The 72,089-nt window shown below is 45.6% G+C and overlaps 1 long non-coding RNA gene across 4 annotated transcripts; it reads left to right on the forward strand.

The window, feature by feature from the left end:
- The first annotated feature begins 31,617 nt into the window (after positions 1 to 31,617).
- Positions 31,618 to 34,160, forward strand: LOC127314585 (uncharacterized). Of its 4 annotated transcripts, XR_011748160.1 has the most exons (5): positions 31,621 to 32,300; positions 32,588 to 32,688; positions 32,778 to 32,860; positions 32,995 to 33,161; positions 33,700 to 34,138. It is a non-coding gene; the product is annotated as an uncharacterized lncRNA (long non-coding RNA). The 4 variants fall into 4 exon arrangements; XR_011748161.1 differs by having other exon boundaries at positions 31,618 to 32,688; positions 32,778 to 32,906; positions 33,700 to 34,160; XR_007859784.2 differs by having other exon boundaries at positions 31,619 to 32,688; positions 32,778 to 32,865.
- The last annotated feature ends 37,929 nt before the right edge of the window (positions 34,161 to 72,089 follow it).

The following is a 72,089-nucleotide window of genomic DNA, read 5'->3' on the forward strand; positions in this document are numbered from 1 at the left end:
TTGTCAGATTTCAGGATCGCACCTCTCAAACTCGCGACTTCCTTGACTTCTGTACCAGGACCCTGTCTATGGTTTATAACTCCATGTTTCCTCGGAACGTTCAACCAAAAACTCTTCCCGAGTTAATGGAGAAATTTAAGGATGCCCACAAGATCCATGATTTTGTCAGAGCTCAACTGGTAGCTGGCGCCAGATTTGCTCTTATCATGCTTCAGATCTGCCACTCAAAGCTTGACCTGACCCAAGTTGTTGCGAAAGTTCATGAGAAGGTAAGGCGCCGAAGAGTTGGTGTCGACCGAATTTACACGAAGGTTTCGCCTATAGCCGAAGAAATGATTGAAGACCTTCTTCGGATGGATGCCGACTTTTTTGCAGACGGTCATTATGCTGATTTTCTTGGCGCTGCTCCTGAAGAAAACAGAATTACCCTTGATGACATATTGAATCATGACTAATTATTTTCCTTTGGTAGATAGCTCTTCTTTGTAACCCATATATTGTGAAGCAATCATCATATTTCTATATTTGTCTAGCCCCCTAGTGTTTCGGTGGCTATTTCCTGTATTTATGTATTGCGAGGTTTTGAACCAAGGCATTTATTTAATATGTAGTTTTGGCGAATATCAGCCCCCGAGCTTCTTTGTTGAGCACTATTTTGTATTTTTATTGACTCACGAGGTATTTTAATACCAAGGCAAGGCTTTTCTTTTTTCGAGGAACTATATTGAAATTCGTCGGGTCGGAGACTTTTAGCATGTCGATAAAGAAAAGTTATATTGACACTATCTTTATTATATTGCAGCACCGCGAGCACGCCTCATTAAAAACCTTTCCCGGCCCCACTCGGTGCCCCGAAAAAGGAAAAGAGTGCGTCTAAAAACTCGCGGGCGTTTCAGTACATTGAAGTTTTACAAGGACTATATTTTAACTCTAGGCATAGAAACGCCTGAGTTGCGCCACGTTCCAGGGGTTTTGCTCCTCCACCCCTGTCTTCTTGTCCTTTATCCTGTATGCTCCTCCTCCAATTACTTCCGTGACAATGAAGGGGCCTAGCCATGGTGACTCGAGTTTTTCATGACTTTTTTGCGTGAGCCGAAGAACTAGGTCTCCCACCTGAAAGGATCTTGGCCGCAAACGTCGACTGTGGTAATTTTTCAAGTCCTGTTGGTATTTGGTTACCCGAGACAGTACTTCATCTCTAGCTTCATCAAGTGCATCGACGTCATCTTCTAGCGCTTTTCTCGACACCTCTTCATCATATTCTACGACTCGTGGCGAGTCATGCTCTATCTCGATTGGCAGTACTGCTTCTGCTCCATGAACCAAGAAGAACGGAGTTTCTTGTGTTGCTGTGTTTGGTGTTGTTCGTATGCTCCATAATACACTGGGCAACTCCTCTGGCCAGGTGTGTCGAGCTTTCTCCAGTGGTGCTAATAAGCGTTTCTTAATGCCGTTGCAGATGATTCCATTAGCTTTCTCGACTTGGCCGTTGGTCTGCGGGTGCGCGACTGACGCAAAGTGTAACTTGATACCCACTTCTTTGCAATAATCCTTGAATTCGTGGGATGTGAAGTTGCTGCCATTGTCTGTGACGATGCTATGCGGTACTCCAAATCTGAAGACGAGGCCTTTTATGAATTTCACTGCTGATGCTCCGTCTGGTGAGTTTATCGGCTTCGCTTCTATCCACTTTGTAAATTTGTCGACAGCTACTAGCATGTACTCCTTTCCTCCTGGCCAGGATTTGTATAACTTGCCCACCATATCAAGCCCCCATTGGGCAAAGGGCCACGACAATGGTATTGGTGTTAGTTCTGCTGCTGGAGAATGAGGTTTCGCGGCAAACCTTTGACACGCGTCGCAAGTTCTTACTATTTCTTTGGCGTCTTCGATTGCTGTCAACCAATAGAATCCTGCCCAAAAAACCTTGGCTGCAATAGCTCGCCTACTCGCGTGGTGGCCACATATTCCTTCGTGTACATCTTTCAGAATTATTCTCCCTTCTTCGGGTGTAACACACCTTTGCAGGACGCCTGAAATACTTGCTTGTACAATTCTCCTTTGATCACCGTGAAAGCTTTAGAGCGTCGAATTACTCGCCTTGCCTCAACTGGATCATCGGGTATTTCTTTCCTGAGGATGTATGATATATATGCTTGCATCCAAGGAACTTGTACCATCATGACCAGGTCCTGATCTTCTTCTTCCTCTTGCTCTTCCTTGGTAACCCCCGAGGGTTTCCTCTCCTTCTTTTTTGATTTTGTCGATTTTGTAGATCTCTCTGTTATCTCTTCCCAAAATACACCTGGCGGAACTGCAAGGCACTGCGACCCGATGTTTGCAAGAACGTCGGCTTCGTCATTGCTCAATCTGCTAATATGATTTACTTCGCATCCATCAAACAACTTTTCGAGCTTGTTGTACACCTCCTTGTATGCCATCATGCTATCATTGACTGCGTCACATTGGTTCATAACTTGCTGAGCCACCAATTGTGAGTCGCCAAATATTTTTAGTCGAGTTGCACCGCAAGCTTTCGCCATCTTCATCCCGTGTATGAGGGCTTCATATTCTGCTTCATTGTTAGATGCGTTGGGGAACGTCATCCGAAGGATGTACTTCAACTTGTCGCCTTCAGGTGAAATGAGTACTACTCCTGCGCCAGCTCCTTCTAGTCTTTTGGACCCATCAAAGTTCATGGTCCAGGTTTTTGACAGGTCTGGGGGTCCTGTGTTTTGCAACTCCATCCACTCTGCGATGAAGTCCGGTAGAACTTGCGACTTGATTGCTTTTCTTTTTTCATACGTGATGTCCCGAGGGGAAAGTTCTATTCCCCAAAGGGAGACACGACCTGTAGCTTCTGGATTGTTTAGTATATTGGACAAGGGAGCTTCATTGACTACTACGATCGGGTGTGCCGAAAAATAGTGGCGCAATTTTCGTGCTGTTGTGAACACTCCGTATGCTAGCTTTTGGTACTGAGGGTACCTTTGTTTTGATGGCGATAAAACTTCGCTGACGAAGTATACTGGCCTCTGTACTCCGTGGAGTTTTCCTTCTTCTTCTCTTTCGACAACTAGCACCGTGCTCACCACTTGGGGCGTGGCTGCAATATATAGCAGGAGAGGTTCCTTTTCCTTTGGCGCCACCAAAATTGGTGGTGTCGAGATTGTGCGCTTCAAATCCTCGAAAGCTCTGTCAGCCTCTTCGTTCCACTGGAATTTATCTCCTTGCTTTATCAGAGCGTAGAATGGTAACGCTTTTTCTCCCAGCCTGGCGACGAATCTGCTCAAAGCTGCGACTCGCCCAGTTAGCTGTTGTATTTCTTTCAACTTTGTTGGCTTCCTCATTGTTACGATAGCATGTATTTTATCGGGATTTGCTTCAATCCCTCTTGCTGAGACTAGGAACCCCAGAAGTTCTCCTGCTGGGACGCCAAAAGAACACTTTGTCGGGTTCAACTTCAGGCAGAATTTGTCGAGGTTGTCAAAAGTTTCCTTGAGATCCTCGATCAGTGTTGTCCCCTTTTTTGACGTTATGACGACACCGTCGATGTATACTTGCACGTTTTTCCCAATCTGTGTCGCCAGACACTTCTGCATCATCCTCTGATATGTTGCTCCCGTATTTTTTAGACCAAAGGGCATTGTTCTGTAGCAAAACACGCCGTAAGGTGTAATAAACGTGGTCTTTACTTCATCTTCTTCTTTCAATCTGATCTGGTTATAACCAGAATATGCGTCCAGGAAGGAAAGACGTTCACATCCAGCCGTGGAGTCGATAATTTGATCGACCCTCGGGAGGGGAAAGTGATCCTTTGGACAATGTTTATTGAGACACGTAAAGTCGACGCACATGTGAAGGACTGTCATGTGTTTCTTCGGCACCATCACTGGGTTAGCTACCCACGTGGCTTCTGTAGATATCTCTTTGATAAAACCAGCATCCTTCAGTCCATTTATTTCTGATAACATAGCTTTGCGGTTTGGTTCCGAAAAACGCCGCAAGGGTTGTTTGATTGGTTTCGCGAGAGGATCTAAGTTGAGGTGGTGCTCGGCAAGTTCCCTGGGTACTCCTGGCATGTCAGCTGGACACCATGCGAAGATTTTCCAGTGCTCACGGAGGAACTTGACGAGCGCGCTTTCCTATGCGATATCCATATTTGTTACAATGGACGTCGTCTTTTTCGGGTCTGTCGGGTGAATCTGCACCTCCTTAGAATTTTTCTCGGTATTGAAAGTTGATTCTTTATTTGGCCTTCCAACGTCTGGTAGCACGTCGTAGTCAGTCATACTTTTTGACGCCAAATACTCAGCTTGCATCCCAAAAGTTTCTGATAGCCGATGAAAATCTTTGTCGCACTTATCAGCTAAGGCGAAGCTTCCTTTGACTGTGATTGGTCCCTTTGGTCCAGGCAATCTCCACAATAGGTATGTATAGTGTGGCACCGCCATAAATCTAGCATATGCTGGTCGTCCCAACAAAGCGTGGTACTGCGACGGAAAATCCACGACTTCAAATTCCAGCCTCTCGATTCTATAATTTTCTCGGGTTCCGAACTGAACGTCGAGATTGATCTTCCCCAATGGATAACTTGGTTTCTCCGGTGTGATGCCGTGGAACCTTGTGTCTGTTGGCTTCAAGTTTGCTAAGGATATGTTCATCTTCCTCAATGTATCTGCATACATAAGGTTTAAGCTGCTGCCGCCGTCTATGAACACTCGAGAGACATCAAATCCCGCAATAACTTCTGGCAGAATAAGTGCTGACTGCCCTGGTCGAGGAACTTGCTGCGGTTGATCTGCTATGGTGAAGCCAATATCTTGCCCTGACCAGTTGAGATACTCGACTGTTGGTGGAGGCATTTTTTCTGCCATAAACACCTGTCGTGAGATTACTTTCTGAGCTCTATTGGATGGCCTTCCCTTCTGAATCATCGACACCACTCCATTGGAGTTAGGATCAACATAAGGTGGTGGGGGGGTGCTGCTGCTATTCTGAGCTGATGTCGATTGTCGTCTGTAATCGCGGGAGGTGGTGGCAAGTGAATTTCGCTCCTGGGTTCCCGAGGATTTCTCTGTGCTGCTCGACCGTTAGCGTGCTCTGCATACCTTAGCATTGCCTGGAAATTACGACAGTCTTTCTGCAGGTGCCCTGACTGTCTTTTTCCGTTGTTATCGAGGAAAAAGTGCATCTGACACGGCCCATTCATCATTTCTTCGGGGGAAACGAAAGGCCTTGGGAACCTAGGACCGCTATTTTGCCTGTTGTTGCGAGAATCGTCCCTGTTATCGCCTCGCTGCTCACTGCTTCTCTGGTAATCATCTCTGTTGTTTCCTCCTGTGTTTGCCCGAAAACCTGCCGAAATTTGCCCTGGAGCGTCATAGTTCTGGTACTGCCGAGGAAATCGTCGCCTCGGTTGATAATTTCGACCACGGTCTTCCTCTGGCGACCTGTGCCTTTTGTTGTGGACAGCATCTTCTCCATCTGCCCATCTGTTTGCTATTTCCATTAACGCGGATACTGTCTTTGGGTTGGTCCTTCCCAAATCCTCGACGAAATCTCCGCGCCTGATTCCTGTGACAAACGCGTCTATCGCTCTCTCGTCAGATATATTTTATGCCGAGTTTTTAATGATGTTCCACCTTTGGATGTATTTTCTCATTGGCTCGTCCGGCTTTTGTCGACATGCTCTCAACTCCTCCAACGACTCAGGTTTTTTGCACGTGGATCTGAAGTTCTTGACGAACACGTCCTCGAAGCTTTCCCAGCTGTCGATAGATCCTGGAGTGAGTTTCTTTATCCAAGATCGTGCAGCTCCACTCAAATGCACCTGGATGCTTTGCATAGCTGTTGCCCTGGTTCCTCCTGTGAGCTTCACTGTCTCGAGATAGTCAACTAGCCAATCCTCTGGATCTTGAAGGCCGTCGAACTTCTTGAAGTTGTCGGGTAACTTGAATCCTGAAGGGACTCGAGTTTTTCGGACTCTCCTCGTGAAGCATGGTAAGCCGCACATATCTTCGTCGTTAAGCTCCGGAGATTGCCGATGATCCCTTCTGCTTTGTCGTGCTCTGTCGACCCTTGCCTGTGCTGCCGTGTCTCTTGCTCCACTTGGTCCTTCAGGTGCTGCCGCTGTTGCTGCTGCAGGTCGTGGACTATTTTGCCTTGCCGCTCCTTCGGGAGGCGTTGATACAAACGCTGTCCCCATAGCTCCAACTCCTGCTACCGCCATATTGTATAGTGTTTCCCTTGGATCACCTGGAGGTGGTTTAGATGCAAGGATAAAAGCATGTGTTGCCATATACCCAGCCTCTGGTGTCTTAGGGATGATGTTTCCTCTTGTATCTATCGACATAAAGGACATGTCGAGGTTTTGGACCAAGTGCTCTCTTTCTGCTTCGGGTATATGTTGCAACCTTGATCTTGCTCTGTTCCGCGCCTCCATGTGGCTGTCACCCGAAGTTCTAGATTGTCGACTTAGATCTGCCCTTCTCCTTCTAGATGCAGAAGCTGCCTCCTTTCTTCTGTTTAACTCAGCTGTCTGTTTCTCCAGTTCTCTGGCAGCTCGTGCGAGCCTATATTGATATGCTTGTAATTCCTCTGGTGTGGCCGTGGTAGCCATTGGTTCTGTACCGTTCATAGCTCTCGTGGCTCTGTCCCACGCTGCTTGCGAAAGTTGAACTCTGTCTCGCGGCTGTGGCCCAACGTATTTGTTGCCCAGGCCTTGTCGCAGATTGGAGGGATCGACGTATGGATTTCCCAGATCGTCGAAAGCCTCAGATGTTTCCTCTTGATCCTCAATGCCATAAATCTGATGATATTTTGTATTTAGATCTGTGTTGGGTTTGGTGACATCATCGTTGAGATTGATGAAGACCTTGTCCATTGTGATAGATTTGTCGATGAAGTCGTAACTGTCGACATCGCTTGAGCCATCGCTTATATATGAGTCCGCAGATGACTCAAACGACATGTCGATGAAGATCTTGGCGAGTTTCTCTCTTGCTCTGGTGCTGACGTAGCGTGTCGACGAAGTTTCTTCTTCTCCTGGCTCGGTTGACGATGTATAGCTTGTAAAATCGGAATCGACCGCCGACGATCCCGACGAAATCGGAATTTCGATGCGATAGGATCCTTCCTTCTCGACGCGAAAGTGAAAACTTCCGAACGTCATCTCCATGGGCTCCACCAGATACGCATATGCATCCAAACGGGAGGGTGGGTGAGGAACAAAATCGACAGGACCAGCAGCGATCTGTTTACCTCGATCCATTGCGTTGCTTGCGGTTGATGATGTCGAAGATCTTGAACGTGCCATCGAGATCAGATCCTTACGCCTCTAGTTCCCACAAACGGCGCCAATTGACAAGGTATCAACTTGTCAATGCCTATTGATTGTAGGCTAGGGTTTAATTGGAAGTAGAGGGCAAGTAGATCTCGAAGGTTTCAGCCGAAAAGTACTCGACGATTATGAAAACTAGGGTTTGTAACAATGATTCGTTGATCTCTTCGTCCCTCGACTCCCCCTTTATATAGGAGGCGGAGCCGAGGGTTTCGTTTTGTACAAGTTACAGAGTCCGGGACGGTTTCTAACTCATCCCGCCAGATTACAAATAACACTTCCTATTACAACTCTAACTTTCCTTAATATATCCTGGGCTCCGGAATCTTCTTATCCTTCGGGTAGTGGGCCTTCAATAAACCCCGGGTACTATCTTCGGCAGGCCCATTTGGGATGCCTATGTCAGCCGGTCGGGATGCCCCCGAAATCATAGAAGCTGCGGCAGCACAGGGATTGACTGTAACGAGTGCCAGAGAACAAGCGGCCAACTTAGGTATTACTCTTCGTGAACTGTTAGGCCTTGATGAGGCGCCAGTGAAGGAGGTAGTACTTACATATGTGAAGAATGGGCCTCTCGTCGAGCCTGCGCAGGAAGAGGATCTACCTCCACAAATGAAAGGTCTGCTGAACTGGTACAAGGGTTACATAAAACATAAAAACGCCAAAGATTATATTTATGCGGAAGTTGGATATGAGCATCACTTCAAACAATACTCTGTACAAATTCATCTGAGTGAATTGTTCCAGCTTTTCAATCTGCGCGAGCTCGACAAATCTATCATCAGTTGCTACGTTCTGTAAGTGATTTATTTCTACCCCATCTCGTTCATATTGCCTGCACTATATATATATATATGTCCTAACTATATTGGTGTGTCCGCTATTATACATGCAGATTGAAGATTAAGGAATGCAGAGTAAGGAGCATCCATGATGTTGGGTTCATTGACCCACACATCGTTAATGGATATACGTTAAAGCATCACCCCGCCGACGTGGAGAAAGACTTGTGGCGGTTTCTTGATAAGCAGGAACTCAAAAGTGATATTCTATTTCCTTACCATTTTGGGTGAGTGTTTATGTCTTGAGCACATTCTCTTTTATTTACTCCATGCATGGTATGTGGCCGGCTAATCGATGAGTTATGCATGACGTACTGTGCATGTATCGTGTCCGCAGGTTCCACTGGATTCTGCTAGTAATTAAAGTTGACAAATCAGAATGTATCGTCCACGACTCTCTGAATATAGATAAGGCGGAGTGGGCCGACATGAGACAAATGATTCAAAAGTAATTGTTTTCATTCATTTGCGCTCTATATCGATCGGCCTATTTCGTTAATTTCCTAATTAAGCTTCAAGTAATTAACTAATAACTCTCTTGTTCATTTAATTTTCTTTGCCTCGTAGGGTTTGGAGACGGTTCGCAGATACAAAGGTCGGTGAATTCAAAAAAAAAGCTAAATTTCATGCGGTCAAAGGCTAAGAATGGTAGCGATATACAGCCACCGGGAACCAATCTGTGTGGATACTATGTCTGTGAGATGATCCGGAGATACACCTCTGAGCGCGTTCCAAGTGATCTCAATGCTCAGAGGAATAACCTCCGGATGATGCTTAGTCCAGAAGCTCGCTTCCGACCACTTCAAGAGGAACTAGCTGGATGGTTCAGGAGGGAAGTCCTCGATCCTAAAGGAGAACACCATTGCGAGGACGTAGAACTATACATGCATTAAATTATGTATGGAAACTTGTTCAAACTTGTATATGGTCATCCGATGATATTGAATATATATTGTATATTCCTCTTGAATTCTTTTTGGTTCTAATTTCAAATTTGTTTGAAATTGTACATTCATATGCATGTATATATGTAGTACCGTAGAATACGTGAAACTCCTTCAAAATTACAATAAAGCACAAAAGAAATAAAACAATATACAAATTAAACAGAAAATATGTTTAGGGGGGGCAGGTTTAGGGGGGGCCTAAAACCCTAAACCTACGGCGGCCTTTAGTCGCGGATGGCCAGAAGAACCGCGACTAAAGGTCCTCCGCCCCGACGGTCGCCTGGCGCCCACGTGGACGGGCCTTTAGTCGCGGTTCGTAAGCAACCGCGACTAAAGAGGGGGGCCTTTAGTCGCGCTAATTTGGTCGCGGTTGCGCAACCACGACTAATGGCAGTTGCGAACCGCAACCAAAGGCCCTTTTTCCACCAGTGTTGCAAGCGAAATAGGAGAAGATCACGCAAGATATAATTAGCCCTATGCCTAGAAAGATATAGACAATGATAATAAAAGTAGTTAACTTAATAGGGTTAGGTGCATAACAACACTTCACGTGGTATAACCACTACGGGAGAAGAGGACGTTGCCGTGCGAGCAAAATACACGGCAAAGGGCATAATTTGCACGGCTAAGCCTTCGCCGTGCAACCCCGCCCGGCAAAGTCCGGACGGCAACGTTTGGCTCGGCAAAGCGGTCGTTTCCATGCATCCCACCAATCTGCACGGCAAAGGCTTTGTCGTGCATCGTTCGTATTGCCGTGCGCCGCCCTCCTTTGTCGTGCGGCCCTTTTTTCCTGTGCGACACGCTCTTTGCCGTGCGCATCTGACCCGCGGTGCACCGCAAAGAAATTCAAGAAAAACAAAAAGAGGCAAGCGCCGGTGCTGGCGCCGTCGAGCGACCAGTGGCTAGCCGCCAGTGGTAAGCTGGCGGCAAAGGAGGGCGTCGAGGCGATGGCTGGCCATGGAGGAGGGCGTCGAGGCCGGCAGCGCTGTGTCGGGCGGAGTGGGGTTGGCTGGCGGTGGAGGAGGGCGTCGAGGCGGTGGTTGGCGGCAGCGGAGGACGTCGAGACGGTGGCTGCCGGTGGCAGAGGGCGTCGAGGCCGGCGGCGCGACGTCGGGTGGAGTGGTTGTGCAGCCAGGCGTCGACACCGGCGGAGCGACGGGCATCCAGTCCGGTGAGTCCTCCGGTGGCCGCGCGTGCGGAGATCCACGCTCCTCGCCAGCGCCACCCTCCATCTTCCCGTCTCCCTGAGAGCCACGCTTTCTTCCTTGGTGCGTTGTGCGTGTGTGGAGAGAAAATGAATAAGAGAGAGAGCGTGTGGTCACGGGTGGGTGCTGGTGGTGGAGTGGTGGTGGTGGGGCCAGGGAGTTGGGTGTGCCATGTCATCTATCCAGGTGATTATCTATCTCAGTCGTTCAACAAAAGTGTGATCCTACGGTTTGTATTACTGCAATTTTTGTTGTGCGTTTTTTCAAAAGTGCTCGGCAAAGAAAACCTTTGCCGTGCGTGGTCTCTTTGTCGTGCGCTTCGGTTTTCTTTTTCGGCGAGCTTTCTTTGCCGTGCGCCTCCTATTCCTTTTGTCGTGCGTTTTTCTTTGCCATGCGTTTTTGGCGTCGTTTGCCGTGCGACCGTCTTTGCCGTTCGTTTACCTAAACTTTGTCGTGCGGCAAATATTTCTAAAATTATTTATAACTAACAAATTTCACTAACACAAATATTTCCAACACAGATAATATTTCACTAAAAAGGAAAAAATAAAAAAGGGGCCAGGCCGGCGGGTGGCGGCCGGCGGTTGGCCGGAGGAGAGAGGGGATAACCGGCAGCGCGGGAGGATGGGGTGGTCGGCCCGGTGGATGGTGTGGACAAAGCGGAGAAGGGGTCTCCGGAGGTTGAAGCGCGGCGGACGGAGGCGGAGACGGCGCGCGGCGTTGGGAGGAGAGAGGGGCGGCCAGGGCGCGCGCGCGGAGGGCGGCACGGTGGGCGGCGGCAAGGGCAGGCGGCCGCGCGGTCGGTGTTTTGGCAGCCTGGCGGCCTCTGTGGGTTCCTCCGCGCGATTAATCTCCGGGCGGAGACGAAGCGGAGCAGTTTATACTGGAGGACCCTTTTGGTCCCTTGGTCCCGGTTCGTGCCACCAACCGGGACCTAAGGCCTATTTTGGTTGTTGCTCACTACGCTCGCAAATTAACCCTTTGGTCCTTATACATCTCCAACGTATCTATAATTTCTTATGTTCCATGCTAGTTTTATGACAATACCTACATGTTTTGTTCACACTTTATGATGTTTTGATGCATTTTCCGGCACTAACCTATTAACAAGATGCCGAAGCGCCAGTTCCTGTTTTGTGCTGTTTTTGGTTTCAGAAATCCTACACAGGAAATATTCTCGGAATTGGACGAAACAAAAGCCCACGGTCTTATTTTTCCACGGAGTTTCTAGAAGACCGAAGAGGATACGAAGTGGGGCCACGAGGAGCCGCCACCATAGGGCAGCGCAGCCAAGGAGGGGCCCGCGCCACCCTATGGGGTGGGCCCCTCGAGCGCCCCCCTGCGCTGCCCCTTCGCCTACTTAATCCCTCCGTCGCGAAAACCCTAGTACCGAGAGCCACGATACGGAAAAAGTCACAGAGACGCCGCCGCCGCCAATCCCATCTCGGGGGATTCAGGAGATCGCCTCCGGCACCCTACCGGAGAGGGGAATCATCACCGGAGGGCTCTACATCACCATGCCCGCCTCCGGACTGATGCGTGAGTAGTTCATCCTTGGACTATGGGTCCATAGCAGTAGCTAGATGGTTGTCTTCTCCTCTTGTGCTATCTTGTTTAGATCTTGTGAGCTGCCTAACATGATCAAGATCATCTATTTGTAATGCTACATGTTGTGTTTGGTGGGATCCGATGAATATGGAATACTATGTCAAGTTGATTATAGATCTATCATATATGTGTTGGTTTTGTTCTTGAATGCTCTCCGTTGCTAGTAGAGGCTCTGGCCAAGTTGATACTTGTAACTCCAAGAGGGAGTACTTATGCTCGATAGTGGGTTCATGCCTCCATTGAATCTGGGACAGTGACAGAAAGTTCTAAGGTTGTGGATGTGTTGTTGCCACTAGGGATAAAACATCAATGCTTTGTCTAAGGATATTTGTGTTGATTACATTACGCACCATACTTAATGCAATTGTCTGTTGTTTGCAACTTAATACTGGAAGGGGTGCGGATGCTAACCTGAAAGTGGACTTTTTAGGCATAGATGCATGCTGGATGGCGCTCTATGTTCTTTGTGATATGTATATGTATATCCCTGATTAAATCTCATAGTGATCATCATGATATGTATATGAATCTTTATTTTTCAATTGCCCACATGTAATTTGTTCACCCAGCATGCTATTTATCTTATTGGAGAGACACCACTAGTGAACTGTGGACCCAGGTCCATTCTTTTACATCTAAAATAAAATCTACTGCAATATTTGTTCTCAGTTGTTCTTCACAAACAAACATCATTCTCCACACCATACGTTTAATCCTTTGTTTTCAGCAAGCCGGTGAGATTGACAACCTCACTGTTACGTTGGGGCAAAGTTTCTTGATTGTGTTGTGCAGGTTCCACGTTGGCACCGGAATCACTGGTGTTGCGCCGCACTACACTCCTTCACCAACAACCTTCACGTGGCCTTCATCTCCTACTGGTTCAATAAACCTTGGTTTCATACTGAGGGAAACTTGCTGCTATACGCATCACACCTTCCACTTGGGGTTCCCAACGGACGTGTGTGATGACCCACAAGTATAGGGGATCGCAACAGTCTTCGAGGGAAGTAAAACCCAATTTATTGATTCGACACAAGGGGAGACAAAGAATACTTGTAAGCCTTAACAGTGGAGTTGTCAATTCAGCTGCACCTGGAAACAGACTTGCTCGCAAGAGTTTATCAGTAGTAACAGTTTTATAGCAGTATCAGTGGTGAAATAACAGCATCAGAGTAATAAAGACAGCATTAGTGATTATAGTAAACAACAGGATTAAAACACTGTAGGCACAGGGCCGGATGGATGAACGGGCGTTGCATGGATGAGAGAAACTCATGTAACAATCAAAGCAGGGCATTTGCAGATAATAATAAAACGGTATCCAAGTACTAATTAATCAATAGGCATGTGTTCCATATTTAGTCGTACGTGCTCGCAATGAGAAACTTGCACAACATCTTTTGTCCTACCAGCCGGTGGCAGCCGGGCCTCTAGGGAATCTACTGGAAATTAAGGTACTCCTTTTAATAGAGCACCGGAGCAAAGCATTAACACTCAGTGAACACATGTGATCCTCATATCACCGCCTTCCCCTTCGTTTGTCCCAATTTCTGTCACTTTGGGGCCTCGGGTTCCGGACAACAATACGTGTATACAACTTGGAGGTAAGATCATAAAGCAATGAATATCATCATGAAACAATAACATGTTCAGATCTGAGATCATGGCACTCGGGCCCTAGTGACAAGCATTAAGCATAACAAGTTGCAACAATATCATAAAAGTACCAATTACGGACACTAGGCACTATGCCCTAACAATCTTATGCTATTACATGACCAATCTCATCCAATCCCTACCATCCCCTTCAGCCTACATCGGGGGAATTACTCACACATGGATGGGGGAAACATGGCTAGTCGATGGAGAGGCATCGGTAGTGATGATGGCGATGATCTCCTCCAATTCCCCGTCCCGGCGGAGTGCCAGAACGGAGTTTCTGGTCCCGAGACGGAGTTTCGCGATGGTGGCGGCGTACTGGATGTCTTCTGGCGATTTCGTCTAACCCCCGTGCGTTTTTAGGTCGAAGGCGTTAAGTAGTCCAGAGGAGGGCATCGGAGGCCAGCCGAGGGGGCCACACAGTAGGGCGGCGTGCCCCCCTCCTGGGCCGCGCCGGCCTAGTGTGTGGGGGCCTCGGGCCTCCACCTGACTTGCCTTTCTGGCTCCGTAATTCTTCTGGAAAAACAAGACCTTTGGCATAAATTCCGAGGATTTTCCTGAAAGTTGGATTTCTGCACAAAAACGAGACACAAGAGCAATTCTGCTGAAAACAGCGTTAGTCCGTGTTAGTTGCATCCCAAAATACACAAATTAGAGGCAAAACTATAGCAAAAGTGTTCGGGAAAGTAGATACGTTTTGGACGTATCAACTCCCTGTTATCACCAGAATTTGACCGAGTCAGAGGTGGGCCACGATTGGGATAGACTTGAAGATATACATGAAAGGAAGAACAAGAATTGGCCTTATACACGAAGTGGGGCTGAATGGCCCATGTATCTGTAATATAGTAGATCGTATCTTAGATTAAAAGTTAGAGTTTTACTCGTGCACGGTTAGGTGCACGTCCGAATTAGAAAGTCCCCTGGACTATAAATATGTATCTAGGGTTTATGGAGTAAACAACAACACAACGTTCACCCCCAAAACAAACCAATCTCGGCGCACCGCCAACTCCTTCGTCTCGAGGGTTTCAATCAGGTAAGCGACATGCTGCCTAGATCGCATCTTGCGATCTAGGCAGCACAAGCCCCACGTTGTTCATGCGTTGCCCGTACTGAAGCGTCTTTGATGGCGGGCAACGTAGTTATCTTAGATATGTTTAGGGTTAGCATTGTTCTTCGTATAAACATGCTTACGTAGTGCAACCCTTGCATATCTAGCCGTCCTCACGCCTATCTCAGGCGTGGGGGCGGCACCCTGCTTGTTCATCATTTAGTAGATCTGATCCGTTGCGATTGCTCCTTGCTCTGCAAGGATTAGTTTAATATCCGCAATAGTTAGGCCTTACAAAGGGGTGGAGGATCCAGCGGCACGTAGGGTGGCGTTCGCAAGTCCTAAACAGGATATTCCGAGGATCAACTTCATGTTGGTTTTTAGGCCTTGTTTAGGATCGGCTTATGAGCACCGTGCGTGGCCGCGAGGCCCAACCTGGAGTAGGATGATCCGATTATGCGGTGAAAACCCTAAATCGTCGTAGATCTCATTAGCTTTATCTTGATCAAGCAGGATCACCAAGTATTCGTGCACCCCGCACGGATCATGGGTGGATCGGCTCTTTGAGCCGATTCACAGGATAACCTGAGAGCCGATCGAGGCTCGTATTTAATGTTTACGTGTATGCCCTGCAGGAACTAAGCGAGGCATCCCCATCACCTTCCTGACCAGGTATAGGTCAGGTGGCACGCCCTTGCACTTCGCATCGCCGCGTGTGACCAGAAGAGCATTGCGGGCCGTCGCTCGGAGGGGTCTCAGCCAGCCGCAGCTCTAGGCTCTTCCCGGCTCTACGGTGTTGACAGGCCGCTGCCCGCCGGTGGGTTTCGGACGTCAACACATTCTGGCACGCCCGGTGGGACAATTCGACAATTCGACTGTGGTGAGAGGCTGGTATGAACTCTATTTGTTTTCATTTTGTACATATACTCATCCATGTGAGCATGCTTAGTTGGTTCATGTGAGGTATATGTCATTTAAAGAAAGTCTAGTAGTTCATGATCTCTCATGTTTAGCTCCAATCTATTAATATGAGTAGCATGTCATGGATGTTCGCTTGCATTGTTTTATTCATAAGTAGGTATGGCATTGTGGTATCCTCCTCTGAATAATTCGTTTATATCGACTTGGCACATGCTCACGCATGCATATGACTGGACAAAAGTCAACTAAGCCTCGATGATTTAATTTACTTCAGAGTTCTTGTATCACTTTTATGCCTCCGTTAATTTATTTTGCCGCAAGCATGATTATGACAGTTACTGCTCTCTTGATTTGTCGCTCCCCAGTCTATTGCTAGCCTTCACTTGTACTGAGCGGGAACGCTGCTCGTGCTTCCAAATACCTGAAAACCAAGTTGTTCCAAAAGTGTACACCATAAATACCTATGCGTGGCATTTCAAACCATTCCAAGTAAATTCTCATGCGCTACCTTTAAAACCTTCAAAATGCTTCTCAATTTGTGTTTATGTTTCATAGCTCACGAGGAAGTATGTGGTGTTTAGCTTCCAACCTTGTCATTTACTTTTGACGGACTCTCATATGGACTAGTGGCACATCCGCTTATCCAATAATTTTGCAAAAAGAGCTGGCAATGGGATTCCCAGTCCCGAATTAATTAACTTAAATAGACACTCCTCCATGGTTTGTGATTGATGGACGGCACCCGAAGGATTCGGTTAGCCATGGCTTGTGTAAGCAAAGGTTGGGGGGAGTGTCATCATCATAATAAAACTAAAATAAAAAAGGCACTCCTTCATGGTATGTGATTGTTGGCAGGCACCGAGGATTCGGTTAGCCATGGTTTGTGTAAGAAAGGCTGGAAGGAGTGCCACATAAATATGCAAATAATTCATGGGAGCCGCTCTTGGGAGTCCGGTTGGCGAGGTAGTTAGTGTACCCATTACCATTCGTTGACAACAACAAACAACTCTCAAAATAATTTTACTCTTGTTTAAAAAAAATGAAAAGCTCTAGCGCATGTTAATCCCTGCTTCCCTCTGCGAAGGGTCAATCTTTTATTTTTATGTTGTGTCTCCGTCCTTTCTTTGAGCACTTTCTTGAGAGCACAACTGTCTCTTTTAGTATAATATGCTTGTCTCAAAATATTATTGATTGTGGTATAACTTTGATGCTTTTATCTTTGTCAATCTCTATTTATAGTCTTTCTATGAACCTCAGAGGTGCCTGAGCATTTATGTTTTGCTATTCAAATACGGGCAAGCGAGATACCACTTTATCATACTCTCTGATGAACATTGCAATCCTGCTTATATACATGATTCATGATGCTTATTATTGATTGTTGGTACCTCTCCATGATTGACATAGCTGTTAGATGATCTTATTTGCATGCATCTCATTATGAACTGCCTAAGTATTAGCCATAGCATGAGAATATATACATCATATGAGCAAATGTGTTCGTGAAAGTTCTTTTATCGCTCAGTTGTTAACTGAATTGCTTCAACACGACTGCGTGCGCATCGACGTCGCGAAGGACGGGGTTAGGCTGGTTTTAGCCACCGGCCTGACGGTATAGCAAGAGCAAGCCTATGAATAAACGTGGCGAGGCCGGTTTTTGGGATCGGCCCCAAGGAGCTATGGAGGAACATTGCAAGCCTTCATTGAGCGCTTCAATCAACGTGGAGGCCGATTCCAGCAATCGGCCAAAATTATCCTCAACATACGTTCGGCATGTGGTCAACATTGATCTAATGGGCAGCGGTTTACGTCGGCTGATGAGAGTAAACTTTAGTCCTAATGGAGCCGACGTTCAAAGACAGTGCCTTGGCTAACTACAGAGCCGATATCCGCAGTAACCTGGCAGATTCGGCTCGGGGGGCACCTAATCGGATGAACATGTGCGATACATGCGCAGTAACATATTGGGGGAACATGTGCGATACATGCGCAGTAACATATTGGGGGCCGATAGAAAATCGGCCCGTAAAAAAAAAATCATGATACATAGCCGATGCACAGTCATCGACTCTAGCACAGATTACACAGCAGGGTCTACCTGGGTCTTCAGTTCAGCTTCAAGGCTTTCTGCTTCCATCTCTTCGATGAGCCGATCTTGGTGCCCAAACCTTCTCTGCGAGGATCTCCGACACCCTTCGGCAAGGTCGCCAGTTCAGCAGTACTGTCAGAGCCCTGTTGATCTTTGCTCATTAAGCCGTTAGTGATTTGTCTATGACATCGGCTTTTGACGGAAGAAGAGACGATCGATGGGGACAAGTTTGGCTGGCTCGGCATGGTGGAGGATCTGAATGTCTTCATCTTTATCCTCGCCTTGACTGAGGCTCGGGGGGCAGCTAATCTGGTAGACACTCTGTTTGGAAGCCGACTGGAAGGTCATCGGCTGGCCCGGCATCATAACCTTCTTCAAAGGCGGCGGAGTGTTACAGGAGAAGACCATCAGAGCTGCTGGAAGGAATCTAAAAGGGGATCCATCATCATTGAACCTTTGTACACTAGATCTCAAAGTCGTCAGTTGGGAGGATGAAGGATGGATTTTGAGCGACCGGTGCGTTATCATCGGTTTATTGAGCAGGTTAACAGATCATTCCCAAGCTAGGACCCATGGCATTTGAGATGATTCTCTCGTTGGGTTTCTCGAATCTGTACGTTTGAAATTCGAAGGTGGCATGGATACGGATGAGACCTGTTTGACCATGTGAATAGGCAATTTTCGCAAGCCAATGCCCTACCATCGGCTTTCAGCACAGTGACTTCGTTTGACAATCGGCAAAATCAACAAGAAGGCAAAGTTGAGGGAGAAATATTTCTTCATTAATGAGGGGATTTCTTGCAAAGACAAGAGCCGATTGCTCAAGGAAGAAGAGGAGGAGGACATTTCTCTGGATTGGGGTTCGTTGGGTGCTGATGGTTGGAACAGAGGAAGGGGATGAAGAAAGCTAATCGATCGGCACAGTTAAATAATGAGGAGCCTGGTGGAAATTTAATGTCATTATAGTTTCCAAGGAGATGACGCCGGAGCTATCGAATTTTGCAGAGAAGCTGAGAAGACAGGGCATAATGATAACGGATACTGCAACAGCTCTGCTCTGCCACGACATGACCCGACAAAGGAAAGCATAATGATTTTGGAAATGTTATTTCCAAAACCAGGGGGGCATGTGTTATCACCAGAATTTGACCGAGTCAGAGGTGGGCCACGATTGGGATAGACTTGAAGATATACATGAAAGGAAGAATCAGAATTGGCCTTATACACGAAGTGGGGCTGAATGGCCCATGTATCTGTAATATAGTAGATCGTATCTTAGATTAAAAGTTAGAGTTTTACTCGTGCACGGTTAGGTGCACGTCCGAATTAGAAAGTCCCCTGGACTATAAATATGTATCTAGGGTTTATGGAGTAAACAACAACACAACGTTCACCCCCAAAACAAACCAATCTCGGCGCACCGCCAACTCCTTCGTCTCGAGGGTTTCAATCAGGTAAGCGACATGCTGCCTAGATCGCATCTTGCGATCTAGGCAGCACAAGCCCCACGTTGTTCATGCGTCTGCATCTTGAAGCGTCTTTGATGGCGGGCAACGTAGTTATCTTAGATATGTTTAGGGTTAGCATTGTTCTTCGTATAAACATGCTTACGTAGTGCAACCCTTGCATATCTAGCCGTCCTCACGCCTATCTCAGGCGTGGGGGCGGCACCCTGCTTGTTCATCATTTAGTAGATCTGATCCGTTGCGATTGCTCCTTGCTCTGCAAGGATTAGTTTAATATCCGCAATAGTTAGGCCTTACAAAGGGGTGGAGGATCCAGCGGCACGTAGGGTGGCGTTCGCAAGTCCTAAACAGGATGTTCCGAGGATCAACTTCATGTTGGTTTTTAGGCCTTGTTTAGGATCGGCTTATGAGCACCGTGCGTGGCCGCGAGGCCCAACCTGGAGTAGGATGATCCGATTATGCGGTGAAAACCCTAAATCGTCGTAGATCTCATTAGCTTTATCTTGATCAAGCAGGATCACCAAGTATTCGTGCACCCCGCACGGATCATGGGTGGATCGGCTCTTTGAGCCGATTCACAGGATAACCTGAGAGCCGATCGAGGCTCGTATTTAATGTTTACGTGTATGCCCTGCAGGAACTAAGCAAGGCATCCCCATCACCTTCCTGACCAGGTATAGGTCAGGTGGCACGCCCTTGCACTTCGCATCACCGCATGTGACCAGAAGAGCATTGCGGGCCGTCGCTCGGAGGGGTCTCAGCCAGCCGCAGCTCTAGGCTCTTCCCGGCTCTACGGTGTTGACAGGCCGCTGCCCGCCGGTGGGTTTCGGACGTCAACACTCCCCCCAAGCTTAGCTTATTGCTTGCCCTCAAGCAATTCAATTAACAACTGAGTGCGATAAAAGAACTTTGACGAACACATTTGTTCATATGATGTAAATATTCTCATGATATGGCAAGTACTTAAGCAATTCATAATAAGATACATGCAAATAAAATCATCTAATAGCTATGTCAATCATGGAAAAGGTACTAACAAATTAATAATGAGCATGATGAATCATGTCTATCAGCAGGATTGCAATGTTCATAGAATGATATGATAAAGTGGTATCTCGCTTGCCCGTATTTGTACAGCAAAACATAAATGCTCGGGCACCTTTGAAGTTCATGGGAAGACTGGAAGTAGAGATTATCAAAGATAAAAGCATCAAAGTTATACTACAGTTAATCACATTTTGGGACAAGCATATTATACTAAGAATGACAGTTGTGCTCTCAAGAAAGTGCTCGAAGAAAGGATGGAGACTCAATGTAAAAGTAAAAGACTGACCCTTCGCAGGGGGAAGCAGGGATTAACATGTGCTAGAGCTTTTCATTTGTAAAACAAGAGTAAAATTATTTTGAGAGGTGTTTGTTGTTGTCAACGAATGATAGTGGGTACTCTAACTACCTCGTCAACCAGACTTTCAAGAGCGGCTCCCATGAAGGACGTTATCTCTACCAGCAAGGTAAATCATCTCTCTTCTCTTTTGTTTACACATATATTTTAGTTTCATTATGGATGACACTCCCCCCAACCTTTGCTTACACAAGCCATGGCTAACCGAATCCTCGGGTGCCTTCCATCAATCACATACCATGGAGGAGTGTCTATTTGCAATTTAAGTTGCTTACTGATAAATCAGGGCAAAACATGTGAAGAGAATTATTAATGAAAGTTGATTAATTGGGGCTGGGAACCCCGTTGCCAGCTCTTTTTGCAAAATTATTGGATAAGCGGATGTGCCACTAGTCCATTATGAAAGTCTGTCAGGAGTAAATGACAAGATTGAAAGATAAACACCACATATTTCTTCATGAGCTATAAAACATTGACACAAATTGAGAAGCATTTTGAAGGTTTAAAGGTAGCACATGAGAATTTACTTGGAATGGTTTGAAATGCCATGCATAGGTATTTATGGTGGACACTTTGGAATAACTTGGTTTTCAGGGGTTTGGAAGCATGAGCAGCGTTCCCGCTCAGTACAAGTGAAGGCTAGCAATAGACTGGGAAGCGACAATCAAAAGAGCAATAACCGTCATAATCATGCTTGCGACAAAATAAATTAACGGAGGCATAAAAGTGATACAAGAACTCTGAGGTAAGTAAATCATCGAGGCTTATTGACATTTGTTCAGTCATATGCATGCGTGAGCATGTGCCAAGCTGATTCAAGTGAATTATTCAGAGGAGGATACCACAATATCATATCTATCTATGAATAAAACAATGCAAGCAAATATTTATGACATGCTACTCATATTAATAAATTGGAGCTAAACATGAGAGATCATGAACTACTAGACTTTCTTAAATGACATATACCTCACATGAACCAACTAAGCATGCTCACATGGATGAGTATATGTACAAAAATGAAAACAAATAGAGTTCATACCAGCCTCTCACCACAGTCGAATTGTCGTAGATCGTCATTATTGCCTTTCGCTTGTGTAGCTTGAATAATATGAAATGAAAGCCAAGCTCCAACCACCGAAGACCATTGAACTCCAAAATGAACTTTACAAAACCAAAGAAGAACCGCAAATATTTTTGGTGTTTTCGAATTGGAAACAAGAACAAAAGGAAACAAGCAAACAAAGTAAAATCTTTTTGAATTTTCTTATAGCAAACCAACGATAGCAAATAAAGCAAAATAAAAGCAAGAAACCAAAATAAACAAATGGTAAAGAGAAACAACAGAAATAATTTTTGGCCTTTTTGTGTTTTAGGAAAGAAACAAAGCAAAAACAAGAAAATGAAAACTAAAAGAGTCACATAAACACAAAGCAGCAGAAATTCGTCAAACTTGACATCAGTACAGTAATCGATTTTTAAGAAATTCTTCCGCTGCTTAGCTCGAAACGTGTTCAACTAATGGAAGTTAGATAACAACCTGGGGAACATGCACAAAAATTGGCTTCGCAAAATAACGTTCTGGCTGTTTTTGAGAAAATTTTTTGGTATCAGTCCAGAATCTGTTTTCAATCAGCACTTCCCAAAATATCATCTCCCTCTTATTAGAAAACCACTTTAAGAAGCTAAACAAGTATGTACAAGTATCCAGCAACCATAATATGCAAAGAATGAGTGATGCCGGTATACCTCCCCCCAAGTTTAGGCTTTTGGTCTAAGTGGAGATCAACCCTAGCAAGGGTCAGGGTTCCACGCCGGTGGATCATACATGGCGTGATCATAATAAGGTCCTGGTGCAGAAGAAAAGGGTGAAGGATCCTCATGCCCAAAATGTTGATGCGAAGAACTCGCTGCATTGGATGATAAGTCGAGGTGTTCCTCGGCCTCCTCCGTGCCGTCTCTTGCATGATGGCCATCTCCCTCTATGTATGCATTCAGTTCACCTTCCGTGACTGACCAATCCTTCCTGGAATCAAAGTTAAACAGAACAGGTACAGGCAATCCTACTAGTTTTTCAGTTTTCTTAGTTGTTCTCCAAGTTTTCTTGTAAAATGTTATCTTGTAAAATAGGTTACTCAAATTAGACAAATCAGAAACAAATTCATGCTTAATCATGGAGACTATGTCAAGTTTCTCTATGGAGAGCTGAATATCAAGATGGTGAGGTTCTACACCATGCAAAGCTAATAAACGAGAGGCGATGAGACCTCCACAAATTCCTCCCTTCTCACGGTTAGTAGCAAGTCTATAGGCTATCAACGCACCCAAGTTGTAAGTCCTATCACCTTGTAATGCAGCAACTAGAAAAGCTAAATCCTGGATAGATAACTTACTTGTATTCTTTCTAGCAAGAACGCACTTGGTGATGAAATAAGCAAAGTAACGAATAGCTGGGAGTTGAATACTACTGATTTTACCACCATCCTCTGAGAAGCTTCTCCCATGACAAATCATCTTGTAAAGATTCAAGAGCTCATGCGGCAGTCCCCTTATCTTCTCGCATGATCCCCATTGTGGCACTCTAATTGCTGCACAAAAGTCATCGAATGGCAAGTTGACAGTTTTATTATAAATTTTGTATCGAACCATGGGGTTAGTCTGGGACCAATTGAATTCAAAATCCTGCACTACAGACATGGTCAGTTTCGCATATTGGTATGGTTCACCAACAACAAAATTTCCCAAACCTGCATTGGAAATCAGATTTTGAACATCTTGCAAGATTCCTGCACTTCTCATAAAATCAACGCACGGGTAGTAAGAGGGGTATACTCCTTCTTCACGGTGAACTCTCATAACCTGTTGCACCTCCAATTCTTGTTGGTTGAGTTGGTGCCTATTCCACTCCATTTTCTGAAATTTTTCAACAAACATTATAAAATTTGATTTGGTGACATATATTTGAGGGAAACTACTATAGGAACTTGCTAGAGTACTAATCATGCATTAAAACTAGTTTTTACCACTTAGAACAAGCATGCAAGCTCACTAAACATGTTACCTACAACAGCAAAATATTCAAGATATACTCAACCAAACAAAATTCTATTTGGATAATCGGAGGAGTCACATACCGGAGAGCAAATGTGCCAAATTTCAGACAGAAATCTGGGCTGAGCAAAGAGATCAAGAAATCTTGAGCTCTTGAGCAGAAACGCGAGTGAGAGAAAACTGGTGCGAGTTTTTTCGGGAGAGAGAGTGAGATGGGAGGAAAAGATGATGTAGTGGGGCAAGGAGGGGCCCACACACCAGGGTGGCGCCCCCCTTGCTGGCCGCGCCGACCTGTGGGGTGCCACCCTGGGGTGCCCCACTGGTCATTCCCAGGTGCCCCCAGGTGGCTCTTCGAAAAATAAGACCAATGGTATAATTTTTGTGAATTTTTGAAAACTTTGAAGAATGCACATTTCTGGGTGTCAAATTTATTATTACTGGGCAGAAAAAGATCTTGAAATCTCTAATTAATTAAAGAACTTTGCAAAACAAAAATGCTATAGCAAGTAGAACAAGTGGAGGAAGAAAGAGATGTTGTTTAGTTCCTCTATGCATGTAAATGAATTTGTTAACAAGGTTGATCAAGTCTTGCCACCAAATAAATTTTACATAGCATAAGAAGAATTAAACCTCAAATCAATCATGTTACCTTGTATTGTATTGATATGGATCCAATCACAAGAGTTTGATATTCTTCTTTAGGCTCATATATAGGACAATCAATGGTTCCTACTTTGATAGTTCTCACATTAGAAATTGTATTAACTCCACATGCTTTCTCAATCCTCTTGGGAAAATAAATGGTATGCTCCTTGTCATCAACATTGAAAGTAACTTTTCCTTTATTGCAATCAATAACAGCCCCTGCGGTGTTAAGAAAAGGTCTCCCAAGAATAATAGACATATTATCATCTTCAGGCATTTCCAACACAACAAAATCAGTTAATATTAAGCAATTATTAGTAACTTGAACAGGAACATCCTCACATATACCAACAGGAATAGCAGTAGATTTATCAGCCATTTGCAAAGATATATCAGTTGGTATCAACTTATCTAAATAAAGTCTCTTATAAAGAGAGAAAGGCATAACACTAACACCTGCTCCCAAATCACATAGAGCGGTTCTAACATAATTATTCTTGATTGAACAAGGAATAGTCGGTATACCTAGGTCGCCAAGCTTCTTTGGAACTTTGCCATTGAAAGAATAATTGGCAAGCATAGTGGAAATCTCCTCATTAGGAATTTTCCTTTTGTTAGTGACAATATCTTTCATATACTTTGAATAAGGAGGCAATTTAATAGCATCAGTCAAAAGGATTTGCAGGAATTAAGGTTTCATCCAATCGCTAAATTTGTTATAGTGTTCTTCTTCCTTTGATTTTAGTTTCTTAGCAGGAAAAGGCATTTGCTTTTGAACCCAAGGTTCTCTTTCATTACCATGTTTCTTAGCAATAAAATCTTCTTTAGTATACTTTTTATTTTTAGCATGCTTTTCAGGTTCTTCTTCAACCTCTTATTTATCAGAAGCATCATTCTTATCATTATCTTTATCATGTTCATTACCACTTTCAGTTTCAGCATCAGAAATAGAAATACTATTAGGATCATTAACAGGCTCAGAGGATTCTACAACAGTTTTATGTTTCTTTTTCTTTTTCTTAGATGAAGCACTAGTTTCAGTTTGTTGAGAATCTTGTTCAACTCTTTTGGGATGCCCTTCAGGATATAGAGGATCCTGGGTAGAAACACCACCTCTAGTTGTTACTTCATAAGCATGTTTTTCTTTAGAATTATTTTTTAACAAGTCATTTTGCACTTTAGTGAGTTGATCAATTTGAGTTTGAACCATATGAAAATGTTTAACAAGTATCTTAACATCATTGGAGGTTCTCTCCACAATACCATGCAATTCACTAATAGCTCGAGAATTTTCCATTAAATGATTCTCTACTCTCATATTGAAATTATTTTGCTTAACAATATAATTATCAAACTCATCTAAGCATTGAGCAGGAGGTTTTGAATACGGAATATCTTCCCTAGTAAAGCGTTCAAGAGAGTGTATCTCAATCATGGATGAAGGGGGAGTTACCTTGCATAAATCTTCTATGGGAGGTAAATTCTTCACATCTTCGGATTTAATACCTCATATCTTCATCATTTAATTTAATCATACCTATCTTCTTCAATATTGGTGTCGGGGTTGGTTCAGGTGTAGACCAATCATCATGATTCCGGCCTATTCTAGCCAATAATTCTTCAGCGTCGTCTGGAGTTCTTTTCTTGAAAACACAACCAGCACAACTATCCAGGTATGCCCTAGACTCAATGGTTAGTCCACTATAAAATATATCAAGTAAATCATGCTTTTCCAAATCATGTTCAGGCCGAGCTCTAATAAGAGAGCAAAATCTAGCCCAAGCCTCAGGCAGTTTCTCTCCATCTTCCTGATCAAAATTATAAATTCTCTACAAAGCAATATGTTGAGCACTAGCGGGAAAGTATTTCCGGAAGAAAACATCAAGCAATTCTTTTGGACTATTAATAGAATCAGGTGGCAAACTATTATACCAAGTTTTAGCGTCATCCTTTAATGAGAAAGGAAAAAATTTAGCAACGAAATAAGTACGCTTCTTAACATCATCAGAAAACAAGCTACTCAGAGTAGATAGCTCAATCATGTGTTCTACAACATTTCTTTTTCAGTACCACAAAAAAGTGTTTTCTCAACAATAGATATATGAGACAAATCAAGAGAAAAATCATAATCCCAATCCTTAATGTTTATAGGAGATGTGGCAAATTTAGGATCAGGAGAAAGTTTATATCTAACAGTATGTTGTGCAAGCAACTTTTTAATTTTTCTTGCATCAGTAGTAGCATTTCATTTATCAATAAAATCATCATAAAGTTCTACATAATCTTCATCAAGATCATCACTAGAGTATTCAACAGACTCTGGTGAATTAACAGGTGTAGCAGCATCTTCATTAGGAGCTTCAGTATTTTCAATTTGTCTAGACCTAGCAATTGTAGTATCTAGAAAAGATCCTAATGAACCATCATTATCAAGCACAGCAGAAGCATCATCAAAATTATGAGAGGAATTTTCAGATCTAGCAGAAGTACCAGCATGCGAAGCTCGTGGTGGTGAAACAAGTTTATCTATCACAGATGGTGAATCAAGAGCAGCAGAGGTACTCAGAGTTGTACCTTTTCTTGTAGTGGATGGTAATATGGCGACTTTAGTATCGCGAGGTTTACCCATGATGGAGAATTTGCAGCGAACAATAAATTCAAGAAAAACAAAAAAAGGCAAGCGTCGGAGCCGTCGAGCGACCAGTGGCGAGCCGCCAATGGTAAGCTAGCGGCAAAGGAGGGCGTCGAGGTGATGGCTTGCCATGGAGGAGGGCGTCGAGGCCGGCAGCGCTGTGTCGGGCGAAGTGGGGTTGGCTGGCGGTGGAGGAGGGCGTCGAGGTGGTGGTTGGCGGCAGCGGAGGGCGTCGAGGCGGTGGCTGCCGGCGACGGAGGGCGTCGAGGCCGGCGGCGCGACGTCGGGTGGAGTGGCGACGCAGCCAGGCGTCGACACCGGCGGAGCATCGGGCGTCCAGGCCGGTAAGTCCTCCAGTGGCCGCGCGTGCGGAGAGCCACGCTCCTCGCCAGCGCCACCCTCCATCTTCCCGTCTCCCTGAGAGCCACGCTCTCTTCCTTGGTGCGTTGTGCGTGTGTGGAGAGAAAATGAATAAGAGAGAGAGGGTGTGGTCACGGGTGGGTGCTGGTGGTGGAGTGGTGGTGGTGGGGCCAGGGAGTTGGGTGTGCCATGTCATCTATCCAGGTGATTATCTATCTCAGCCGTCCAACAAAAGCGTGATCCTACGGTTTGTATTACTGCAATCTTTGCCGTGCGTTTTTTCAAAAGTGCACGGCAAAGAAAACCTTTGCCGTGCGTGGTCTCTTTGTCGTGCGCTTCGGTTTTATTTTTCGTGCGAGCTTTCTTTGCCGTGCGCCTCCTATTCCTTTTGTCGTGCATTTTTCTTTGCCATGCGTTTTTGGCGTCGTTTGCCGTGCGACCGTCTTTGCCGTGCATTTACCTAAACTTTGTCGTGCGGCAAATATTTCTAAAATTATTTATAACTAACAAATTTCACTAACACAAATATGTCTAACACGAATTTCACTAACACAAATATTTCCAACACAAATAATATTTCACTAAAAAGGAAAAAATAAAAAAGGGGCCAGGCCGGCGGGTGGCGGCCGGCGGTTGGCCGGAGGAGAGAGGGGATAACCGGCAGCGCGGGGAGATGGGGTGGTCGGCCCGGTGGATGGTGTGGACAGAGCGGAGAAGCCGTCTCTGGAGGTTGAAGCGCGGCGGACGGAGGCGGAGACGGAGGCGGAGACGGCGCGCGGCGTTGGGAGGAGAGAGGGGCGACCAGGGCGCACGCGCGGAGGGCGGCACGGTGGGCGGCGGCAAGGGCGGGCGGCCGCGCGGTCCGTGTTTTGGTAGCCTGGCGGCATCTGTGGGTTCCTCCGCGAGATTAATCTCCGGGCGGAGACGAAGCGGAGCAGTTTATACTGGAGGACCCTTTTGGTCCCTTGGTCCCGGTTCCTGCCACCAACCGGGACCTAAGGCCTATTTTTGTGGTTGCCCACTACGCTCGCAAATTAACCCTTTGGTCCCGGTTCGTGGCACGAGCTGGGAGCAAAGGCAAATTTGTACGTGCCTTTTCAAATAATTTCGTTTCCTGCCTTTTTTCAAATCAAAAAATGACATATGATATATTAAAAAGTTCAGAAAAGAAATATCTATGTAATAAAAGTATAATTTACTCATTATAAACATTTAAATATTGACATTCCTTAAATATTTACATTCCTTATGAATATGAAGTTTCCAGCCAAGACACCGCGTGGGAAAGTTTCCCGCCACGACACCGCGCGGGAAAGTTTCTCGCCACGACGCCGCGCGAGAGATTTCCCGCCTACACACCTCTATAAATAGCTCCTACATCCCCGTCTCCTACTTCACTCACCGAAACCTAGCCCATTTAAAAATGCCCCAAAGCCGTGCCCGCAGCCAGTGGAGGTGGACCCGCAACTCGCGAAGATAGAGGAGTGGGAGGAGCTGCAGCAGCACCTGCGGTGGGAGGCTGCAGGCAGGAGGGCAGCATCGGATGAGGTGGACCCGCAGCTGCGACCCCTCTAGGGTTTAGGGTTTAGGGTTTAGGGTTTAGCGTTTAGGGTTTTAGGGTTTAGGGTTTAGGGTTTAGGGTTTAGGGTTTAGGGGTTTAGGGTTTAGGGGTTTAGGGTTTAGGGTTTAGGGGTTTAGGGTTCAGGGTTCAGGGTTCAGGGTTCAGGGTTCAGGGTTTAGGGTTTAGGGTTTTAGGTTTAGGGTAGGCCACACTCAGCAAAAGACAGTAAAGAAAGTGACGAGCTTTTAGTGCATTCTGTAACATGCTACGGCCCCGCGGGGGTACTAGTTTATATTTGCGAATCCGGGATTGTTTCTCCTCTTACTGACGTAGCTGGTGATCATGGACCTGTTGCTGAAACCAGGATCTAGGATGGTTGTTAAGCATATCAATTAGCAGATATTACTTACACTCTTAACACATAAGTATGGATTAAGGAGGAGTTGTTTTCTTCAATCGCATTTTTGGCTATGCCAGTACTACCATTTACTTTTGCAAATGTTTATACTCTTATAAATGCATCAATAGGTGGTGGCACTTCCGATAAAATATTGTTAGACTACTCATAGTGCAAGTAAATTCAGTAGTGAAATAAATTGACTATTTCATGCAAAATAAATTAACTATTCGAGTCTTTTCTTCACATAAGAGCATCTGTAACCCAAAGGCAAAAAACCTTTAGAGGAGCAAATTTGCTCTTCTAACGGTCAAAGTGGCACCTAACTGAAAGCCAAAAAAAAATTCGGACATTACAAAAATAATTCATTTATAATCTAGATCCGAAATATCATAATTTAAAAAACACATAATCATCAACCACAACCGGTATTTGTTCATGGTAGCACACTATAATTCGACCCAAAAGGAGCTTCATCTAAATGAAAAGCACACATAATATTCGTTCATGGCGATGATCTATCTTCGTCCTTTCCACTCTGACCAACATCGAGGCAGGCACCAAAAGGGGCTTCATCATTTGACCCATCATCACCATCCTGGCGAAAAGCATAGTAAAGTATTAAAGTTAATATAAAAATAATGCATGCAAAAAATGATACAACACGAGATTGGCAATATACCCTACCTCGTCACTCTCATCGTAACCATCACCTCGAAAATGATGATTTGCCACAATGTACAAATCACACTTTTTTGTATCTTGATGGGCTCTCACCATTTCCTCTACATCCTCTTGATTTAAGAGGAGGACCAATCCTTCCGGTGGTACACACCCAGGCTTGATGTGGTACAATTCGGAATTTCTACCAAAAGCATGTACACAGAGCGCCTTGCAATTCTGACCACTCCACTTTGGTGGCAGGTTATCGTCTCGCCGGGTAATTCATAGTATCCTCTAGGAATACGAGAAAACTCGCAGTCCCTAAAAACACGAAATGCCATAATAACCTACATACGACATGCTGACATCAAGTTTATGCTACAACATAAATATGGATATCATTATGTAGTTTGGATAGCATCGATGCGTCAAAGTGCACAGCAGAACGGATCCATAGGCTCACATATATACATTTCATGTGCTACGAGTCTAATCGAATTCAGATACTAGCAAATTCACATTAGTGAATGGCATTAGAGACGACATACTTACAGGAGATGTGAAGTTGAGCCGCCGCCGCCGCCGCCCACCCCTTCCTCGCCTAGCTCCGGTGGCCGAAACCCACCCACCGCCGCCACCGCGTCTCCCCTCGCCGGCCATGTCCGCCGCATCCGCCTCTTCTCCCCTCGCTGTACTCGACCAACGCCGCTGATCCTCCCCTCGCCGGGCACCCTCCGTGGCCGCCGTCCCCTCCACCCCGCGCTTCCCTCGGTCGCGGCCCCTGCCCTCCGTCCCGGAGATCGTCGGGAGAGACCATATGCTTCACTCCGTCGGTGTCCCCTCCCGTCCGTCGCCAGGACAGACCGGTCCGTCGTCTTCCCGTCCCCTCCGGCGCGGCCCCCTCCCCACCATCGCGGGGCTCGCTGGGAGAGGCCCTCCGACAAGGCCCACTCCCCTCCATCGCGGGGCTCGCCTAGGCTCGCCGGGAGAGACCCTCCGTCGCCTTCCACTCCCCTCCACCGTGGGGCTCGCCAGGAGAGAGCCTCCGTGCCCTCCCCTCTGCCGCCATCCACTTCCCCTCAATCGTGGATCCCCTCCGTCGCCGGGACACTCTCGTCCAGAGTGAGAGCCCTCCGTGCCCTCACCTCCGCCGCCATCCACTCCCCCTCCATCGTGGATCCCATCCATCGCCGGCCGCCTGCCGCCGGGACACTCTCTCTGGTCCGGAGTGAGAGAGAGAGGTTGTGAGTGTGAGAGAGATAAAATCCCGTGTTCTTTCCGTGATGTTGATTTAGATTGGTGAGAATAATAGGACAGTGATTTTAAGATGTGCAAATATTAACATTTATTCGCTGCTTTAAGATTTGTGTAGTCTCATCAGATGATTTGACCGCTTCAAAGGATGTTTCTGTTTTATAAAGTTCGCAAAATATATTTGAGGTCCCGGTCCCACATAATTTGGTTCCGGTCCCGCAATTTTGGTTCCGTCAGTTTGGTTCTGTCTAATTACTACCGTTAGATCAGGGCAGATGGACGGTTATTAAAAATGCCAATCACTACCAGAAACTGCCTTTTTCCTCTCGGCCGCCTATTTTTCTGTGAGGCCCGAAGCAGCCCCCAGGAATATAAATAATCCTGGCGGTTTTATTTACGACGCCAGGAAAATGATGTATTTTGCTGTGGGTTTACCATGCTCGTCAGGGTAAGACATTTTCCTGTGTCCCATCAGCCTACAGGAAAATATTTAGATCTAGCCCGCCGCAGGATGCCCACGAAACTCAAGTTCGCGCTGAAATATTTCAGTCTCCGCGCCAATTCCAGAGGATTCGCGCGATGTCTTCTTTTTTTCCTGTCTGTGCTGGCCCACAGGAAAAGAAATAGAGCAGATAAGGCACCCTCGCTGGGAAAATTCCCCACTCCCTCGTCTTCTCCAATCTTCTGCACATACCGCCGCCGCCCTCATCCTTCCTTCCGCCGTGGCTGGCCGCCGGCCCGCCGCCCTCCTGTGCCGCCTCCTTGTTCCACCGCCTTCCTCCTTAGATCTCCACCGCCACCGGCTATCTCCACCGACCTCCACCATCACCGGCCTGCGGATTCATCCACGTCGGCGCCCAATTTCAATCTCAGACCTCCACCGCCGCCTCCCCTACCTCTGTCTGCTGGTGCAGCCACCTCCCTTCTCCTCCGACCTACACCGCCATCGCCTGCCCCTACCTCAGTTCGCAAGCGCCGCCCACATCACTTCCCTGAACTCCACCGCCGCCACTTGGCAGCACAACTTCTATGTGCGAGCGCCTCCCCCTCCCCTGTTCCCTTCTCCGACCGCCACCTCAGTTCGCCACATCTCGTGCTACCTCTTCAACTTCAACCCCGATCTGTCAGCTGCCTCTCCTTCCGTCGACCTTGAGAGCAGCGACGGCCTCCTCTTCATTTCTAGGCCACTAGCTGAGTTTTAGGTGCTACCAATCAGAGTATTGTGAAGTTTGTTTAAGTGTACTTCTACAAATCAGATTTAGTTATGAACTTTGTTTAGTGTACTACTTAATTTGCTATTTCATTTATCTGAACTGAGAGTATTCTGAAGTTAGTTTAATTACGAACTGTGTGCAAGTGTGTAATGCTTAGTTTGCTATTTAACTGATCTGAACATAGATTAGTGTGTAATAGTTCTGTACATTTGAAGGATATTGGATATGCTAAATATTAATTATTTTTTCCATTCTTGATGTGCTGCATGTGGTAGGATCTAACTCGAATCTGCCGTGCTGTCCCAAGCTATTGTGGAACCTGCAGCCCATTGATACAATTTCTGCATCTTGCCTTCCTTGACAAATAATTTTGATGGTAAGCGTTTAGTTTTAGAAGCAAGCTAGTCATGTCTCTTTATCTGGAAATATCAGTAGTGTTTGAATAATGGTGCCATCCTCTTGTAGCTGCTATTTTGCATCTTCAGAAATTTTCGTGCAGAAAGGAAGGAATTATACTCCTTGATTGCATTCAAGCGCAAGGCAGAACGGTAAGGTGCCTCTCACACTTTGGCAGTAGGTGCTTGTCTTGATATGGTGATTATCTTGTGATCCAAATAATTATTGATTGAGCTTCCAATATGAGTAGTCTGGTGTAATCTTTTCTGGTGCCATCCTCTTGTAGCAACTCCCAAAAGACCAACTGTGATGGCACTGATGGTACACAGTTGGGAGTCATTCTCAAGCGAGAATACCTGGGTCTGGTTGAGGCCACATTAGATTGGGAAGATCATTATCTTATACATGAAAGTGTTACAAGTGTTGACTGGGTGAAACAAGAATTTTAAGCACGTATGATTCTCAATACTTTCTAATATTGTTTGGAGCTCTCTAAACTTTAGCTTTTGTCTTCTTACACTACCCGGACCATGCATGTACAGGCATCGTGCATGTGTACTTAATGGATGTGTACTCGCATGCAATTAATTTTGTGATTGCCTCCTAACTCAAATACTAGTAATTATATGCATTGTGTTGTAACCATACCTCAAAGCTCTCACGTTGGTGGCATAGGAGCAATTTTATTTTTTGACATTAATTTAATAGCAGCAATACAGGGATATATATATATATGTACTATCATCTTTGTCATAATGTGTTTTTACATATTTTTTAGTTCTTCAATTGTGAAAAGTATTCTACATAGTAGAATATATTTAGGATAAGTATGATTTATTACAATACAGTTATAAATGGAAAATAATGGTGTGCTATATAATCTTGATAAATATGCTTTCTTCTCGCAGATGCCTTTTTGCAGATGCCTACTAATTGTGTGTGCAACTTGATAGTTATTTCAGTTTTGCTTACCAGTGTATGCACATGACAGGGGAACACAGATTCATCACATGATAGCTTGGAGGATGCTACTATGGATGACCTTGTTGGCCATGGCAACAATGGAGGTAGAAATTGCAAGAACATTGGTGGTGGTGAAAGGAACAACTTTTGCTACAATCGTGATGGTGATAATAACTGTGCTTCTAGAGGAGTATCACAGAAGTGTATTTGCACTTCAAACAATTAACACTCTTATGGTATTTTAGATCTTTTTGGTAGATAATGCTCCTGATCGTGAACCTGTATGAATTAGAAGTTCATGTATTTTGTTGTTACATTGCATTACCATGTGCAATGTGTGGATACAAACTAGAGTGGGGGTGCCATGTATCTGTGCCATTGTTATTACTTGCTTTTGGGCAAGTCTGTACATGTCAAGCAACAACTTTTACTGTATTGTTATACTTATAGACGCTATGTACTGGATATGAAGTGGGTCATTGGCTTAAATGTGTATTTAGTGAATAATTAATTTTGTACTGCAGAATATGGATTAGGCTCACAATAACTTCCTGGTGGCTTTTCCTGTCGGTTACCTGAAGAAGAAAAAAAATGAAATTGCTAAATCTGACAAACATAAATTTTCCTGGGAGCCACCGACAGGAACAACCCTCAGGAAAATAATTCCTGTCAGCCAACCGTCAGGCAATTCTTTTTTCCCTGTCGGATTTATCCTGGTGGAATTTTCCTGTGGGTCAACCGACAGTAATTATTACCCTGACGGTTTTTGCCAACTTCCTGTAGGTTCTGAGCCGTGGGGAAAAGTCCGGTTTCTGGTAGTGAATCACCCTAAAACTTGTACTTATATTTAGGAGGGAGGAAGTATTCTTTAAAGCCTTTCATGATTTTTGCTACAATGTTCCTAGCTGCAAGCGTAGTATTAATTCCTTTGGCAAGTAACACGTGAAAACTAAATATTAGCTTTGGAGTTGGTTCCGTGCAAGTCACGTGCAAACTGATACGATCGATCAATTTTTTGTGTTAACTCTCCATACGCCTGTATTTGCCATCAGATCCACGAAACTAAATTCTGAAATAGAGTCATGTGATTTGAAAGAGGGCCGGTTGGCTTTCTTTGCTAAAGATGGAGATGAGATGCTGCTTTGGTGAATTAATTTGTCGGCGTGGTCAGCGGACTGACTTGCGTATAACCACGATTTCTACCTAGATGAACAAGGATGTACAATAACTATTTCAGAAAAATGATGTACAGTAACTTTAGAGACGGAGAAGGAAAAATTAAGACAATTTGTCGTTGCATGTAAGTTGAACTCCCACGCAGTAGCACAACCTCGTTATTATTTATTATTATAACCAGCCTTGGGCTCATACATGGTATGATATATGACGAGCACGCAGTAGCAAACTAGTACATATACTAGATTTTTATCAAGCAGCCGTCATCGATTATGCGTCCCACGAAGCATGTCACGAATTTGCTCTTGTTGAAGTACGTGAAAATACCAAGACATTTTCCCGCGTCGGCGAGGAGGCAGCCCCAGCAGCCGCTGGGGCACACTTGCATTCTTGAATCCCTTGCCGCCGGGTCAGCTGCCGTTGCCGTGCTGACGAGAAGTAGAATGATGATGCAGAAGGATGAGGTCTTGATTGTCGCCATGTCCCTCGGTATGAATATTATCTCGCTCTGTATGAATATGTGATGTGATGGTGCATGGCGACTGTGCTCTGTTGTCTTGGTTAAATAGGACGAGGCCGATGGAGAGGCCGATGGAGTGCTACCAGTCACAATAAAAAAATTCCATTAATTAGGCCACCGGCTAGCAGATTTTGATTCCCACTACTTCAATAGCTATTGCTTTATCTATTCGTGGACATTTACTCGTGGACGACGAATAAAAATCAGCCTACTTCGTGGACGATTAATTATTATCCTAATGACCGAGTGTTCCTACGAGTAAATCCAATAGTCCTCAGGGGAAAAAGCCCCAACATCTACTTTAAATGGTAACAATGATTTTGACTTTTGTGCTCATTTCCAGACTTGTTTAATCCGACCAGATCACTTTGGTTGTTGTTTCTTGATTTTGCACAAATCAAAAACATTGACGTATTTGCCTACTAATATAATTATAGTTGTAAAACTTAGAAATCCAGTTGCTCGTTCTCAATGGTTGGCTAGCGCCTATACAATAGTTCTTAGTACCATTATCACATTAAGTGCAACGTATTTTGTAATAGATGAAGCTCAACTAGTACGTATCACATTTTGGAAGTTTGAAGCTACACTATCGAGTTCAAATGCTTATGAACAATAATATCACATTACTCATGTTCTGATGTTCACGAGGATAACGTCCTCATACTCCGCATCTTCACATTGCATTATTATTGCAAGCGAAATAGGAGAAGATCACGCAAGATATAATTAGCCCTATGCCTAGAAAGATATAGACAATGATAATAAAAGTAGTTAACTTAATAGGGTTAGATGCATAACAACACTTCACGTGGTATAACCACTACGGGAGAAGAGGACGTTGCCGTGCGAGCAAAATACACGGCAAAGAGCATAATTTGCACGGCAAAGCCTTCGCCGTGCAACCCCGCCCGGCAAAGTCCGGACGGCAACGTTTAGCTCGGCAAAGCGGTCGTTTACATGCATCCCACCAATCTGCACGGCAAAGGCTTTGCCGTGCATCGTTCGTTTTGCCATGCGCCGCCCTCCTTTGTTGTGCGGCCCTTTTTTCCTGTGCGACACGCTCTTTGCCGTGCGCATCTGACCCGCGGTGCACCGCAAAGAAATTCAAGAAAAACAAAAAAAGGCAAGCGCCGGTGCTGGCGCCGTCGAACGACCAGTGGCGAGCCGCCAGTGGTAAGCTGGCGGCAAAGGAGGGCGGTGAGGCGATGGCTGGCCATGGAGGAGGGCGTCGAGGCCGGCAGCGCTGTGTCGGGCGGAGTGGGGTTGGCTGGCGGTGGAGGAGGGCGTCGAGGCGGTGGTTGGCGGCAGCGGAGGACGTCGAGGCGGTGGCTGCCGGTGGCAGAGGGCGTCGAGGCCGGCGGCGCGACGTCGGGTGGAGTGGCTGTGCAGCCAGGCGTCGACACCGGCGGAGCGTCGGGCGTCCAGTCCGGTGAGTCCTCCGGTGGCCGCGCGTGCGGAGATCCACACTCCTCGCCAGCGCCACCCTCCATCTTCCCGTCTCCCTGAGAGCCACGCTCTCTTCCTTGGTGCGTTGTGCGTGTGTGGAGAGAAAATGAATAAGAGAGAGAGGGTGTGGTCACGGGTGGGTGCTGGTGGTGGAGTGGTGGTGGTGGGGCCAGGGAGTTGGGTGTGCCATGTCATCTATCCAGGTGATTATCTATCTCAGCCGTTCAACAAAAGCGTGATCCTACGGTTTGTATTACTGCAATCTTTGCTGTGCGTTTTTTCAAAAGTGCTCGGCAAAGAAACCTTTGCCGTGCGTGGTCTCTTTGTCGTGCGCTTCGGTTTTCTTTTTCGGCGAGCTTTCTTTGCCGTGCGCCTCCTATTCCTTTTGTCGTGCGTTTTTCTTTGCCATGCGTTTTTGGCGTCGTTTGCCGTGCGACCGTCTTTGCCGTGCGTTTACCAAAACTTTGTCGTGCGGCAAATATTTCTAAAATTATTTATAACTAACAAATTTCACTAACACAAATATTTCTAACACGAATTTCACTAACACAAATATTTCCAACACAAATAATATTTAACTAAAAAGGAAAAAATAAAAAAGGGGCCAGGCCGGCGGGTGGCGGCCGGCGGTTGGCCGGAGGAGGGAGGGGATAACCGGCAGCGCGGGGAGATGGGGTGGTCGGCCCGGTGGTTGGTGTGGACGGAGCGGAGAAGGCGTCTCCGGAGGTTGAAGCGCGGCGGACGGAGGCGGAGACGGCGCGCGGCGTTGCGAGGAGAGAGGGGCGGCCAGGGCGAGCACGCGGAGGGAGGTACGGTGGGCGGTGGCAAGGGCGGGCGGCCGCGCGGTCGGTGTTTTGGCAGCCTGGCGGCCTTTGTGGGTTCCTCCGCGCGATTAATCTCCGGGCGGAGACAAAGCGGAGCAGTTTATACTGGAGGACCCTTTTGGTCCCTTGGTCCCGGTTCGTGCCACCAACCGGGACCTAAGGCCTATTTTGGTTGTTGCTCACTACGCTCGCAAATTAACCCTTTGGTCCTTATACGTCTCCAACGTATCTATAATTTCTTATGTTCCATGCTAGTTTTATGACAATACCTACATGTTTTGTTCACACTTTATGATGTTTTGATGCATTTTCCGGCACTAACCTATTAACAAGATGCCGAAGCGCCAGTTCATGTTTTCTGCTGTTTTTGGTTTCAGAAATCCTACACAGGAAATATTCTTGGAATTGGACGAAACAAAAGCCCACGGTCTTATTTTTCCACGGAGTTTCTAGAAGACCTAAGAGGATACGAAGTGGGGCCACGAGGAGCCGCCACCATAGGGCAGCGCGGCCAAGGAGGGGCCTGCGCCACCCTATGGGGTGGGCCCCTCGAGCGCCCCCCTGCGCTGCCCCTTCGCCTACTTAATCCCTCCGTCGCGAAAACCCTAGTACCGAGAGCCATGATATGGAAAAAGTCACAGAGACGCCGCCGCCGCCAATCCCATCTCGGGGGATTCAGGAGATCGCCTCCGGCACCCTGCCGGAGAGGGGAATCATCACCGGAGGGCTCTACATCACCATGCCCGCCTCCGGACTTATGCGTGAGTAGTTCATCCTTGGACTATGGGTCCATAGCAGTAGCTAGATGGTTGTCTTCTCCTCTTGTGCTATCATGTTTAGATCTTGTGAGCTGCCTAACATGATCAAGATCATCTATTTGTAATGCTACATGTTGTATTTGGTGGGATCCGATGAATATGGAATACTATGTCAAGTTGATTATAGATCTATCATATATGTGTTGTTTTTGTTCTTGCATGCTCTCCGTTGCTAGTAGAGGCTCTGGCCAAGTTGATACTTGTAACTCTAAGAGGGGGTACTTATGCTCGATAGTGGGTTCATGCCTCCATTGAATCTGGGACAGTGACAGAAAGTTCTAAGGTTGTGGATGTGCTGTTGCCACTAGGGATAAAACATCAATGCTTTGTCTAAGTATATTTGTGTTGATTACATTATGCACCATACTTAATGCAATTGTCTGTTGTTTGCAACTTAATACTGGAAGGGGTGCGGATGCTAACCTGAAAGTGGACTTTTTAGCCATAGATGCATGCTGGATGGCGGTCTATGTTCTTTGTCGTAATGCCTTGATTAAATCTCATAGTGATCATCATGATATGTATATGAATCTTTATTTGTCAATTGCTCACATGTAATTTGTTCACCCAGCATGCTATTTATCTTATTGGAGAGACACCACTAGTGAACTGTGGACCCAGGTCCATTCTTTTACATCTAAAATACAATCTACTGCAATATCTGTTCTCTGTTGTTCTTCACAAACAAACATTATTCTCCACACCATACGTTTAATCCTTTGTTTTCAGCAAGCCGGTGAGATTGACAATCTCACTGTTACGTTGGGGCAAAGTATCTTGATTGTGTTGTGCAGGTTCCACGTTGGCGCCAGAATCACTGGTGTTGCGCCGCACTACACTCCTTCACCAACAACCTTCACGTGGCCTTCATCTCCTACTGGTTCGATAAACCTTGGTTTCATACTGAGGGAAACTTGCTGCTATACGCATCACACCTTCCACTTGGGGTTCCCAACGGACGTGTGTGATGACCCACAAGTATAGGGGATCGCAACAGTCTTCGAGGGAAGTAAAACCCAATTTATTGATTCGACACAAGGGAAGACAAAGAATACTTGTAAGCCTTAACAGTGGAGTTGTCAATTCAGCTGCACCTGGAAACAGACTTGCTCGCAAGAGTTTATCAGTAGTAACAGTTTTATAGCAGTAGCGGTGGTGAAATAACAGCAGCAGAGTAACAAAGACAGCAGTAGTGATTATAGTAAACAGCAGGATTAAAATACTGTAGGCACAGGGATGGATGAACGGGCGTTGCATGGATGAGAGAAACTCATGTAACAATCAAAGCAGAGCATTTGCAGATAATAATAAAACGGTATCCAAGTACTAATTAATCAATAGGCATGTGTTCCATATTTAGTCGTACGTGCTCGCAATGAGAAAATTGCACAACATCTTTTGTCCTACCAGCCGGTGGCAGCCGGGCCTCTAGGGAATCTACTGGAAATTAAGGTACTCCTTTTAATAGAGCACCGGAGCAAAGCATTAACACTCCGTGAACACATGTGATCCTCATATCACCGCCTTCCCCTTCGGTTGTTCCAATTTCTGTCACTTTGGGGCCTCGGGTTCCGGACAACAATACGTGTATACAACTTGCAGGTAAGATCATAAAGCAATGAATATCATCATGAAACAATAACATGTTCAGATCTGAGATCATGGCACTCGGGCCCTAGTGACGAGCATTAAGCATAACAAGTTGCAACAATATCATAAAAGTACCAATTACGGACACTAGGCACTATGCCCTAACAATCTTATGCTATTACATGATCAATCTCATCCAATCACTACCATCCCCTTCAGCCTACATCGGGGGAATTACTCACACATGGATGAGGGAAACATGGCTGGTCGATGGAGAGGCGTCGGTAGTGATGATGGCGATGATCTCCTCCAATTCCCCGTCCCGGCGGAGTGCCAGAACGGAGTTTCTGGTCCCGAGACGGAGTTTTGCGATGGTGGCGGCGTACTGGATGTCTTCTGGCGATTTCGTCTAACCCCCGTGCGTTTTTAGGTCGAAGGCGTTAAGTAGTCCAGAGGAGGGCGTCGGAGGCCAGCCGAGGGGGCCACACAGTAGGGCGGCGCACCCCCCTCCTGGGCCGTGCCGGCCTAGTGTGTGGGGGCCTCGGGCCTCCACCTGACTTGCCCTTCTGGCTCCGTAATTCTTCTGGAAAAATAAGACCTTTGGCATAAATTCCGAGGATTTTCCTGAAAGTTGGATTTCTGCACAAAAACGAGACACCAGAGCAATTCTGCTGAAAACAGCGTTAGTCCGTGTTAGTTGCATCCCAAAATACACAAATTAGAGGCAAAACAATAGCAAAAGTGTTCGGGAAAGTAGATACGTTTTGGACGTATCAACTCCCCCAAGCTTAGCTTATTGCTTGTCCTCAAGCAATTCAGTTAACAACTGAGTGCGATAAAAGAACTTTCACGAACACATTTGTTCATATGATGTAAATATTCTCATGATATGGCAAGTACTTAAGCAATTCATAATAAGATACATGCAAATAAAATCATCTAATAGCTATGTCAATCATGGAAAAGGTACTAACAAATTAATAATGAGCATCATGAATCATGTCTATCAGCAGGATTGCAATGTTCATAGAATGATATGATAAAGTGGTATCTCGCTTTCCCGTATTTGTACAGCAAAACATAAATGCTCGGGCACCTTTGAAGTTCATGGGAAGACTGGAAGTAGAGATTATCAAAGATAAAAGCATCAAAGTTATACTACAGTTAATCACATTTTGGGACAAGCATATTATACTAAGAATGACAGTTCTGCTCTCAAGAAAGTGCTCAAAGAAAGGATGGAGACTCAATGTAAAAGTAAAAGACTGACCCTTCGCAGAGGGAAGCAGGGATTAACATGTGCTAGAGCTTTTCATTTGTAAAACAAGAGTAAAATTATTTTTAGAGGTGTTTGTTGTTGTCAACGAATGATAGTGGGTACTCTAACTACCTCGTCAACCGGACTTTCAAGAGCGGATCCCATGAAGGACGTTATCTCTACCAGCAAGGTAAATCATCCCTCTTCTCTTTTGTTTACACATATTTTTTAGTTTCATTATGGATGACACTCCCCCCCAACCTTTGCTTACACAAGCCATGGCTAACCGAATCCTCGGGTGCCTTCCATCAATCACATACCATGGAGGAGTGTCTATTTGCAATTTAAGTTGCTTACTGATAAATCAGGGCAAAACATGTGAAGAGAATTATTAATGAAAGTTGATTAATTGGGGCTGGGAACCCCGTTGCCAGCTCTTTTTGCAAAATTATTGGATAAGCGGATGTGCCACTAGTCCATTATGAAAGTCTGTCAGGAGTAAATGACAAGATTGAAAGATAAACACCACATATTTCCTCATGAGCTATAAAACATTGACACAAATTGAGAAGCATTTTGAAGGTTTAAAGGTAGCACATGAGAATTTACTTGGAATGGTTTGAAATGCCATGCATAGGTATTTATGGTGGACACTTTGGAATAACTTGGTTTTCAGGGGTTTGGAAGCACGAGCAGCGTTCCCGCTCAGTACAAGTGAAGGCTAGCAATAGACTGGGAAGCGACAATCAAAAGAGCAATAACCGTCATAATCATGCTTGCGACAAAATAAATTAACGGAGGCATAAAAGTGATACAAGAACTCTGAGGTAAAGTAAATCATCGAGGCTTAATTGACATTTGTTCAGTCATATGCATGCGTGAGCATGTGCCAAGCTGATTCAAGTGAATTATTCAGAGGAGGATACCACAATGTCATATCTATCTATGAATAAAACAATGCAAGCAAATATTTATGACATGCTACTCATATTAATAAATTGGAGCTAAACATGAGAGATCATGAACTACTAGACTTTCTTAAATGACATATACCTCACATGAACCAACTAAGCATGCTCACATGGATGAGTATATGTACAAGAATGAAAACAAATAGAGTTCATACCAGCCTCTCACCACAGTCGAATTGTCGTAGATCGTCATTATTGCCTTTCACTTGTGTAGATTGAATAATATGAAATGAAAGCCAAGCTCCAACCACCGAAGACCATTGAACTCCAAAATGAACTTTACAAAACCAAAGAAGAACAGCAAATATTTTTGGTGTTTTCGAATTGGAAACAAGAACAAAAGGAAACAAGCAAACAAAGTAAAATCTTTTTGAATTTTCTTATAGCAAACCAACGATAGCAAATAAAGCAAAATAAAAGCAAGAAACCAAAATAAACAAATGGTAAAGAGAAACATCAGAAATAATTTTTGGTCTTTTTGTGTTTTAGGAAAGAAACAAAGCAAAAACAAGAAAATGAAAACTAAAAGAGTCACATAAACACAAAGCAGCAGAAATTCATCAAACTTGACATCAGTACAGTAATCGATTTTTAAGAAATTCTTCCGCTGCTTAGCTCGAAACGTGTTCAACTAATGAAAGTTAGATAACAACCTGGGGAACATGCACAAAAATTGGCTTTGCAAAATAACGTTCTGGTTGTGTTTGATAAAAAAATTTGGTATCAGTCCAGAATCTGTTTTCAATCAGCACTTCCTCAAATATCATCTCCCTCTTATTAGAAAACCACTTTAAGAAGCTAAAAAAGTATGTACAAGTATCCAGCAACCATAATATGCAAAGAATGAGAGATGCCGGTATACCTCCCCCCAAGTTTAGGCTTTTGGCCTAAGTGGAGATCAACCCCAGCGAGGGTCAGGGTTCCACGCCGGTGGAACATACATGGCGTGATCATAATAAGGTCCTGGTGCAGAAGAAAAGGGTGAAGGATCCTCATGCCCAAAATGTTGATGCGAAGAACTCGCTGCATCGGATGATAAGTCGAGGTGTTCCTCGGCCTCCTCCGTGCCGTCTCTTGCATGATGGCCATCTCCCTCTATGTATGCATTCAGTTCACCTTCCGTGGATCGACCAATCCTTCACGGAATCAAAGTTAAACAGTAATGGTACAGCAATCCTACTAGTTTTTCAGTTTTCTTAGTTGTTCTCCAAGTTTTCTTGTAAAATGTTATCTTGTAAAATAGGTTACTCAAATTAGACAAATCAGAAACAAATTCATGCTTAATCATGGAGACTATGTCAAGTTTCTCTATGGAGAGCTGAATATCAAGATGGTGAGGTTCTACACCATGCAAAGCTAATAAACGAGAGGCGATGAGACCTCCACAAATTCCTCCCTTCTCACGGTTAGTAGCAAGTCTATAGGCTATCAAAGCACCCAAGTTGTAAGTCCTATCACCTTGTAATGCAGCAGCTAGAAAAGCTAAATCCTGGATAGATAACTTACTTGCATTCTTTCGAGCAAGAACGCACTTGGTGATGAAATAAGCAAAGTAACGAATAGCTGGGAGTTGAATACTACTGATTTTACCACCATCCTCTGAGAAGCTTCTCCCATGACAAATCATCTTGTAAAGATTCAAGAGCTCCTGCGGCAGTCCCCTTATCTTCTCGCATGATCCCCATTGTGGCACTCTAATTGCTGCACAAAAGTCATCGAATGGCAAGTTGACAGTTTTATTATAAATTTTGTATCGAACCATGGGGTTAGTCTGGGACCAATTGAATTCAAAATCCTGCACTATAGACATGGTCAGTTTCACATATTGGTATGGTTCACCAACAACAAAATTTCCCAAACCTGCATTGGAAATCAGATTTTGAACATCTTGCAAGATTCCTGCACTTCTCATAAAATCAACGCACGGGTAGTAAGAGGGGTATACTTCTTCTTCACGGTGAACTGTCATAACCTGTTGCACATCCAATTCTTGTTGGTTGAGTTGGTGCCTATTCCACTCCATTTTCTGAAATTTTTCAACAAACATTATAAAATTTGATTTGGTGACATATATTTGAGGGAAACTACTATAGGAACTTGCTAGAGTACTAATCATGAATTAAAACTAGTTTTTACCACTTAGAACAAGCATACAAGCTCGCTAAACATGTTACCTACAACAGCAAAATATTCAAGATATACTCAACCAAACAAAATTCTATTTGGATAATTGGAGGAGTCACATACCGGAGAGCAAATGTGCCAAATTTCAGACAGAAATCTGGGCTGAGCAAAGAGATCAAGAAATCTTGAGCTCTTGAGCAGAAACACGAGTGAGAGAAAACTGGTGCGAGTTTTTTCGGGAGAGAGAGTGAGATGGGAGGAAAAGATGATGTAGTGGGGCAAGAGGGGCCCACACACCAGGGTGGCGCGCCCCCCTTGCTGGCCGCGCCGGCCTGTGGGGTGCCACCCTGGGGTGCCCCACTGGTCATTCCCAGGTGCCCCCAGGTGGCTCTTCGAAAAATAAGACCAATGGTATAATTTTTGTGAATTTTTGAAAACTTTGAAAAATGCACATTTCTGGGTGTCAAATTTATTATTACTGGGCAGAAAAAGATTTTGAAATCACTAATTAATTAAAGAACTTTGCAAAACAAAAATGCTACAGCAAGTAGAACAAGTGGAGGAAGAAAGAGATGTTGTTTAGTTCCTCTATGCATATAAAATGAATTTGTTAACAAGGTTGATCAAGTCTTGCCACCAAATAAATTTTACATAGCATAAGAAGAATTAAACCTCAAATCAATCATGTTACCTTGTATTGTATTGATATGGATCCAATCACAAGAGTTTGATATTCTTCTTTAGGCTCATATATAGGACAATCAATGGTTCCCACTTTGATAGTTCTCACATTAGAAATTGTATTAACTCCACATGCTTTCTCAATCCTCTTGGGAAAATAAACGGTATGCTCCTTGTCATCAACATTGAAAGTAACTTTTCCTTTATTGCAATCAATAACAGCCCCTGCGGTGTTAAGAAAAGGTCTCCCAAGAATAATAGACATATTATCATCTTCAGGCATTTCCAACACAACAAAATCAGTTAATATTAAGCAATTATTAGTAACTTGAACAGGAACATCCTCACATATACCAACAGGAATAGCAGTAGATTTATCAGCCATTTGCAAAGATATATCAGTTGGTATCAACTTATCTAAATAAAGTCTCTTATAAAGAGAGAAAGGCATAACACTAACACCTACTCCCAAATCACATAGAGCAGTCTAACATAATTATTCTTGATTGAACAAGGAATAGTCGGTATACCTGGGTCACCAAGCTTCTTTGGAACTTTGCCATTGAAAGAATAATTAGCAAGCATAGTGGAAATCTCCTCATTAGGAATTTTCCTTTTGTTAGTGACAATATCTTTCATATACTTTGAATAAGGAGGCAATTTAATAACATCAGTCAAAGGGATTTGCAGGAATAAAGGTTTCATCCAATCGCAAAATTTGTTATAGTGTTCTTCTTCCTTTGATTTTAGTTTCTTAGCAGGAAAAGGCATTTGCTTTTGAACCCAAGGTTCTCTTTCATTACCATGTTTCTTAGCAATAAAATCTTCTTTAGTATACTTTTTATTTTTAGCATGCTTTTCAGGTTCTTCTTCAACCTCTTCTTTATCAGAAGCATCATTCTTATCATTTTCTTTATCATGTTCATTACCACTTTCAGTTTCAGCATCAGAAATAGAAATACTATTAGGATCGTTAATAGGCTCAGAGGATTCTACAACAGTTTTATGTTTCTTTTTCTTTTTCTTAGATGAAGCACTAGTTTCAGTTTGTTGAGAATCTTGTTCAACTCTTTTGGGATGCCCTTCAGGATATAGATGATCCTGGGTAGAAACACCACCTCTAGTTGTTACTTCATAAGCATGTTTTTCTTTAGAATTATTTTTTAACAAGTCATTTTGCACTTTAGTGAGTTGATCAATTTGAGTTTGAACCATATGAAAATGTTTAACAAGTATCTTAACATCATTGGAGGTTCTCTCCACAATACCATGCAATTCACTAATAGCTCGAGAATTTTCCATTAAATGATTCTCTACTCTCATATTGAAATTATTTTGCTTAACAATATAATTATCAAACTCATCTAAGCATTGAGCAGGAGGTTTTGAATACGGAATATCTTCCCTAGTAAAGCGTTCAAGAGAGTGTATCTCAATCATGGATGAAGGGGGAGTTATCTTGCATAAATCTTCTATGGGAGGTAAATTCTTCACATCTTCGGATTTAATACCTTTCTCTTTAAGAGATTTCTTGGCTTCCCTCATATCTTCATCATTTAATTTAATCATACCTCTCTTCTTCAATATTGGTGTCGGGGTTGGTTCAGGTGTAGACCAATCATCATGATTCCGGCCTATTCTAGCCAATAATTCTTCAGCGCTGCCCTGGAGTTCTTTTCCTGAAAACACAACCAGCACAACTATCCAGGTATGCCCTAGACTCAATGGTTAGTCCACTATAAAATATATCAAGTAAATCATGCTTTTCCAAATCATGTTCAGGCCGAGCTCTAATAAGAGAGAAAAATCTAGCCCAAGCCTCAGGCAATTTCTCTCCATCTTCCTGATCAAAATTATAAATTCTCTGCAAAGCAATATGTTGAGAACTAGCAGGAAAGTATTTCCGGAAGAAAACATCAAGCAATTCTTTTGGACTATTAATAGAATCAGGTGGCAAACTATTATACCAAGTTTTAGCATCATCCTTTAATGAGAAAGGAAAAAATTTAGCAACGAAATAAGTACGCTTCTTAACATCATCAGAAAACAAGCTACTCAGAGTAGATAGCTCAATCATGTGTTCTACAACACTTTCTTTTTCAGTACCACAAAAAGGTGTTTTCTCAACAATAGATATATGAGACAAATCAAGAGAAAAATCATAATCCTAATCCTTAATGTTTATAGGAGATGTGGCAAATTTAGGATCAGGAGAAAGTTTATATCTAACAGTATGTTGTGCAAGCAACTTTTTAATTTTTCTTGCATCAGTAGTAGCATTGCATTTATCAATAAAATCATCATCAAGTTCTACATAATCTTCATCAAGATCATCACTAGAGTATTTAACAGACGCAGGTGAATTAACAGGTGTAGCAGCATCTTCATTAGGAGTTTCAGTATTTTCAATTTGTCTAGACCTAGCAATTGTAGCATCTAGAAAAGATCCTAATGAACCATCATTATCAAGCACAGCAGAAGCATCATCAAAATTATGAGAGGAATTTTCAGATCTAGCAGAAGTACCAGCATGCGAAGCTCGTGGTGGTGAAACAAGTTTATCTATCACAGATGGTGAATCAAGAACAGCAGAGGTACTCAGAGTTGTACCTTTTCTTGTAGTGGATGGTAATATGGCGACTTTAGTATCGCGAGGTTTACCCATGATGGAGAATTTGCAGCGAACAATATCAATCCAAGTGAACTTGCAAATAAAGCTATGCTCCCCGGCAACGGCGCCAGAAAATAGTCTTGATGAACCACAAGTATAGGGGATCGCAACAGTCTTCGAGGGAAGTAAAACCCAATTTATTGATTCGACACAAGGGGAGACAAAGAATACTTGTAAGCCTTAACAGCGGAGTTGTCAATTCAGCTGCACCTAGAAACAGACTTGCTCGCAAGAGTTTATCAGTAGTAATAGTTTTATAGCAGTAGCAGTGGTGAAAATAACAGCAGCAGAGTAACAAAGACATCAGTAGTGATTATAGTAAACAGAAAGATTAAAATACTGTAGGCACAGGGATGGATGAACGGGCGTTGCATGGATGAGAGAAACTCATGTAACAATCAAAGCAGGGCATTTGCAGATAATAATAAAACGGTATCCAAGTACTAATAATTCAATAGGCATGTGTTCCATATTTAGTCATGCGTTCTCGCAATGAGAAACTTGCACAACATGTTTTGTCCTACCAGCCGGTGGCAGCTGGGCCTCTAGGGAATCTACTGGAAATTAAGGTACTCCTTTTAATAGAGCACCGGAGCAAAGCATTAACACTCCGTGAACACATGTGATCCTCATATCACCGCCTTCCCCTTCGGTTGTCCCAATTTCTGACACTTCGGGGCCTCGGGTTCCGGACAACAATACGTGTATACAACTTGCAGGTAAGATCATAAAGCAATGAATATCATCATGAAACAATAACATGTTCAGATCTGAGATCATGGCACTCGGGCCCTAGTGACAAGCATTAAGCATAACAAGTTGCAAAAATATCATAAAAGTACCAATTACGGACACTAGGCACTATGCCCTAACAATCTTATGCTATTACATGACTAATCTCATCCAATCCCTACCATCCCCTTCAGCCTACATCGGGGGAATTACTCACACATGGATGGGGGAAAGATGGTTGGTCGATGGAGAGGCGTCGGTAGTGATGATGGCGATGATCTCCTCCAATTCCCCGTCCCGGCAGAGTGCCAGAACGGAGTTTCTGGTCCCGAGACGGAGTTTCGCGATGGTGGCGGCGTACTGGATGTCTTCTGGCGATTTCGTCTAACCCCCGTGCGTTTTTAGGTCGAAGGCTTTAAGTAGTCCAGAGGAGGGCGTCGGAGGCCAGCCGAGGGGGCCACACAGTAGGGCGGCGCGCCCCCCTCCTGGGCCGCGCTGGCCTAGTGTGTGGGGGCCTCGGGCCTCCACCTGACTTGCCCTTCTGGCTCCGTAATTCTTCTGGAAAAATAAGACATTTGGCATAAATTCCGAGGATTTTCCTGAAAGTTGGATTTCTGCACAAAAACGAGACACCAGAGCAATTCTGCTGAAAACAACGTTAGTCCGTGTTAGTTGCATCCAAAATACACAAATTAGAGGCAAACCAATAGCAAAAGTGTTCGGGAAAGTAGATACTTTTTGGACGTATCAGTGTGCTTCACGCGTTATCAAGCTAAATTTCTGGCGCTGTTGCCGGGGAGATCAAGACAGGCTGCAAGGGGAGTCTCTCACATCCAGTCTCTTTACTTTGTTTATTGTCTTGCTTTACTTTATTTTATTTTCTGTCTTGTTTGCTCTATATCAAAAACACACAAAAAATAGTTGCTTTACTTTACTTTATTTTCTGTCTTGCTTTCTCTATATCAAAAACACACAAAAAATAGTTACTTGCATTTACTTCATCAAGTTTACTTTTGTTTATTTCATCATGATTCATCCTAAGTTTACTTTGAAAGATATATCGGTAGGTAGTGGGTCTATCATTGGAAAATATAATATAGAAGAATTTTCCACTCATGTTAGTAAGACTGAAGATTTTGAAGATAGATCCTTGGTAGAACTTGCTCCTGATTATGAAATTGCTACTGCCTCTTTAGTGCACATGTTGGAAGCTAGATTTGTTAATCTTAATCCAATAATGCAACATATGTTTCTTACACTCGGTGATATGGAAGAAGGGGAAAAGAAAGATTTTATTCTAGAAACCCTTCTTAGAGAATTTGGTGATGTAGCTAGAGAAGCTAGGAAAGTCTTTATTCGATATAAGATGCTAGGCTTGTGTACCAATTTTGCAAATATCCTTGAAAGAAGGAAAAAAGATAGGCTAACATACACTAATAAAGCCGATTGTGAGGGGAAGATTAAAATACCAATACCTTATAAACTAATAGGAATGCATGAGGCATTAGAAAAGAATTTCGATTGGATTGTTCCTGAAAACTTATTTGAGGAGAATAGTAAGCCTAAAGGTAATGAAAAAGGAGTTTCTTACATAGATAATATACAATGCATAGTTGAAAAAACTCCAAACAATATTGTTGATGCTTCTTCTCTTGATAATACTTGATTTGCACTTTCTGCGCCTAGCTGAAAGGCGTTAAAGAAAAGCACTTCTTGGGAGATAACCCATGGTTTTATTTTTACTACTGTTTTGTTGAGTCTTGGAAGTTGTTACTACTGTAGCAACCTCTCCTTATCATGTTTTTGTGCCAAGTAAAGTCTCTGGTAGTAAAGTTGATACTAGATTTGGATTACTGCGCAGAAACAGATTTGCTGTCTGTCACGAATTCGCGTCCTTCTCTCTGTAGAAGAATCAAAAAAATCTGCCAATTTACGTGGGTGATCCTCAGATATGCACGCAACTTTCATTAGTTTTGAGTTTTTCCATCTGAGCAAGTTAAGTGGCTCATAAAAATTCGTCTTTACGGACTGTTCTATTTTGATAGATTCTGCCTTTTTTATTTCGCATTGCCCCTTTTGCTATGTTGAATGGATTTCTTTGTTCCATTAACTTTCAGTAGCCTTGGGTAATGTCCAGAAGTGTTAAGAATGATTATGTCACCTCTGAATATGTGAATTTTTGATTATGCACTAACCCTCTAATGAGTTTGCTTAAAGTTTGGTGTGGAGGAAGTTTTCAAGGGTCAAGAGAAGAGGATGATACAATATGATCAACAAGAGTGAAAAGTATAAGCTTGGGGATGCCCCCGTGGTTCATCCCTGCATATTTCAAGAAGACTCAAGCATCTAAGCTTGGGGATGCCCAAGGCATCCCCTTCTTCATCGACAACTTATCAGGTCACTTCTAGTGAAACTATATTTTTATTCCGTCACATCTTATGTTCTTTACTTGGAGCGTCTTTTTGCTTTTGTTTTTTGTTTGTTTGAATAAAGTCGGATCCCAGCAATCCTTGTATTGGATATATACACGCTCTGCTTTTTCATTTGAACACTTGTGTTCTTAGTTATGCTTTAATGTTCATGGCGAAGGCCGAAAACTGCTTCGTTAATTGCTATTTGGTTGGAATCAGAAAATGCTTCATATGGTCTTGAATAATTTGATACTTGGCAATTGTTTTGAGCTCTCATAGATCATGTTTAAGCTCTTGCATCATTAGTTTAAATCTATTAGTGGAGAACTACTGTAGAGCTTGTTGAAATTTGGTTTGCATGATTGGTCTCTCTAAGGTCTAGATATTTTCTGGTAAAAGTGTTTGAACAACAAGGAAGACAGTGTAGAGTTTTATAATGCTTGCAATATGTTCTTGTGTAAGTTTTGCTGTACCTTTTCATACTTGTGTTTGCTTCAAACAACCTTGCTAGCCAAAGCCTTGTACTGAGAGGAAATGCTTCTCGTGCATCCAAACACCTTGAGCCAAAACCCATGCCATTTGTGTCCACCATAACTACCTATATGTGGTATTTTTCTACCATTCCAAAGTAAATTACTTGAGTGCTACCTTTAAAATTTCATTCCTTTGTCTTTGCAATATATAGCACATGGGAAAATAGCTTAAAAACTATTGTGGTGATGAATATGTAGCTATGTATCTTAGTTCTTATAAGTTGCTTGTTGAGCGGTAACCATGTTTCTGGGGACGCCATCAACTTTTTACACCTTTGTTGAATATCATGTGAGTTGCTATGCATGTTCGTCTTGTCTGAAGTAAGGGTGATTTATCATGATCAAATGGTTTGAGTATGCATATTGTTAGAGAAGAACATTGGGCCGCCAACCAAAGCCATGTATCATGGTGGAATTTTTCAGTTTGGACATTAATCCTCAATCTCTTATGAGAATATTATCTGTTGTTGAATGCTTATGCATTAAAGAGGAGTCCATTATCTATTTTCTATGTTGTCCCGGTATGGATGTCCTTAGTTGAGATCTGTCAAAAACGAGAAATCAAATGTGATTTATCTCCTTGGACCTTTGTACATGCGGCATAGAGGTACCCCTTTGTGACACTTGGTTGAAACATATGTTATGCAATGATAATCCATGTAAATCCAAGCTAATTAGGACAAGGTGCGGGCACTATTGGTATTCTATGCATGAGGCTTGCAACTTGTAGGAAGTTTTATGCATAACACATATGAATTATTACTACCGTTGACAAAATTGTTTCTATGTTTTCAATATAAAAAGCTCTAGCACAAAAATAGTAGTCCATGCTTCCCTCTGCGAAGGGCCTTTCTTTTACTTTATGTTGAGTCAGTTTACCTACTTCTTTCTATCTTAGAAGCAAACACTTGTGTCAACTGTGTGCATTGATTCTTACATGTTTACTTATTGCACTTGTTATATTACTTTATGTTGACAATTATCCATGAGATATACATGTTACAAGTTGCAATTGCTGAAACTTAATCATCCTTTGTGTTGCTTCGAAACCTTCTACTTTGAATCTATTGCTTTATGAGTTAGCTTTTATGCAAGTCTTTTTTATACTTGTCTTGAAAGTACTATTCATGAAAAGTTTTGCTATATGATTCAGTTGTTTAGTAATTATCTCTTTGTCAGCAATCTATTGCTTCGAATCACTCCATTCATCTCATATGCTTTACAATAATGTTGATCAAGATTATGATGGTAGCATGTCACTTCAGAAATTATTGTTTTTATCGTTTACCTACTCGAGGGCGAGTAGGAACTAAGCTTGGGGATGCTTGATACGTTTCCTACGTATCTATAATTTCTTATGTTCCATGCTAGTTTTATGACAATACCTACGTGTTTTGTTCACACTTTATGATGTTTTGATGCATTTTCCGGCACTAACCTATTAACAAGATGCCGAAGCGCCAGTTCTTGTTTTCTGCTGTTTTTGGTTTCAGAAATCCTACACCGGAAATATTCTCAGAATTGGACGAAACAAAAGCCCACGGTCTTATTTTTCCACGGAGTTTCCAGAAGACCGAAGAGGATACGAAGTGGGGCCACGAGGAGCCGCCACCATAGGGCGGCGCGGCCAAGGAGGGGCCCGCGCCAACCTATGGGGTGGGCCCCTCGAGCGCCCCCTGCGCTGCCCCTTCGCCTACTTAATCCCTCCGTCGTGAAAACCCTAGTACCGAGAGCCACGATATGGAAAAAGTCACAGAGACGTCGCCGCCGGCAATCCCATCTCGGGGGATTCAGGAGATCGCCTCCGGCACCCTGCCGGAGAGGGGAATCATCACCGGAGGGCTCTACATCACCATGCCCGCCTCCGGACTGATGCGTGAGTAGTTCATCCTTGGACTATGGGTCCATAGCAGTAGCTAGATGGTTGTCTTCTCCTCTTGTGCTATCATGTTTAGATCTTGTGAGCCTAACATGATCAAGATCATCTATTTGTAATGCTACATGTTGTGTTTGGTGGGATCCGATGAATATGGAATACTATGTCAAGTTGATTATTGATCTATCATATATGTGTTGTTTATGTTCTTGCATGCTCTCCGTTGCTAGTAGAGGCTATGGCCAAGTTGATACTTGTAACTCCAAGAGGGAGTATTTATGCTCGATAGTGGGTTCATGCCTCCATTGAATCTGGGATAGTGATAGAAAGTTCTAAGGTTGTGGATGTGCTATTGCCACTAGGGATAAAACATCAATGCTTTGTCTAAGGATATTTGTGTTGATTATATTACGCACCATACTTAATGCAATTGTCTGTTTGCAACATAATACTGGAAGGGGTGCGGATACTAACCTGAAAGTGGACTTCTTAGGCATAGATGCATGCTGAATGGCGGTCTATGTTCTTTATCGTAATGCTCTGATTAAATCTCATAGTGATCATCATGATATGTATATGAATCTTTATTTGTCAATTGCCCACCTGTAATTTGTTCACCCAGCATGCTATTTATCTTATTGGAGAGACACCACTAGTGAACTGTGGACCCTGGTCAATTCTTTTACATCTGAAATACAATCTACTGCAATCTCTGTTCTCTGTTGTTCTTCACAAACAAACATCATTCTCCACACCATACGTTTAATCTTTTGTTTTCAGCAAGCCGGTGAGATTGACAACCTCACTGTTACGTTGGGGCAAAGTATCTTGATTGTGTTGTGCAGGTTCCACGTTGGCGCCGGAATCACTAGTGTTGCGCCGCACTACACTCCTTCACCAACAACCTTCACGTGGCCTTCATCTCCTATTGGTTCGATAAACCTTGGTTTCATACTGAGGGAAACTTGCTGCTATACGCATCACACCTTCCACTTGGGGTTCCCAACGGACGTGTGCTTCATGCGTTATCAGGTCCCGGTTCGTGACACGAACTGGGAGCAAAGGCGAATTTGTACGTGCCTTTTCAAATAATTTCGTTTCCCGCCTTATTTCAAATCAAAAAATGACATATGATATATTAAAAAGTTCAGAAAAGAAATATCTATGTAATAAAAGTATAATTTACTCATTATAAACATTTAAATATTGACATTCCTTAAATATTTACATTCCTTATGAATATGAAGTTTCCAGCCACGACACCGCGCGGGAAAGTTTCCCGCCACGACACCGCGCGGGAAAGTTTCTCGCCACGACGCCGCGCGAGAGATTTCCCGCCTACACACCTCTATAAATAGCTCCTACATCCCCGTCTCCCACTTCACTCACCGAACCCTAGCCCATTTCACAATGCCCCAAAGCCGTGCCCGCAGCCAGTGGAGGTGGACCCGCAACTCGCGGAGATAGAGGAGTGGGAGGAGCTGCAGCAGCACATGCAGTGGGAGGCGGCAGGCAGGAGGGCAGCATCGGATGAGGTGGACCCGCAGCTGCGACTCCTCTAGGGTTTAGGGTTTAGAGTTTAGGGTTTAGGGTTTTAGGGTTTAGGGTTTAGTGTTTAGGGTTTAGGGTTTAGGGGTTTAGGGTTTAGGCGTTTAGGGTTTAGGGGTTTAGGGTTTAGGGTTTAGGGTTTAGGGGTTTAGGGTTTAGGGGTTTAGGGTTTAGGGTTTCGGGTTCAGGGTCCAGGGTTCAGGGTTTAGGGTTCAGGGTTTAGGGTTTAGGGTTTAGGGTTTTAGGGTTTAGGGTTTAGGGTTTAGGGTAGGCCACACTCAGCAAAAGACAGTAAAGACAGTGACAAGCTTTTAGTGCATTCTGTAACATGCTACAGCCTTGCGGGGGTACTAGTTTATATTTGCAAATCTGGGATTGTTTCTCCTCTTACTGACGTAGCTGGTGATCATGGACATGTTGCTGAAACCAGGATCTAGGATGGTTGTTAAGCATATCAATTAGCAGATATTACTTACACTCTTAACACATAAGTATGGATCAAGGAGGAGTTGTTTTCTTCAATCGCATTTTTGGCTATGCCAGTACTACCATTTACTTTTGCAAATGTTTATACTCTTATAAATGCATCAGTAGGTGGTGGCACTTCCGATAAAATATTGTTAGACTACTCATAGTGCAAGTAACTTCAGTTGTGAAATAAATTGACTATTTCATGCAAAATAAATTGACTATTAGAGTCTTTTCTTCACATAAGAGCATCTGTAACCCAAAGGCAAAAAACCTTCAGAGGAGCAAATTTGCTCTTCTAACGGTCAAAGTGGCACCTAACCGAAAGCCAAAAAGACTTTCGGACATTACAAAAATAATTCATTTATAATCTAGATCCGAAATATCATAATTTAAAAAACACATAATCATCAACCACAACCGGTATTCGTTCATGGTAAGCACACTATAATTCGACCCAAAAGGAGCTTCATCTAAATGAAAAGCACACATAATATTCGTTCATGGCGATGATCTATCTTCGTCCTTTCCACTCTGACCAACATCGAGGCAGGCACCAAAAGGGGCTTCATCATTCGACCCATCATCACCATCCTGGCGAAAAGCATAGTAAAGTATTAAAGTTAATATAAAAATAATGCATGCAAAAAATGATACAACACGAGATTGGCAATATACCCTACCTCGTCACTCTCATCGTAACCATCACCTCGAAAATGATGATTTGCCATAATGTATAAATCACACTTTTTTGTATCTTGATGGGCTCTCACCATTTTCTCTACATCCTCTTGATTTAAGAGGAGGACCGATGGCGTGTAACTCACACGTTCGTTGGGAACCCCAAGAGGAAGGTATGATGCGCACAGCAGCAAGTTTTCCCTCAGAAAGAAACCAAGGTTTATCGAACCAGGAGGAGCCAAGAAGCACGTTGAAGGTCGATGGCGGCGGGATGTAGTGCGGCGCAACACCAGGGATTCCGGCGCCAACGTGGAACCTGCACAACACAACCAAAGTACTTTGCCCCAACGAAACAGTGAGGTTGTCAATCTCACCGGCTTGCTGTAACAAAGGATTAACCGTATTGTGTAGAAGATGATTGTTTGCAGAAAACAGTAGAACAAGTATTGCAGTAGATTGTATTTCAGTAAAGAGAATTGGACCGGGGTCCACAGTTCACTAGAGGTGTCTCTCCCATAAGATAAACAGCATGTTGGGTGAACAAATTACAGTTGGGCAATTGACAAATAAAGAGAGCATGACCATGCACATACATATCATGATGAGTATAGTGAGATTTAATTGGGCATTACGACAAAGTACATAGACCGCCATCCAACTGCATCTATGCCTAAAAAGTCCACCTTCAGGTTATCATCCGAACCCCTTCCAGTATTAAGTTGCAAAGCAACAGACAATTGCATTAAGTATGGTGCGTAATGTAATCAACAACTACATCCTTAGACATAGCATCAATGTTTTATCCCTAGTGGCAACAGCACAACACAACCTTAGAACTTTCTCACATCGTCCTGGTGTCAATGCAGGCATGAACCCACTATCGAGCACAAATACTCCCTCTTGGAGTTACAAGCATCTACTTGGCCAGAGCATCTACTAGTAACGGAGAGCATGCAAGATCATAAACAACACATAGATATAACTTTGATAATCAACATAACAAGTATTCTCTATTCATCGGATCCCAACAAACGCAACATATAGAATTACAGATAGATGATCTTGATCATGTTAGGCAGCTCACAAGATCCGACAATGATAGCACAATGGGGAGAAGACAACCATCTAGCTACTGCTATGGACCCATAGTCCAGGGGTAGACTACTCACACATCACACCGGAGGCGACCATGGCGGCGTAGAGTCCTCCGGGAGATGATTCCCCTCTCCGGCAGGGTGCCGGAGGCGATCTCCTGGATCCCCCGAGATGGGATCGGCGGCGGCGGCGTCTCAGTAAGGTTTTCCGTATCGTGGCTCTCGGTACTGGGGGTTTCGTCACGGAGGCTTTAAGTAGGCGGAAGGGTAGGTCAAGAGGTGGCGCGAGGGGCCCAGACCATAGGGCCGCGCGGCCAGGGCAGGGGCCGCGCCGCCCTATGCTCTGGCTGCCTCGTGGCCCCTCTTCGGTTCGTCTTCGGACTTCTGGAAGCTTCGTGGAAAAATAGGCCCCTGGGCGTTGATTTCGTCTAATTCCGAGAATATTTCGTTACTAGGATTTCTGAAACCAAAAACAGCAGAAAACAGCAACTGGCACTTCGGCATCTTGTTAATAGGTTAGTTCCAGAAAATGCACGAATATGACATAAAGTGTGCATAAAACATGTAGATAACATCAATAATGTGGCATGAAACATAAGAAATTATCGATACGTCGGAGACGTATCAGCATCCCGAAGCTTAATTCTGCTCGTCCCGAGCAGGTAAAACGATAACACAGATAATTTCTGGAGTGACATGCCATCATAATCTTGATCATACTATTTGTAAAGCATATGTAGTGAATGCAGCGATCAAAACAATGTATATGACATGAGTAAACAAGTGAATCATATAGCAAAGACTTTTCATGAATAGCACTTCAAGACAAGCATCAATAAGTCTTGCATAAAAGTTAACTCATAAAGCAATAATTCAAAGTAAAGGCATTGAAGCAACACAATGGAAGATTAAGTTTCAGCGGTTGCTTTCAACTTGTAACATGTATATCTCATGGGTAATTGTCAATGCAAAGCAATATAACAAATGCAATATGCAAGTATGTAGGAATCAATGCACAGTTCACACAAGTGTTTGCTTCTTGAGGTGGAGAGAAATAGGTGAACTGACTCAACATTGAAAGTAAAAGAATGGTCCTCCATAGAGGAAAAGCATCGATTGCTATATTTGTGCTAGAGCTTTGATTTTGAAAACATGAAACAATTTTGTCAACGGTAGTAATAAAGCATATGTATCATGTAAATTATATCTTACAAATTGCAAGCCTCATGCATAGTATACTAATAGTGCCCGCACCTTGTCCTAATTAGCTTGGACTACCGGATCATCACAATGCACATGTTTTGACCAAGTGTCACAAAGGGGTACCTCTATGCCGCCTGTACAAAGGTCTAAGGAGAAAGCTCACATTGGATTTCTCGCTATTGATTATTCTTCAACTTAGACATCCATACCGGGACAACACAGACAACAGATAATGGACTCCTCTTTTATGCATAAGCATGTAACAACAATTAATAATTTTCTCATTTGAGATTGAGGATATATGTCCAAAACTGAAACTTCCACCATGGATCATGGCTTTAGTTAGCGGCCCAATGTTCTTCTCTAACAATATGCATGCTTAACCATAAGGTGGTAGATCTCTCTTACTTCAGACAAGACGGACATGCATAGCAACTCACATGAAATTCAACAATGAATAGTTGATGGCGTCCCCAGTGAACATGGTTATCGCACAACGAGCAACTTAATAAGAGATAAAGTGCATAATTACATATTCAATACCACAATAGTTTTTAAGCTATTTGTCCCATGAGCTATATATTGCAAAGGTGAATGATGGAATTTTAAAGGTAGCACTCAAGAAATTTACTTTGGAATGGCGGAGAAATACCATGTAGTAGGTAGGTATGGTGGACACAAATGGCATAGTGGTTGGCTCAAGTATTTTGGATGCATGAGAAGTATTCCCTCTCGATACAAGGTTTAGGCTAGCAAGGCTGTCGTCGTGGTGAACAGACAGATGCCATAGGATGGCTTAGATTGGGGCCGAATGGACGCAAGAGGATTCGGGGGAGGGTTTGTGATGAGATTGGATGAACTTCCGGATGCCTTCCTCAAAGAACACAACCTAGGGTAGTGAAACAGGAAGAAGAACACAAGGACGAACTCCGCTCTAGATCTTTCTCTTTATTACTCTTAGCAAGTTACAGGTTTGTGGCTACAGCGTAACAGCTTACACTTGCCCCTGAGAACATACGTCCCCCGTAATGGGGCTACCTCCTCTCCTTATATAGGGGAGAGGTGGCTTACAGAACAAGAAACCCTAATGGCATCTTACAGCATCTTTGACTAGACAAACTACTTTACAAAGTTACTTTACAAAGCTACTTTAATCATAGATGACACCGGGGTCCTCTTTAATCAGGGAGGCTGACGTCCTCCGGCTTCTTTCTTCGTCACCTTCTTCTTTATCGTCAGCCCTTCGTTTAAAGCTACTTTGCTTAGCTCATCTTTGTCTTCTAGCTCTGGAGAGGATCTTTGACCAGCCTTGCCTGACAAGCTCTTCCTTCCGGTGGCCCGGTACCTTTTCTATCCGGTTCCGGTATCCCTCCTCCGAGGATACCGGCTTAGCCTGTCCAGCCAAACGCCTATCTTAGACTCCGGCATGAGCATCTAACTGGTATCCTGATGGCTCAAACCATCCGGTTTGGCATGCCTTTGGCATATCGGGGGTCATCCGCCCAACATTAGTCCCCGAAGCTGGTATAGTCTGGCGGATTCTATCCAACAGACCATGCCAGGTTCTCATGTCCTTGGATACCGGTTTGATTCATCCGGCGTCATGCTCGGATCCGGCATCTTTGCCCGGATCCTCCTTATCTTTTCATTACAAGTCATTCTCCGGTACCTTGTCTTCCGGTACCTTAACCATTAAACACTTCCTCGGCGAAGTCGAGAATATCTCGGGCCCCGCGCCTGACAGAGACATGCGCACTGTGACTGACGCGCCAGTGTCAGTTGTCACTTTGTTTCGACTCCCGCGCGCCCATTTAATGCACCACTGCGGATCCCACTAGCCGTTCGGGATTCCCTGTGTGCCTCCGTGTGGCCTCCTGTTTTTCGTGTGTACCTCTCCGCCACGTGGCGGCCCATGGTGCGAACCGCCGTGGCCCAGCGGTTTTCAGCCCACTTCCCCTCTTCTTTATAAGCGCAACCGCCGCTCCTTCTTCCTCTTCTTCGCATTCTCCACTTCCCTGCGCACAGAGATCTTCGCCTCCGTGCCTTCGCCGCTCTCCGTTCGCCGCCGCTCGATCGAGCCCGTCGCCCGGCGAACTCACGCCTCCGTTCCGCCGGACTTCCCCGTGCGGGAACCTTCTCCAGCGCCTTCACCGTACCCGCTGCATTCGTGCTTCCTCAAGTTCTTCCTCACATCACCGTCGACGGACTTCCTCGCCGGCCGCAGGCTCACCGTATCCCCGGCGAACCTCTCCCCTTGCGACTCCGCCGCCTCAGGTTAGGCCCGACGCGCCTCTACCTCTTTTCTTCTTGCATTCCAGATCTCGGGGGCGGTAGAGTATTTATCCCTTCTTTATTTTGCTTTTCCTCTTACTCGTAGATCTTCGCGCGAGGGTCTCTTTGGGGAAAACTGTTTTTCGGTAGACTCCGGCGTCGCCTAGATCCATATGTCTAGCGAAGGGTCTCTCCCTGCCACCACCTCTAGCCATCAAGGCAGTAGCACTTCTGACGGGCTAACCGAAGATCTTGCCCGGATGGATCTGGCCTCCAGCCGGAAACAAGAGGCCGGCACATCTAGCCGGGCCTCCGGAAAGGAGAAGACACGCGGAGCCTGGAGGGGTTCCGACGTGACTCAGTTTGAGATCGACTGGCTCTACCGGTCTAGGAGGATTCCGGAAGGAGTCATCTGCCGGCTTCCAGGCGACGAGATCCAACCGGTGCTCGAACCCGGTGAGACCGTAGTTTTCCTTGCTCACTTTGAGCGTGGCTTCGGCCTCCCTGCCTCCGATTTCTTTCGCCAATTCCTTGACTTCTATCGACTCCAACCTCACCACCTTCCCGGCAATGCTGTTTTTTATCTTTCTTGCTTTGTGGCCTTCATAGAGGGCTACATCGGCATCCGTCCCGCTCGCGAGACGTTTGCCCGCTTTTTCTCTCTCCGGATCAACTCGGTCCAGGGCAAGGACATTCCCGAGCCCAAACCCCCCGTTCAATGCGGGTCTTGCATCATCGGCTCCCGCCAAGGGAGCCCCTTTTTTAAGCTCAAAGGCCTCGAGTCCTGCCGTTTGTGGCAGACTACATTCTTCTATGTGAAGAACAAGAGCGCCACCGACCTCATCAACTTGTCGGCGTTCAACCCGGCGCCGCCCGCTAGGACCAACTGGCAGTATAACCCTGGTACGGATCACAACGAGACGAACCGGGTGGTACGCTTCATGCTGAAGTTGATGAAGGACACCGAGATCTGCTCCAACGATATCATCCGCGCTTTCATCTGCCGCTGGGTGCTCCCCCTTCAGCAGTGCGCTCAAAAGATTAGTGAGATGTACGGCCCCGGTGATCCCACCAAGATCACCGGCCTGCCCTTGAGCAAGGAAGATGTAGTCCGAAAGGCTAGCCAAATCTGCCAAACGGACATGCCGGATGACTGGGAGTGGGGCCTTTGCCCTCTCAGCTCCAGAAATCCTCCGTCCCAGGAAGTAAGAAATTGCACGGCTTGGGTCGTGATACCGGTAACCTTTATTCTCACAACTAATCCTCGTTTTTTCCTTTGTTTTCAGGCTAAGGCCCGCTTCCCCCGGATTGACTCAGACCGGCGAGGCCCTTGCCGGAAGAGGCCTCTGGACAAGTACGATCCTGATCCTGTCATTCATTGGCGGGATCTGAGGATGGGCCGGACTCCAGCTTCACGCCTTGGCAAGTCTCCGCCGAAGCCAGCTGGTTCGTCTGATGACTTGACCTTGCTTGAGGTAGCTTTTCTGTTCGTTTTCTTATGTTCTTTTTGTTACTGTCGTTCTGTAGACACTCCCTCAGCCGGCAGCAACCCACAGGTCCACGAGCACGAGGCCCCCCTGAAGGCCGAGGTTGGCGACGAGTTTCTGGATAAGCTCATGGCCGAGGGCCAGAAGAGCGATCCTCCAGCTGCCGGCGCCGGCCCCAGCCATGCTTCCTCCGGCAAACGCCCTCGGACTGAGGTCATTGGAGGGAAGCAGGTTAGCACCAAGCGCTATAAGCAGAGGCGGATGCCTACATCTTCCGGGTAAGTTTTATCTCTTTTTATGCTCTTTTTGTTTTCACCGAATTCTTTTCCGGTTGCTTTTTTCCAACTTGCTCTCTTTTTCCTTTCTTTCAGCCCTGCGCTTGAGCTTGGCTCTGCCGGCTCCGCGAGGACCTCATCTCCTCCTCCTCATTCAAGCCCGGCACCATCTGGTGCCGGCAACAGCTCTGCCTCCCTTTCGGGAGGCACAACAAGTTCGGGGCGTGCGGCCCCAACACCTCCAGATCACCGCGCGGAGGAGGACTTCACCTCCCCTCCAGAGACCCAAGACACCGGCGCCAGCAACATCGGCGCCGGCCAGACTGATGCCGGGCAGGCGGAACCTCTGGTTCCTCCTCCCCCGAAGAAGAAGAAGAAACACCCAAGTTCTTCCCCTACCGCGCCGGAAGCTTCCGCGCCCTTACCTTCTCCTCCTCCCGAGGCCACGCCGACACCGCCGCCCAGCCAAGGACCTTCCGCGGCCAAGCGACCGGCGCCGTCGGGGACTCCCAAGATCACCAGCTTCCTCAAGCCCGGGGCTTCCCGCGGCAAGGCTGTGGAGGGCGCCGCCTCAAGCGGCTCAGGGGACGTGGTGCTGCACGTCGGCCCCGCTGCCATCGCTGCCCAGGACAAGCCTACCGGCCTCCTGGGCCGGATTGTCGAGCTGAAACGCTCGGGCAAGGACCTGGGGCACCTTCTCCCTTATGCCCAGAAGTGGAATGAGGCGGATATCTCCGCTTCTACCCGCGGCCTGGGGAAGGATCGCCTTCCGGCACCAGATCCTGCCGGGGCTCGGTGCACTGAAGAACACTTCTCGCGGCTTAAACGCGCCGTGAAAGAGTTTGACAGCGCCTGGTACGATGCTACCAACAACGTGGTGGTAAGCTCTGCTAAACCTCTTGTATTTTTGTTGATGCCGGTTTCTTTTCTTTCCGGATCTTATCTATTCTCCCAGTCCCCGAGTTTCGTGGTGGAAACGCAGTTTTCAGCGCGAAACTTTAACTAGAGGCATGTGAAACCGGCATAGCCAGTCCCCGAGTTTCGGGTTGAAACCTTGTTTCTTTCTTTCTCACACCCATCTTCCTTTGAACAGAGCACTGCTGACGCCCGGAAGCAACTCTTTGAGGAGCTTCTGTGGGAGCATCGGGACCTTGCTGAGGCCCACAGCCACTGCCAAGGTTGGTTTCTTTGCCCTCCGGCATCTTTTTACCGGAATGTTTCCTTCTTTGATACTTACGCATTCTTTTGCTTAACAGTTGTTCCGGAAGCTGCCATCGAAGCCCTGAAGGCCCAGGTCGCCAAGCTTCAAGGTACCATCCTTTCTTTATCTGCTAACCTGTTCCTTTTTTCATTTCATCTATTGTCGCGTGCTGAAACCTCTCTTTCCGGTATTTAGGCGAGAAGGAGCAGCTCCTCAAGGAGCACAACGAGGCACTGGAGGCCCAGAAGACCGCCCTGGGGGAGGTGAAGGACCAGGCTATGCAGGCCGCGCTCCGGCACGAGCAAGCCTTGAAGGACGCCCAGGTCGCAGCTGAGGCCAGGTTGGCGGAGGTCGTGGAGGACTCCACGAACTCCAACACCGTCTTGACGGCAGAGCTGGAGGAGGAGAGGAAAGCGCGGAAAGCAGCGGAGCGCCTCATGGATACCATGACCACTGATCATAAGGAATATGATCGGTTGGTTATGAAGATCGACGTGCTGGCTCTCCGTAAGTCCCTGCCTTGCCTCTTCTTTCACTTACAAGCTTTCTCTTTCTGAAAATGCACTTTCGTTCCTTGTTCTTCCGACACGCTTTTTTCCGGTGCCTTATGTTTATGCTTTTTTTTTCTTCTTCTTGTAGAGCATTTCCCGGAATCCCAGGCTTATGCTGTGAAGAAGGTGAGGGAGGATCGGATTGCGCGGGAATTTCCCAACTTGGACGCGCACTGGGATGGGTACGACTACCTTGTCGCCCTCTCCGCGCGAGTCCAGCACATGCGCTGCGTCGACCGACTCCTTGCCGATCTACCAGCTGTCTCCATCCAAATCTTCAAGGTGCTGTGGCCTGAGGAGGAGCTGCCGGAGAACATCACGCTCACCGCCGCGCGGCTTAAGGACGCCGGGCACCGGATCCGCGAGTGGCAATGCTCAGCGGCTCGTGCCGGAGCTGACACTGTGCTGCGCTCCGCATGTTCCTGGTACCCTGCTCTTGATCTGGATGCTCTCCAAGGCGTACGCGCAGATGCTCCCACGGACACAGATCCGGCGCTCACCGCAAAGCGGCAGGACCGGGCATACCGGCTTGCTGAGTATGCCGAGGTCCGCACCTTCATCCCTCCCCCTCCTGGCGTCAAGGACTTCCTCAGCGATGAGGAAGAAGAAGACGAGGGAGATGAAGGTGAAGCTGCCGAGGACGTGCCGCCGGAAGCTCCCGAAGCCGGCGCTGCTCCCCCTGAAGATGCTGAAGCTAGTGATGCTCCACCTGATGCTCCTGCTGCTTGATGACCCTTTGTCAAACGTTTGCCTGTGATCTGTTTGTTTGCCCTGGTTATCTTGAAAACAATGTCTGTTAAATTCTGCCCCGGTATGCCGGGGCTTATGATGTAAAACCTTAAGTTTGCTTGTGGTTGTGGTACAACATTTTCTGCCGGTAAGTTATACCGGTAGCTAAGTATTTCTAAGTTTGCCTTAGCATATTTTCCTTTGGTTCTGCTTTTATCCTGCACTGCAAAGATTTCCCAATTGTTTCTGCATCCAATTTGATGCATACTTGGTTCTTTTGCCCTGGCTCTGCCTGCCTTCTCTGGGCGTTCTTTGGCGTATGAGCACAAGGTTCTTTCACCAAACAAGCATCTTCTTGAACTTAGAAATAACTTTGAAATTTTGCAAAAAACCGGTTTAACCGGGGTTAGTTAAATTTTCCGGATTGTTCTTTCCTGCTCCCCCTCTTCGCAGTTCATGTGCTTATCTCCTACCGGTTTATCTTGCTTGCCATGAAGCCGGTTTGCGGACAGCAGCAGAGTCGAAGACTCCGGTAGGATTTAGCACACTACTAAACCGAAAAGAGAAAACATTCAATAAGCAACCGGTAAACTGAAAAAAAATAGACAAGTTACATGCAATTTAAGTTGGGGTAGTCCCCGAGATTCATCCAAGGTTCCGGCATCTTTTATTCATAGCATATAAGGTACAAAAAGGAACTTCTTACACAACCACTTCAAGAGTAGAAAGGACGCAATAGAGCTATGTTCCATGGACGTTTACTCTCCTCGCCGGACCTGTCCGCCTTTCCTTTCTTCCACTCCTGTGCATCTATCAAGTAGTACGCATCATTGTGAAGCACCTTGCTTACAATGAAGGGACCTTCCCATGGTGGCAAAAGCTTATGCCGGCCTTCAGTGCGCTGCACCAGGCGAAGTACAAGATCTCCTTCCCGGAAAACTCTCGGGTTAACCTTCCGGTTATGATAGCGTCTTAGGTTTTGCTGGTAAATGGCTGTTCTTGCCAAAGCCAGCTCTCTTGCTTCTTCTAGCAAGTCCACATCGTTTTCTCTGGCCTCTTTGACCTCTTGCTCAGTATAGAGCTGTACCCTTGGTGAATCATGAATGATGTCGGTTGGTATGACCGCTTCTGCTCCATAAACCATGAAGAAAGGAGTGTAGCCGGTAGACCGGTTTGGAGTTGTTCTTATACTCCACAGAACTGATGGTAGCTCATCGAGCCAACATCCCGGTGACTTTTCTACCGCATCAATGAGTCTAGGCTTGATACCGGAAAGCACCAAAGCATTCATCCTTTCCACTTGGCCATTGCCTTGTGGGTGTGCCACTGAGCACAAATCCAACCGGATGTTTTTGTTCTCACAAAACCTTTTGAACTCACCTTGAGCAAAGTTGGTTCCATTGTCAGTGATGATACTGTGCGGGTATCCATACCGCAAAATGACATCTTTTAAGAACTTCACCGCCGTGTGCCCATCACATTTTGCGATAGGTTTCACTTCTAGCCACTTGGTGAATTTGTCCACCATAACCAAAATGTGGGTCATGCTGCTTCTTGCAGTTTTGAATGGGCCAACCATGTCGAGGCACCAAACGGCGAACGGCCATGTTAAGGGTATTGTCTTTAAACCTGAAGCTGGGGTATGATTTTGCTTGGCGTACCTCTGGCACCCGTTGCATTTTCTCACCAAATCTTCGGCGTTCTCCAACGCAGTGGGCCAATAGAACCCATGCCGGAATACTTTCGCTACCAGCGCCCTTGATGAAGCATGATGCCCACATTCTCCTTGGTGAATTTCCTCAAGCATTTCTTTCCCTTCTTCCGGTTCCACACATCTTTGAAGGATACCGGTAACGCTTCTTTTGTACACTTCACCATTGATGAACGTATAAGCCTTGGACCTTCTTTGGATTCTTCTTGATTCATTTTCGTCAGCCGGCAAGGTGCCGCTGATCAGGAATTCCTTAATAGGTTTAACCCACGACGGTATCTCTCGAACCAGAAACACCGGTGCATATATCTCCATGCTATCTACCAGCATCATTTCTTCCGGTATGGGTACGGCAGTCCCCGAGCTTGCCGGAGCAGTCCCCGAGTTTACCGGTGCAGTCCCCGGGTTTCCTTCGTCGATATCCATGGGCACTACGTGTGATTCCGGTACAAAAATTGATTCCGATTCCGGGCTCGGTTTGATCGACGGTATCTTTAAGTGAGCCAAAGCTATTCCGGGAGGAATTTCTTGCCTAGATGAGCCCAGCTTGGACAGAGCATCCGCGGCTTCATTTTCTGCGCGTGGCACATGGTGGAACTAACAGCCTTCAAAGAATCCGGCAATCTTTTGCACGTGAAACCGGTACGAGGCCATGTTGGCATCTTTTGCATCCCAATCTCCGGAACACTGCTGTACCACAAGATCTGAATCTCCATAGCAAATGATCCGGTGTGCACCGATTTCTTTTGCGACCTTAAGCCCATGGATCAAAGCTTCATATTCAGCGACATTGTTCGATGCCCTGAAATGTACTTGCAAAACATACCGGAGGTGGTCTCCTTTTGGTGAAGTAAGCACCACACCGGCACCTAGACCCTCCTTGAGCTTGGATCCATCAAAGTGCATTTTCCAGTACTCTATCCTCTGATCTGGCGGTTTGTATTGCATCTCCGCCCAATCAACAAGGAAATCAGCCAAGGCCTGTGATTTTATGGCATCTCTTCTTTCATACACCGGCACGTACGGTGATATCTGGATTGCCCATTTTGCAATCTGGCCGCTGGCGTCTTTGTTGCACATGATATCGGAAATTGGTGCTTCACTCACCACCTTCATGGGGTGCTCCTCAAAGTAGTGCTTGAGTTTTGTGGCGGCCATGTACACGCCATAAGTCATTTTTTGGAAATGAGGGTAGTTTTGTTTTGAGAGGGAAAGCACCTCGCTCAGGTAGTATACCGGCCTCTGGACGGTTTTTTCTTCTTCTTCTCTTTCAACCACAACTACTACGCTCACAACCCGGTTTGTTGCTGCTATGTATAACAGCATAGGCTCTCTCTCTAGAGGTGAAGCCAGTATGGGTGCTGTGGCTAGCATTGTTTTTAGCTCCTTAAACGCTGCGTCTGCCTGAGGGGTCCAGACGAAGGTGTCAGACTTTTTCATGAGAGCATACAGTGGTAGAGCTTTTTCTCCCAATCTGCTTATGAACCGGCTTAGCGATGCCAAGCTTCCGGTAAATTTTTGCACATCTTTTAGCTCCCGTGGAACAGTCATTCTTTCTATTGCCCGGATCTTTACCGGATTGACCTCAATGCCCCGGCTTGATACCAGGAAACCGAGCAACTTGCCGGCAGGGACACCAAAGGTGCATTTTGCCGGATTGAGTTTCATCCGGAATCGTCTTAGGTTATCGAACGTTTGCCTGATGTCATCGATTAAGGTGTTCTTTACCTTAGTTTTTATCACAATGTCATCCACATAGACTTGCACATTCTTTCCAATTTGATCAAACAAGCATTTTTGCATACAGCGCTGGTACGTTGCACCAGCGTTGCGCAAACCAAAAGGCATAGTAACATAGCAATAAGCCCCGTGCGGGGTAATGAACGCGGTTTTTATTTGATCTTATTTCTTCAAGGGAATCTGATGGAAACCGGAATACGCATCCAGGAAGGACAACAACTCACACCCAGCGGTTGAATCAATCACTTGATCGATTCGTGGCAAAGGAAAAGGGTCTCTTGGGCAAGCCTTGTTTAGGTTGGTGTAGTCGATGCACATGCGCCACACCTTCGGAGCTTTTGCTTCCAGGTTCTCATCTTTCTTCTTTTCAACCATTACCGGATTGGCCAGCCACTCTGTGTGCGTGACCTCCACAATGAATCCGGCAACAAGCAGCTTTGTTACCTCTTCTCCTATGATTTTTCTTCTGTCTTCAGCGAACCGGCGCAGTGGTTGCCGCACCGGCTTGGCATCTTTCCGGACGTTTAAAGAGTGCTCAGCCAGCTCCCTCGGAACACCCACCAAATCATCAGTTGACCAGGCGAAGATATTTCGATTCTCACGGAGGAAGCTGACGAGCGCGCTTTCCTATGCTTGATCGAGGCCGGCACCGATACGAACGGTGCGCTCTGGGTAAGCCGGATCCAGCACGATGTCCTTTGTTTCATTTGTCGGCTTGAATGCCGGTGAGCCCAAGTTTCCACTCATTGCCGCTAAGCTCAATTGTGAGGACTGAGCCAGCGCAACAGCTGTTTGCATCCTTTTCTTTTCCTCCGCGATCACCAGCGATTCCGCTAGGTTTGATCCGGCTGATGCGGTTTCCAGCAAGACTTTGTAGTTTCCCACCACAGTCAATGGTCCACGAGGTGCCGGCATCTTCATCTTGAGGTAAGCCGTATGAGTTGTGGCCATGAAGGCTGCCAATGCCGGTCTCCCCAGCAATGCATGGTACGGACTGTCTAGATCCACCACCTCAAACTCGACATTTTCAACCCGGCAATTGTCACGTCCTCCAAATGCTACGTCCACCCGAACTTTTCCTATCGGGGCACAGGACAAGCCCGGAACGATCCCGTGGAACGTTGTGCGCGTTGGCTGAAGCATGTTTTCTGTTATGCCCAGTGTATGCATGGTATGCTTGTACATGATGTTTATGCTGCTACCGGTATCTATCAGCACCTTGCTGAATTTTACTCGAGTTTGCGGCCCTTTCATGATTGGGTCCACTACAAGAGCATATCCACCCGGGTTCGGCATGATTTTGGGGTGATCTTTAAATGACCAGGTAATTTCCTGATCTGACCATAGCATGTACTTTGGGACTGCCGGCATCACGGCATTGACCTCCATGGAGCGGCGGTGTATACTTTGCCTGTCTGTCGGCTCAGTGACAAAAACAACACAGCACAGATGCGGACCCTCGTAAATATTCCGGCCTAAAGGTACCGGTGGAGGTGGTTGATCATTATTTTGTTCCACCTGGTTAACTTGCTGATACTGCTGCCGGTTTGGCTGCACCGGTAAGGCGTTTGCCCCGATAAGTGGTGGTGGTGGCGGCAGCTGTTGTTGCCGCGGCATATCTGTCGGTGGTTGTGCATCTTTTACTGCTCCCTTTTGCATCAAGTACTTGGTCCAGGTACAATCCTTCGTCAGATGGTTTGACGGGTGTGCCGGATTCGGTGTGTGCCACCGGCAAGGTTGGTCCATGGCAGCTTCCATGGTGTATTTTGCGGGTTCTTGCCAGTTTCTTTTCTGGACCCAGGGTTTCTTTTCTACCCATTGTTTCTTAGGACCAGCCCACGGCTGCGATCCGGTTCTTTGCCTCTGACTGCCGCTGGCCTCAGAGTTTTCCTGCACGGCAGCAACTTGCTGCGGACCGTACCTTCGATCCGGAAAATCTTCCCTTCTTTTGTTATTCCGGTTATCCCGGTGTTGTTCGTGGCGCAGCTGTTCCGGCTCCGGTTGTACTGCCGGCTGCGTTGGGTCTCCCAACGCATAGCTATCCGCCACACGTATCATTTCTGCCAACGTTGTCGGCATGTTCCGCTGCAGCTTTTGCCACAACGGTGAACCTCTTCTGCACCCACTGCTAAACCAAGCAATGGCCTGTGCCTCGATCACCCCTTCACAGGAGTTCCTTGTGGTGTTCCACCGGGCCAGATAATCTCGGTCCGTTTCGCTCGGGCGCTGTACGCACAGAGCAAGTTGCTGCGGCCTGTTTGGCCTCTGATAGGTGCTGCTGAAATTGCTCACAAAAGCCTCCTCAAAATCCAACCAGCCGTTTATGCTTCCTGCCGGCAAGTTGTTTAGCCAGATTCTTGCCGGTCCAACCAAGAATGATGGTATGATTCTTACGGCCCAACGCCGGTTTCCTCCTCCTGCTACGGTTCCTCCGCCGCCTGCAACGTACACCGCGGTTACGTAATCCGCGAGCCAATCTTCCGGCTTCGTAGTGCCATCGTATGTTTTTGTGTCACGGGGCAACATGAAGTTGCGAACTGGCGGTTTTTCTCTCAGGATTCTCGGGCCAAAGCACTTTGGACCTGGAGGACCTTCCTCCTCGATCATTTCTGACAGGTACACTCTATCCAGACGGTGCCTCGCATCCCGCTCCGGTAAGTATCTCTCTCCCAAGCGTTCTCCCAATGGGTTCCGGTACGCTGCCGGTCTTGCAGAATCAGCTTCATCATAACATTCCGGTACCGCGGCCCTTGCCTGTCGGTATCTTGGGGGATCTATTTCCTCCTCATCGTGTGCTGCCCTTGCAGCCCGATAGTTTTGCCCGGTCTCATATTTACCGGCATGATTGTTTCCGGCATAGCCTCCTCTGGCGTAGCCTCGCTCTGCCCCTTGGCTTTTTCTACCGGCATCATGTTGCCCGGCTTTTTGCTTTCCGGCAAGAACAGGATCATACACAGTCATCTGCTGCGCATTCACTTCTTTTTCTCTTCTCCTATCCGGATGGGGGGACGAAGCCTGCCCATGGGACTTGCTACCGGCATTCTTTGTTGAACGCGCGGATTTTGAGGCCACAGCCTTGTTTAGCTTGTCAAGTTGCTCAGCATTTTGCTGCTCAATTGTTTCAAGAAGTTCCCAGACACGCCCTTGCTGCTTTACCAGAGCGTCCCCGGAAAGCGAGTCACATAGCGCTACGGCAGCTTTAGCAGCTTTTATAGTTTTATCCGGGCTACTGTACTTAGGCTTTTCCACGATGCTAACAGATGCAGAGGTACTCTTGCCTGCAATAATCTCCTTGCGCAAATCCTGATCTAGGTTGCGAGCCTTTAGCCGGTTTTCCGGCATCCTAGCAGCGTGCGCGCTAACAGAAGCAAAGCCATGGGCAGCGTTGTACTCACTTACGGTTAGGTTTAGCTCGCGCTGCGCCCTGACGATGTCCTTGCCGCTCTCGAGCATCTTCTGGCGCTGCGCCTCCAGCTCCGCCTGAGCCGCTGTCGGGTCAACGTTCTGCGCGATGGGGGTGGCGAGGACGTTCATCGCCGCCTGGAGCGGTGTTTCCGGTGGCGCGGATGGTGCTCCCGCTGCGCCTGCACCACGCTCCAGCGGTGGCTTAGCCGCACGGGTCGAAACCGCGCGACCAGCACCTTCTCCCACGGCTTCTTTTCCTGCACCAGCCACACCGGTCATCATTACCTCGACGCTGCCGGCGGCGCGGCCTGCACAGAGCCATCTTGGGGGGTCCGGTACCACCAGCACCGGCGAGAGGCGCTGGCGCACGGGGACGGTGCCGAAGTAGACGCGGTGGCTGCCAAACTCGATGATGCGGCC

Source organism: Lolium perenne, chromosome 7 (genome assembly GCF_019359855.2).
Source record: "Lolium perenne isolate Kyuss_39 chromosome 7, Kyuss_2.0, whole genome shotgun sequence".
Taxonomy (NCBI): Eukaryota; Viridiplantae; Streptophyta; class Magnoliopsida; order Poales; family Poaceae; genus Lolium; species Lolium perenne.